Source organism: Oncorhynchus nerka, linkage group LG2, assembly GCF_034236695.1.
Source record: "Oncorhynchus nerka isolate Pitt River linkage group LG2, Oner_Uvic_2.0, whole genome shotgun sequence".
In the NCBI taxonomy this organism is placed as follows: domain Eukaryota; kingdom Metazoa; phylum Chordata; class Actinopteri; order Salmoniformes; family Salmonidae; genus Oncorhynchus; species Oncorhynchus nerka.
Genome location: NC_088397.1, coordinates 14,275,691 through 14,347,779, shown reverse-complemented (window position 1 = coordinate 14,347,779; position 72,089 = coordinate 14,275,691). Strand labels below are relative to the sequence as shown.

Genomic DNA, 72,089 nt, shown 5'->3' with positions numbered 1-72,089 from the left:
ATGTGGCCAGGGCAATAAATTGCAATGTCTGTACTGTGAGACGCCTAAGTCAGCGCTGCAAGGAAACAGGATGGACAGCTGGTTGTCCTCGCAGTGGCAGACCACGTGTAACAACACCTGCACAGGATCGGTACATCTGAACATCACACCTGCGGGACAGGTACAGGATGGCAACAACAACTGACCGAGTTACACCAGGAACGCACAATCCCTCCATCAGTGCTCAGACTGTCCGCAATAGGCTGAGAGAGGCTGGACTGAGGGCTTGTAGGCCTGTTGTAAGGCAGGTCCTCACCAGACATCACCGGCAACAACGTCGCCTATGGGCACAAACCCACCATCACTGGACCAGACAAGACAGGAATGTCAGTGTTCTGCCATGGCCAGCGAAGAGCCCGGATCTCTATCCCATTGAGCACGTTTGGGACCTGTTGGATCGGAGGGTGAGGGCTAGGGCCATTCCCCCCAGAAATGTCCGGGATCTTGCAGGTGCCTTGGTGGAAGAGTGGGGTAACATCTCACAGCAAAAGAACTGGCAAATCTGGTGCAGTCCATGGGGAGGAGATGCACTGCAGTACTTAATGCAGCTGGTGGCCACACCAGATACTGACTGTTACTTTTGATTTTGATCCCCCCTTTGTTCAGGGACACATTATTCAATTTCTGTTAGTCACATGTCTGTGGAACTTGTTCAGTTTATGTCTCAGTTGTTGAATCTTGTTATGTTCATACAAATATTTACACGTTACGTTTGCTGAAAATAAACGCAGTTGACAGTGTGAGGACGTTTCTTTTTTTGCTGAGTTTATCTACATATATTTTAAATATACTTTCCTTTATTATTTTCCACTAACCCTACCACCCCTCTCCTAATCTGAGTAAACTAATGAATAGCAACACTTCGGCTTCTACTTCCAGTTTATACATACTATATACATTTTACAGACACAATCTATTTTACAATAGTTATATTTTGTTCTTAGTTCTCCCCCCAACCTCATGTCATGCCAGTTTGATTTATATTTGCCATACATTTTTTACTGTAATATTTAAAAGTTCTGAATCAATATACATTTTACAGACACATTATATTTGACATGTTATCTTGTTATTAGTCCCACCCTCCAGCTCCATTCAACCCCTCCCATCTATCTCTTAACACCATCCATATTGGATATCTATTTGCCATATATGTTTCAACTGTGCTGTGATGTTTCACATTCTCATCATTTCAGATTGTAAATTAGAGATATCATTTTCTGCTGAAAGTATTATTATATTATTGATCAGTTGACTATGTGTAATGAACACGAAGGGAGGCAGAGAGCTGGGGTCCAAAAAGGCTAAAGTACAGGCAGGGAAAAGGCTAGTAACGTAGTCCGGGAGATCAGGCAATAGGTAGGTAACAGGAAATCCTGGCAGGGAATAGACAAAAGGAGTCATTAGTGAGGCAGGCAAAAGCTATCATACACAGGAGCAGTAAATTACAGGAAACGCAGCGCTTCAAACCACCGTGTGTCACAAAACAAACAATACCTGACAAAGATGGGGTGCAAAGAACTGAACTAAATAGGTGTGATAATGACATACAGGTGTGTGAACAGGTGATCAGAATTCAGGTGATTGGGATCTGGAGGGTGAGTGGCATTCAGGGGATCTGTGTGTTTGAGAGTGTGAGCTGGAAAGTGAGCTGGAAAGTGAGCTGTGTTCGGGGGATCTACGTGTTTGAGAGTGTGAGTTGGAAGCAGACATTACACTATGACTTCAAATCACCCAGTAGTGTTATCTGCAGAGTTAGCTCCAGGTAAATGTTGCAATTATTTAGCCATTCCTGGATCTGTGACCAAAAACAAGCTATGTATGGACAGTACCAAAATAAATGATCTTAATGACCCTGCCTCCTCGCAGCAGAATCTGCTGGAATCGGTACATAGAAAATCTCTTTTGCAATCTATATGGCACAGTTGTTATTTTTTTGGTCCTTAAATGAAACTGGTATACTTTTTTATTTATCACAATTGTCTTTAACCAATTTTGTTTTTTAATGCAGAGCTGAAAGACAAGTTCTTTACTTTTTCCCCCTTCCACTTACATCTTCCATTTATTTTTTACATTTACATTTAAGTCATTTAGCAGACGCTCTTATCCAGAGCGACTTACAAATTGGTGCATTCACCTTATGACCTCCAGTGGAACAGTAGTGCATCTAAATCTTTTCAGGGGGAGGGGGGGTGAGAGGGATTACTTTATCCTATCCTAGGTATTCCTTAAAGAGGTGGGGTTTCAGGTGTCTCCGGAAGGTGGTGATTGACTCCGCTGTCCTGGCGTCGTGAGGGAGTTTGTTCCACCATTGGGGGGCCAGAGCAGCGAACAGTTTTGACTGGGCTGAGCGGGAACTGTACTTCCTCAGTGGTAGGGAGGCGAGCAGGCCAGAGGTGGATGAACGCAGTGCCCTTGTTTGGGTGTAGGGCCTGATCAGAGCCTGGAGGTACTGAGGTGCCGTTCCCCTCACAGCTCCGTAGGCAAGCACCATGGTCTTGTAGCGGATGCGAGCTTCAACTGGAAGCCAGTGGAGGGAGCGGAGGAGCGGGTGACGTGAGAGAACTTGGGAAGGTTGAACACCAGACGGGCTGCGGCGTTCTGGATGAGTTGTAGGGTTTAATGGCACAGGCAGGGAGCCCAGCCAACAGCGAGTTGCAGTAATCCAGACGGGAGATGACAAGTGCCTGGATTAGGACCTGCGCCGCTTCCTGTGTGAGGCAGGGTCGTACTCTGCGGATGTTGTAGAGCATGAACCTACAGGAACGGGCCACCGCCTTGATGTTAGTTGAGAACGACAGGGTGTTGTCCAGGATCACGCCAAGGTTCTTAGCGCTCTGGGAGGAGGACACAATGGAGTTGTCAGCCGTGATGGCGAGATCATGGAGCGGGCAGTCCTTCCCCGGGAGGAAGAGCAGTTCCGTCTTGCCGAGGTTCAGCTTGAGGTGGTGATCCGTCATCCACACGGATATGTCTGCCAGACATGCAGAGATGCGATTCGCCACCTGGTCATCAGAAGGGGGAAAGGAGAAGATTAATTGTGTGTCGTCTGCATAGCAATGATAGGAGAGACCATGTGAGGTTATGACAGAGCCAAGTGACTTGGTGTATAGCGAGAATAGGAGAGGGCCTAGAACAGAGCCCTGGGGGACACCAGTGGTGAGAGCACGTGGTGTGGAGACGGATTCTCGCCACGCCACCTGGTAGGAGCGACCTGTCAGGTAGGACGCAATCCAGCGTGGCCGCGCCGGAGATGCCTAACTCGGAGAGGGTGGAGAGGAGGATCTGATGGTTCACAGTATCGAAGGCAGCCGATAGGTCTAGAAGGATGAGAGCAGAGGAGAGAGAGTTAGCTTTAGCAGTGCGGAGCGCCTCCGTGATACAGAGAAGAGCAGTCTCAGTTGAATGACTAGTCTTGAAACCTGACTGATTTGGATCAAGAAGGTCATTCTGAGAGAGATAGCGGGAGAGCTGGCCAAGGACGGCACGTTCAAGAGTTTTGGAGAGAAAAGAAAGAAGGGATACTGGTCTGTAGTTGTTGACATCGGAGGGATCGAGTGTAGGTTTTTTCAGAAGGGGTGCAACTCTCGCTCTCTTGAAGACGGAAGGGACGTAGCCAGCGGTCAGGGATGAGTTGATGAGCGAGGTGAGGTAAGGGAGGAGGTCTCCGGAAATGGTCTGGAGAAGAGAGGAGGGGATAGGGTCAAGCGGGCAGGTTGTAGGGGCGGCCGGCCGTCACAAGACGCGAGATTTCATCTGGAGAGAGAGGGGAGAAAGAGGTCAGAGCACAGGGTAGGGCAGTGTGAGCAGAACCAGCGGTGTCGTTTGACTTAGCAAACGAGGATCGGATTTATGCGGTAATGCTGAAATTAGGATTGGTGGACAGAGACTAGGTTTGGTGGACAGAGACTAGATTTGGTGGACAGAGACTAGATTTGGTGGACAGAGACTAGGTTTGGTGGACAGAGACTAGGTTTGGTGGACAGAGACTAGATTTGGTGGACAGAGACTAGATTTGGTGGACAGAGACTAGGTTTGGTGGACAGAGACTAGGTTTGGTGGACAGAGACTAGGTTTGGTGGACAGAGACTAGGTTTGGTGGACAGAGACTAGGTTTGGTGACTCATCCAAGATCCCAACGGAGCAGAGAGGTCAGCACTATTGACACTGCGGCTCCTCTAATGCGCTGAGCTAAAGCTGACCTCCACTGATTTCACTTTGCTATTCTTAGAGTTGCTGCATTGTCCTCAATTCACACAGAGGAAAGTACAAGTGAGATAAAGGAATCGTGCCCATCCTCTTGAGGATGGTTTCTTAAACCATGAGTGGACCCAAAGTGGGCCCTGGGCATCTGAGGTGTGTCGCGAGTTACAGGAATAGTCTATAATCACACACTATTTGTATATCTCTTCTTCATTTAGGTCATTGAAGAACGATTAGGTTCACAGGGGGAAGTTCATTTTGGGTCACAAGTTTAAAAAGTTTAGGAACCCCTGCTCTAGTATAGTAATAGTAACCTATTCGAACAGATAGTAAACTGACAGAGGAAGTAGGCCTTAGCCTCTCTCTGCATCCCCACTCATATGGCATCATATCATATCCCTTTAATCAAACACTGGATACAGTATCAAATGCACATCCAATGATCTAAATATGCTCAGCATGAGGACAGGAGCACCAGAACTATTTTTGTAAGAAATGATTCCCTGACATCCCAGCTGCTGCTAAGCTTTACAGTACTGAATCAACAAAGAGATGTCTCCCTACCACCAGCATCCCTAGTCCACCTTAATGTGTCCTTCCTCTCCTCTGCTTCTTCCTCCTCCCATCTCATTCAGCGTTGCTGCGGTGATGTCATCATTCCCTGCTCCAGCCGAGCCAGAGATTTTGTCCTGAGCTCTCCAAGAGCTGCAGAAGCCATCACATGGGCCTCACCACTGCATCACTCACCCCCCCCCCCCTGCTGCAGGTAGCTCAGGTTGCTAGGAGACACTTTCCCTGGCTGCCTAGCAACAGATAAACGTTGTGTTTCATCCTCTGATGGATGAGGCAGGACTGCTTTAACACCTTGACTTTGGCTGCTCACCCACCCTCTGGACAGTGCAGTGGGACTCTGGGCAGCGACGTGGGACCCTGGACAGTGCAGTGGGACTCTGGGCAGCGACGTGGGACTCTGGACAGTGCAGTGGGACTCTGGGCAACGACGTGGGACTCTGGGCAGCGACGTGGGACTCTGGACAGTGCAGTGGGACTCTGGGCAACGACGTGGGACTCTGGGCAGCGACGACTCTGGGACTCTGGACAGTGCAGTGGGACTCTGCAGCGACGTGGGACTCTGGACAGTGCAGTGGGACTCTGGGCAACGACGTGGGACTCTGGGCAGCGACGTGGGACTCTGGGCAGGGACGTGGGACTCTGGACAGTGCAGTGGGACTCTGGGCAGCGACGTGGGACTCTGGGCAGCGACGTGGGACTCTGGGCAGTGCAGTGGGACTCTGGGCAGCGACGTGGGACTCTGGGCAGCGCGTGGGACTCTGGGCAGCGACGTGGGACTCTGGGCAGGGAGTGCGTGGGACTCTGGACAGTGCAGTGGGACTCTGGGCAGCGACGTGGGACTCTGGGCAGCGACGTGGGACTCTGGGCAGTGCAGTGGGACTCTGGGCAGCGACATGGGACTCTGGGCAACGACGGACTCTGGGCAGGGCCTCTGGGCAGTGGGACTCTGGGCAACGACGTGGGACTCTGGGCAACGTCGTGGGACTCTGGACAGTGCAGTGGGACTCTGGGCAGCGACGTGGGACCCTGGACAGTGCAGTGGGACTCTGGGCAACGACGTGGGACTCTAGGCAACGACGTGGGACTCTGGACAGTGCAGTGGGACTCTGGACAGTGCAGTGGGACTCTGGACAGTGCAGTGGGACTCTGGACAGTGCAGTGGGACTCTGGACAGTGCAGTGGGACTCTGGGCAGCGACGTGGGACTCTGGGCAGCGACGTGGGACTCTGGGCAGTGCAGTGGGACTCTGGGCAGCGACGTGGGACTCTGGGCAGCGACGTGGGACTCTGGGCAGCGACGTGGGACTCTGGACAGTGCAGTGGGACTCTGGGCAACGACGTGGGACTCTGGGCAGGGACGTGGGACTCTGGACAGTGCAGTGGGACTCTGGGCAGCGACGTGGGACTCTGGGCAGCGACGTGGGACTCTGGGCAGTGCAGTGGGACTCTGGGCAGCGACATGGGACTCTGGGCAACGACGTGGGCCTCTGGGCAACGACGTGGGACTCTGGGCAACGTCGTGGGACTCTGGACAGTGCAGTGGGACTCTGGGCAGCGACGTGGGACCCTGGACAGTGCAGTGGGACTCTGGGCAACGACGTGGGACTCTAGGCAACGACGTGGGACTCTGGACAGTGCAGTGGGACTCTGGACAGTGCAGTGGGACTCTGGACAGTGCAGTGGGACTCTGGACAGTGCAGTGGGACTCTGGACAGTGACGTGGGACTCTGGGCAGCGACGTGGGACTCTGGGCAGTGCAGTGGGACTCTGGGCAGCGACGTGGGAACCTGGACAGTGCAGTGGGACTCTGGGCAGCGACGTGGGACTCTGGACAGTGCAGTGGGACTCTGGGCAACGACGTGGGACTCTGGGCAGCGACGTGGAACTCTGGACAGTGCAGTGGGACTCTGGGCAACGACGTGGGACTCTGGGCAACGACGTGGGACTCTATGCAGCGACATGGGACTCTGGACAGTGCAGTGGGACTCTGGGCAACGACGTGGGACTCTGGGCAGCGACGTGGGACTCTGGGCAGGGACGTGGGACTCTGGACAGTGCAGTGGGACTCTGGGCACTCTGGGCGACGTGGGACTCTGGGCAGCGTGCGTGGGACTCTGGGCAGTGCAGTGGGACTCTGGGCAGCGACATGGGACTCTGGGCAACGAGTGCGTGGGACTCTGGGCAGCGACGTGGGACTCTGGGCAACGTCGTGGGGACTCTGGACAGTGCAGTGGGACTCTGGACGTGGGACTCTGGGCAGCGACGTGGGACCCTGGACAGTGCAGTGGGACTCTGGGCAACGACGTGGGACTCTAGGCAACGACGTGGGACTCTGGACAGTGCAGTGGGACTCTGGACAGTGCAGTGGGACTCTGGACAGTGGGACTCTGGACAGTGCAGTGGGACTCTGGACAGTGCAGTGGGACTCTGGGCAACGGCGTGGGACTCTGGGACAGTGCAGTGGGACTCTGGGCAGCGACGTGGGACTCTGGGCAGCGACGTGGGACTCTGGGCAGTGCAGTGGGACTCTGGGCAGCGACGTGGGACTCTGGGCCTCTGGGCGACGTGGGACTCTGGGCAGCGACGTGGGACTCTGGACAGTGCAGTGGGACTCTGGGCAACGACGTGGGACTCTGGGCACGGGGGGACGTGGGACTCTGGACAGTGCAGTGGGACTCTGGGCAGCGACGTGGGACTCTGGGCAGCGACGTGGGACTCTGGGCAGTGCAGTGGGACTCTGGGCAGCGACATGGGACTCTGGGCAACGACGTGGGACTCTGGGCAACGACGTGGGACTCTGGGCAACGCGTGGGACTCTGGACAGTGCAGTGGGACTCTGGGCAGCGGCGTGGGACCCTGGACAGTGCAGTGGGACTCTGGGCAACGACGTGGGACTCTGGGCAGCGACGTGGGACTCTGGACAGTGCAGTGGGACTCTGGACAGTGCAGTGGGACTCTGGACAGTGCAGTGGGACTCTGGACAGTGCAGTGGGACTCTGGACAGTGACGTGGGACTCTGGGCAGCGACGTAGGACTCTGGGCAGTGCAGTGGGACTCTGGGCAGCGGCGTGGGACTCTGGGCGGAGCGACGTGGGACTCTGGGCAGCGACGTGACTCTGGGACGTGGGACTCTGGACAGTGCAGTGGGACTCTGGGCAGCGACGTGGGACTCTGGGCAGGGACGTGGGACTCTGGACAGTGCAGTGGGACTCTGGGCAGCGACGTGGGACTCTGGGCAGCGACGTGGGACTCTGGGCAGTGCAGTGGGACTCTGGGCAGCGACGTGGGACTCTGGGCAACGACGTGGGACTCTGGGCAACGTCGTGGGACTCTGGACAGTGCAGTGGGACTCTGGGCAGCGACGTGGGACCCTGGACAGTGCAGTGGGACTCTGGGCAACGACGTGGGACTCTAGGCAACGACGTGGGACTCTGGGCAGCGACGTGGGACTCTGGGCAGCGACGTGGGACTCTGGGCAGCGAGGTGGGACTCTGGACAGTGCAGTGGGACTCTGGGCAACGACGTGGGACTCTGGGCAACGACGTGGGACTCTATGCAGCGACGTGGGACTCTGGACAGTGCAGTGGGACTCTGGGCAACGACGTGGGACTCTGGGCAACTGGACGTGGGACTCTATGCAGCGACGTGGGACTCTGGACAGTGCAGTGGGACTCTGGGCACAGTGCAGTGGGACTCGACGTGGGACTCTGGGCAGCGACGTGGGACTCTGGGCAGGGACGTGGGACTCTGGACAGTGCAGTGGGACTCTGGGCAGCGACGTGGGACTCTGGGCAGCGACGTGGGACTCTGGGCAGTGCAGTGGGACTCTGGGCACGTGGGCGACGTGGGACTCTGGGCAGTGGACTCGCAGCGTGGGCCTCTGGGCAACGACGTGGGACTCTGGGCAGCGTGGGCGTGGGACTCTGGACAGTGCAGTGGGGACTCTGGGCAGCGACGTGGGACCCTGGACAGTGCAGTGGGACTCTGGGACTCTGGAGGCAAGACGACGTGGGACTCTAGGCAACGACGTGGGACTCTGGGCAGCGACGTGGGACTCTGGGCAGTGCAGTGGGACTCTGGACAGTGCAGTGGGACTCTGGACAGTGCAGTGGGACTCTGGACAGTGCAGTGGGACTCTGGACAGTGCAGTGGGACTCTGGGCGTGGGAGCGACGTGGGACTCTGGGCAGCGACGTGGGACTCTGGGCAGGGACGTGGGACTCTGGACAGTGCAGTGGGACTCTGGGCAGCGACGTGGGACTCTGGGCAGCGATGCAGTGGGACTCTGGGCAGTGCAGTGGGACTCTGGGCAGCGACGTGGGACTCTGGGCAATGACGTGGGCCTCTGGGCAACGACGTGGGACTCTGGGCAGCGACTCTATGGGCGTGGGACTCTGGACAGTGCAGTGGGACTCTGGGCAGCGACGTGGGACCCTGGACAGTGCAGTGGGACTCTGGGCAGCGACGTGGGACTCTGGGCAACGACGTGGGACTCTGGGCAGCGACGTGGGACTCTGGACAGTGCAGTGGGACTCTGGACAGTGCAGTGGGACTCTGGACAGTGCAGTGGGACTCTGGACAGTGCAGTGGGACTCTGGACAGTGCAGTGGGACTCTGGGCAGCGACGTGGGACTCTGGGCAGCGACGTGGGACTCTGGGCAGTGCAGTGGGACTCTGGGCAGCGACGTGGGACTCTGGGCAGCGACGTGGGACTCTGGGCAGCGAGTGCGTGGGACTCTGGGCAGCGACATGGGACTCTGGACAGTGCAGTGGGACTCTGGGCAGCGACGTGGGACTCTGGGCAGGGACGTGGGACTCTGGACAGTGCAGTGGGACTCTGGGCAGCGACGTGGGACTCTGGGCAGCGACGTGGGACTCTGGGCAGTGCAGTGGGACTCTGGGCAGCGACGTGGGACTCTGGGCAGCGACGTGGGACTCTGGGCACGTGGGACTCTGGGAGCCACGTGGGACTCTGGACAGTGCAGTGGGACTCTGGGCAGCGACGTGGGACCCTGGACAGTGCAGTGGGACTCTGGGCAACGACGTGGGACTCTGGGCAACGACGTGGGACTCTGGGCAGCGACGTGGGACTCTGGGCAGCGTGGGACTCGTGGGACTCTGGGCAGCGAGGTGGGACTCTGGCAGCGACATGGGAGCGACGTGGGACTCTGGGCAGCGACGTGGGACTCTGGGCAGTGCAGTGGGACTCTGGGCAGCGACGTGGGACTCTGGGCAGCGACGTGGGACTCTGAGACTCTGGGCAGCGACGTGGGACTCTGGACAGTGCAGTGGGACTCTGGGCAGTGGGACTCGACGTGGGACTCTGGGCAGGACGTGGGACTCTGGACAGTGCAGTGGGACTCTGGGCAGCGACGTGGGACTCTGGGCAGCGACGTGGGACTCTGGGCAGTGCAGTGGGACTCTGGGCAGCGACGTGGGACTCTGGGCAACGACGTGGGACTCTGGGCAGCGACGTGGGACTCTGGACAGTGCAGTGGGACTCTGGGCAGCGACGTGGGACTCTGGACAGTGCAGGGACTCTGGGCAACAGGGGCGTGAGACTCTACTGGCAGTGGGACTCTGGGCAGCGACGTGGGACTCTGGGCAACGACGTGGGACTCTGGGCAGCGACGTGGGACTCTGGGCAGCGAGCGTGGGACTCTGGGCAGCGACGTGGGACTCTGGACAGTGCAGTGGGACTCTGGGCAGCGACGTGGGACTCTGGGCAGCGACGTGGGACTCTGGGCAGTGCAGTGGGACTCTGGGCAGCGACGTGGGAATCTGGGCAACGACGTGGGACTCTGGGCAACGTCGTGGGACTCTGGACAGTGCAGTGGGACTCTGGGCAGCGACGTGGGACCCTGGACAGTGCAGTGGGACTCTGGGCAACGACGTGGGACTCTAGGCAACGACGTGGGACTCTGGGCAGCGACGTGGGACTCTGGGCAGCGACGTGGGACTCTGGGCAGCGAGGTGGGACTCTGGACAGTGCAGTGGGACTCTGGGCAACGACGTGGGACTCTGGGCAGCGACGTGGGACTCTGGGACTCTGGGCAGCGACGTGGGACTCTGGACAGTGCAGTGGGACTCTGGGCAGCGACGTGGGACTGTGGGACTCTGGGCAGCGACGTGGGACTCTGGGCAGGACGTGGGACTCTGGACAGTGCAGTGGGACTCTGGGCAGCGACGTGGGACTCTGGGCAGCGACGTGGGACTCTGGGCAGTGCAGTGGGACTCTGGGCAGCGACGTGGGACTCTGGGCAACGACGTGGGACTCTGGGCAACGTCGTGGGACTCTGGACAGTGCAGTGGGACTCTGGGCAGCGACGTGGGACTCTGGACAGTGCAGTGGGACTCTGGGGACGTGGGACTCTGGGTGCAGTGGGACTCTGGGACAGTGACAGTGGGACTCTGGGCAGTGCAGTGGGACTCTGGGCAGCGACGTGGGACTCTGGGCAGGCGACGTGGGACTCTGGGCAGTGCAGTGGGACTCTGGGCAGCGACGTGGGACTCTGGGCAGCAGTGCAGGTGGGACTCTGGGCAGCGACAGTGGGACTCTGGGCAGGACTCTGGACAGTGCAGTGGGACTCTGGCAGCAGCGACACGTGGGACTCTGGGCAGCGACGTGGGACTCTGGGCAGTGCAGTGGGACTCTGGGCAACGACGTGGGACTCTGGGACAGTGCAGTGGGACTCTGGGCAGCGACGTGGGACTCTGGGCGTGGGACTCTGGGCAGGGAAGTGGGACTCTGGACAGTGGGACTCTGGGCAGCGACGTGGGACTCTGGGCAGCGTTGTGGGACTCTGGGCAGTGCAGTGGGACTCTGGGCAGCGACGTGGGACTCTGGACAGACTCTGACAGTGGGACTCTGGGCAGCGACGTGGGACTCTGGGCAGCTGGACACGTGGGACTCTGGGCAGTGCAGTGGGACTCTGGGCAGCGACGTGGGGGACGTCTGGACAGTGCAGTGGGACTCTGGGCAGCGACGTGGGACTCTAGGCAGCGACGTGGGACTCTGGGCAGCGACGTGGGACTCTGGGCAGCGACGTGGGACTCTGGGCAGCTGGAGTGCAGTGGGGGACTCTGGGCAGCGACGTGGGACTCTGGGCAGTGCAGTGGGACTCTGGGCAGCGACGTGGGACTCTGGGCAGCGACGTGGGACTCTGGGCAGCGACGTGGGACTCTGGGCAGCGAGTGCAGTGGGACTCTGGGCACGTGGGACTCTGGACGACTCTGGGCAGCGACTGTGGGACTCTGGGCAGTGACGTGGGACTCTGGGCGGCGGGGACCCTGGGACAGTGCAGGGGGGACTCTGGGCAACGACGTGGGACTCTGGACAGTGACGACGTGGGACTCTGGGCAGCGACGTGGGACTCTGGGAGCGACGTGGGACTCTCGACAGTGCACGTGGGACTCTGGGCAGCGCAGTGGGACTCTGGGCAACGCAGTGGGACTCTGGGCAGCGACGTGGGACTCAGTGGCACGTGGGACTCGACAGCGACGGGACTCTGGACAGCGCAGTGGGACTCTGGGCAACGACGTGGGACTCTGGGCGTGGACTCGACGTGGGACTCTGGGCAGCGACGTGGGACTCTGGACTCTGGGCAGTGCAGTGGGACTCTGGGCAGCGACGTGGGACTCTGGGCAGCGACGTGGGACTCTGGGCAGCGACGTGGGACTCTGGACAGTGCAGTGGGACTCTGGGCAGCGACGTGGGACTCTGGGCAGCGACGGGACTCTGGGCAGCGACGTGGGACTCTGGGCAGTGCAGTGGGACTCTGGGCAGCGACGTGGGACTCTGGGCAGGGGCGACTCGTGGGACTCTGGGCAGGGACGTGAGACGTGGGACTCTGGGCAGCGACGTGGGACTCTGGACAGTGCAGTGGGACTCTGGGCAGCGACGTGGGACTCTGGGCAGTGCGTGGGACAGTGCAGTGGGACTCTGGCAGCGACGTGGGACTCTGGGCAGTGCAGTGGGACTCTGGGCAACAGTGCAGCGTGGGACTCTGGGACAGTGCAGTGGGACTCTGGGCAGCGACGTGGGACTCTGGGCAGCGACGTGGGACTCTGGGCAGTGCAGTGGGACTCTGGGCGTGGGACTCTGGACAGTGCGTGGGACTCTGGGCAGCGACGTGGGACTCTGGGCAGCGACGTGGGACTCGACGTGGGACAGTGGGACTCTGGGCAGCACGTGGGACTCTGGGCAACGACGTGGGACTCTGGGCAGGGACGTGGGACTCTGGACAGCAGTGGGACTCTGGGCAGCGTGGGACGTGGGACTCTGGGCAGGCGTGGGAGCGACGTGGGACTCTGGACAGTGCAGTGGGACTCTGGGCAGCGACGTGGGACTCGCAGCGAGGTGGGACTCTGGGCAGGACTCTGGACAGTGCAGTGGGACTCTGGGCAGCGACGTGGGACTCTGGCAACGACGTGGGACTCTGGGCAGCGACGTGGGACTCTGGGCAGCGACGTGGGACTCTGGGCAGCGACTCTGTGGGACTCTGGGTGGTGGGACTCTGGGCAGACGACGTGGGACTCTGGGACACGTGGGTGCAGTGGGACTCTGGGCAGCGACGTGGGACTCTGGACAGTGCAGTGGGACTCTGGGCAGCGACGTGGGACCCTGGACAGTGCAGTGGGACTCTGGGCAACGAGGTGGGACTCTGGGCAACGACGTGGGACTCTGGGCAGTGCAGTGGGACTCTGGGCAGCGACGTGGGACTCTGGGCAGTGCGTGGGAGTGGGACTCTGGGCAGTGCAGTGGGACTCTGGGACGTGGGACTCTGGACAGTGCGTGGGACTCTGGGCAGCGACGTGGGACTCTGGGCAGAGCAGTGGGACTCTGGGACTGGGACTCTGGGCAGCGACGTGGGACAGCCTGGGACTCTGGGCAGCGGCGTGGGACTCTGGGCAGCGAGTGGGACTCTGGGCAGCGAGTGCGTGGGACTCTGGGCAGCGACGTGGGACTCTGGGCAGCGACGTGGGACTCTGGGCAGTGGAGCGACGGGGACGTGGGACTCTGGGCGAGCTGGGACGTGGGACTCTGGGCAGCGACGTGGGACTCTGGGCAGCGACGTGGGACTCTGGGCAGCGACGTGGGACTCTGGGCAGCGACGTGGGACTCTGGGCAGTGCAGGGGGACTCTGGGCAGCGACGTGGGTGCAGTGGGACTCTGGGCAGCAGGGACGTGCGTGGGACTCTGGGCAGCGACTCTGGGACTCTGGGCAGGGACGTGAGACTCTGGGCAGCGTGGGACGCAGGGACTCTGGGCAGTGCAGTGGGACTCTGGGCAGCGCAGCGTGGGACTCTGGGACAGTGCAGTGGGACTCTGGGCAGCGACGTGGGACTCTGGACAACGACGTGGGACTCTGGGCAGCGACGTGGGACTCTGGGCAGCGACGTGGGACTCTGGGCAGCGACGTGGGACTCTGGACAGTGCAGTGGGACTCTGGGCAGCGACGTGGGACTCTGGACAGTGCAGTGGGACTCTGGGCAGCGACGTGGGACTCTGGGCAGCGACGTGGGACTCTGGGCAGCGACGTGGGACTCTGGGCAGCGAGGTGGGACTCTGGACAGTGCAGTGGGACTCTGGGCAACGACGTGGGACTCTGGGCAACGACGTGGGACTCTGGGCAGCGACGTGGGACTCTGGACAGTGCAGTGGGACTCTGGGCAGCGACGTGGGACTCTGGGCAGCGACGTGGGACTCTGGGCAGCGACGTGGGACTCTGGGCAGGGACGTGGACTCTGGGCAGCGACGTGGGACTCTGGGCAGGGACGTGGGACTCTGGGCAGCGACGTGGGACTCTGGGCAGTGCAGGGGGACTCTGGGCAGCGACGACTCTGGGACTCTGGGCAGGGACAGTGTGGGACTCTGGGGGGACGTGGGACTCTGGGCAGCGACTCTGGGCAGCGGCGGGGGACTCTGGACAGTGCAGTGGGACTCTGGGCAGCGACGTGGGACTCTGGACAGTGCAGTGGGACTCTGGGCAGCGACGTGGGACTCTGGACAGTGCAGTGGGACTCTGGGCAGCGACGTGGGACCCTGGACAGTGCAGTGGGACTCTGGGCAACGACGTGGGACTCTGGGCAACGACGTGGGACTCTGGGCAGCGACGTGGGACTCTGGGCAGCGACGTGGGACTCTGGGCAGCGACGTGGGACTCTGGGCAGCGACGTGGGACTCTGGGCAGCGACGTGGGACTCTGGGCAGCGACGTGGGACTCTGGGCAGCGACGTGGGACTCTGGGCAGCGACGTGGGACTCTGGGCAGCGACGTGGGACTCTGGGCAGCGAGGTGGGACTCTGGGCAGTGCAGTGGGACTCTGGGCAGCAACGTGGGACTCTGGACAGTGCAGTGGGACTCTGGGCAGCGACGTGGGACTCTGGACAGTGCAGTGGGACTCTGGGCAGACGTGGGCTGGACAGTGCAGTGGGACTCTGGGCAGCGACGTGGGACTCTGGACAGTGCAGTGGGACTCTGGGCAGCGACGTGGGACTCTGGGACAGTGCAGTGGGACTCTGGGCAGCGACGTGGGACTCTGGGCAGCAGTGGGACTCTGACCCTGGACAGTGCAGTGGGACTCTGGGCAGGGACGTGGGACTCTGGGGACGTGGGACTCTGGGCAGCGACGTGGGACTCTGGGCAGCGACGTGGGACTCTGGGCAGCGACGTGGGACTCTGGGCAGCGACGTGGGACTCTGGGCAGTGCAGTGGGACTCTGGGCAGCGACGTGGGACTCTGGACAGTGCAGGGGGACTCTGGGCAGCGACGTGGGACTCTGGACTCTGGGCAGCGACGTGGGACTCTGGACAGTGCAGGGTGGGACTCTGGGCAGCGACGTGGGACTCTGGGCAGTGCAGGGGGACTCTGGGCAGCGACGTGGGACTCTGGACAGTGCAGTGGGACTCTGGGCAGCGACGTGGGACTCTGGGCAACGACGTGGGACTCTGGGCAACGACGTGGGACTCTGGACAGTGCAGTGGGACTCTGGGCAGCGACGTGGGACCCTGGACAGTGCAGTGGGACTCTGGGCAGCGACGTGGGACTCTGGGCAGCGACGTGGGACTCTGGGCAGCGACGTGGGACTCTGGGCAGCGACGTGGGACTCTGGGCAGCGACGTGGGACTCTGGGCAACGACGTGGGACTCTGGGCAGCGACGTGGGACTCTGGGCAGCGACGTGGGACTCTGGGCAGCGAGGTGGGACTCTGGGCAGCGACTTGGGACTCTGGGAAGCGACGTGGGACTCTGGGAAGCGACGTGGGACTCTGCAAGCGTGGGACTCTGGGCAGCGACGTGGGACTCTGGGCAGCGACGTGGGACTCTGGACAGTGCAGTGGGACTCTGGGCAGCGACGTGGGACTCTGGACAGTGCAGTGGGACTCTGGGCAGCGACGTGGGACCCTGGACAGTGCAGTGGGACTCTGGGCACTCTGGGCAGCGACGTGGGACTCTGGACAGTGCAGTGGGACGTGGGACTCTGGGCAGGCAGCGACGTGGGACTCTGGGCAGCGACGTGGGACTCTGGACAGGGTGGGACTCTGCAGTGGGACTCTGGGCAGCGACGTGGGACTCTGGACATTGCACGTGGGACTCTGGGCAAGCGACGTGGGACTCTGGACATTGCAGTGGGACTCTGGGCAGCGACGTGGGACTCTGGGACACGTGGGACTCTGCAGTGGGACTCTGGGCAGCGACGTGGGACTCTGGGCAGCGACGGGACTCTGGGCAGCGACGTGGGACTCTGGGCAGCGACGTGGGACGTGGGACTCTGGGCAGCACGTGGGACTCTGGGCACGTGGGACTCTGGACAGTGCGTGGGACTCTGGGCAGCGACGTGGGACTCTGGGCAGCGACGTGGGACTCTGGGCAACGACGTGGGACTCTGGACAGTGCAGGGGGACTCTGGGCAGCGACGTGGGACTCTGGGCAGCGACGTGGGACTCTGGGCAGCGACGTGGGACTCTGGGCAGCGACGTGGGACTCTGGGCAGCGACGTGGGACTCTGGGCAGCGACGTGGGACTCTGGGCAGCGACGTGGGACTCTGGGCAGCGACGTGGGACTCTGGGCAGCGACGTGGGACTCTGGGCAGGGACGTGGGACTCTGGGCAGCGACGTGGGACTCTGGGCAGCGACGTGGGACTCTGGGCAGCGACGTGGGACTCTGGGCATTGCAGTGGGACTCTGGGCAGCGACGTGGGACTCTGGGCAGCGACGTGGGACTCTGGGCAGCGACGTGGGACTCTGGGCAGCGACGTGGGACTCTGGGCAGTGCAGTGGGACTCTGGGCAGCGACGTGGGACTCTGGGCAGCGACGTGGGACTCTGGGCAGCGACGTGGGCAGCGACGTGGGACTCTGGGCAGCGACGTGGGACTCTGGGCAGCGACGTGGGACTCTGGGCAGCGACGTGGGACTCTGGGCAGCGACGTGGGACTCGGCAACGACGTGGGACTCTGGGCAGTGACGTGGGACTCTGGGCAACGACGTGGGACTCTGGACAGTGCAGTGGGACTCTGGGCAGCGACGTGGGACTCTGGGCAGCGACGTGGGACTCTGGGCAGCGACGTGGGACTCTGGGCAGCGACGTGGGACTCTGGGCAGCGACGTGGGACAACAAGTCCATGATGACACTTTTGGTCATTTAGAACGATGATAATGGACTTAATTTACAGGACATGAAACTGTCTGTTCAAGCTCAGTACTTAATGTAATTTCCAAATGAAAATAACTTTAAAAAGTAGAAGTGACATTCAATTTAATGGGAGGTAATCAAAAAAATATAAAACGTTTAATTAAATGTAACCATGTTTGAACTTTTAGGAAACGTTCTGTTAAAGGAATGAAATACCAAGAAAATAGTAGTTTTTTGTAAAATGCCTTAAATGTGCTGACAATGTTGCAGAACCAAGCAACTGACCTCCAACATTCCCAGAAAGGTGTTAGGTTGTTTACAAAATAATCAGAGCACAACCTCTCTCACCAACCTCTAAGAAACATATGGTTCTCAGAACGTTATGTGCTCGCTGGGTAATGTATATGACTTAGTTGGAGTCAAAAAAATACTAAAGTACTGTTGTGTGTGTTTGTGTGTAGGCACGTCAAGAGAACTCTGTAGATCTAGTGGCCTGATGAGTCCTAGCGGCAGCAGAGCAGAGAGCCCATAAAAAGTGAACAGCCCTTAAACAAACAGACTACTCATCCATCCCACAGAATATGAGGAGCACCAAACACACGCTGAAGCATTCAGTGTACTGCCACACACCCCCACAGGTCAAGCTGGATATCAGGGAAGAGTAGAGCACTTACCTCATCCTCTCCAGACAGAGATGGTACCCAGCCACTGAGACCTTCTATAAATAAACTCTGCTGAGGAGCTGTGTGAGTCAAATACACCCGCTGGGCAGAAGTGGAAGCACTGTGTAGCTCTTCAACTTTTCACCAAAACTTTGTTGAGTTGAGGTGCTGAGTTCTACTCCATCTTTCTGATGACCTACTACAACAAGAATAGCAAGGTAAAGATATCTTTCTAAGACCTCTCCAAAGCTTTGCATCTAGAAGCTCGCAAAACCATACCGGCCTTCAATTTAAATCTTCTACTTCAAGTTTGGTATTTCTTTAGCTGATAAGCAACAGCTTTGAACAGACGATGATTATGTCCCAGACACTAATCTATGTATCTATAGTTCAAGTAATGCAGCAGCAATTATTAAAATGATCATAATTATTACAAAATCCAACATTATCACAGCCTCTAGACGTTTCTACTAAACAGCTCAATGACAGCCCATAACATACACATATATGACCCCAGTGACCCGTGTGTGTGAGTGTGAGTGAGTGAGTGAGTGAGTGAGTGAATGAGAGTACCTTTCCCTCCACTGCACTGTGACAGACACTACCCAGCTGCTGTAGCTTTGAAGTTCATAGGAGACAGATCTCATCAGAAGAGAACAGATGGGTGGCGGCCTGGCAGGACGGGGTCATGTGTTTAGCACACACACACTACACACTCCACAAACACACACACACTGTCCTGTCTCCTCAGTGTCTCGCGGTCATAGCTATACACTGGATTTGGGATTTCACAGGTCGCTGGCCTCGTGGTATGCTCCGAGGCGGGGGGATCAGGTCCCAGGGATTTGGAACAATCCGAAGGGGACGTGGGTCAAAAAAACGCTGTAGCTTTAGCATGTGGGTGACGCACATCGGCACACACACACACACACACAAAATAACAATAGGATATTCTGGGCCAGTAGTGACTTAACTACGGTATTCTGTGCTGTTGATTGGGAGCGAACATAATGAGAACATCTCTAATGTCTTGTATGCATCAGAGTATGAAAATCACCCTTGCATCATATTATATACAGTGGGATCCCATGACCAATTAACAGAGAGCTATAAGAACACAGGACCAATAAATAGAGAGGTGGAAAAGTACTCAATTGTCATACTTGAGTAAAAGTAAAGATACCTTAGTAGAAAATGACTCAAGTAAAAGTGAAAGTCACCCAGTAAAATACTACTTGAGTAAAAGTCTAACAATATTTGGTTTTAAATATACTTAAGTATCAAAAAGCAAAAGTATAAATCTACATTTTCTTGTTTTTAATGTATTGATAGCCAGGGGTACACTTCAACACTCAGACATAATTCACAAACAAACCATTTGTGTTTAGTGAGTCCGCCAGATCAGAAGCAGTAGAGATGTTCTCTTGATAAGTGCATGAATTGGACCATTTTCCTGTCCTGCTAAGCATTCAAAATGTAACGAGTACTTTAGTGAGTCCGGGAAAATGTATGGAGTAAAAAGTACATTCTTTTCTTTACGAATTTCATGAAGTAAATGCAAAAGTTGTCAAACATATCAATAGTAGAGTACAGATACCCCCAAAAACTACTTAAGTAGTACTTTAAAGTATTTTTACTTAAGTACTTTACACCGCTGATAAGAACACAGGACCAACTAACAGAACTATAAGAACACAGGACCAACTAACAGAACTATAAGAACACAGGACTAACTAACAGAGAACTATAAGAACACAGGACTAACTAACAGAGAACTATAAGAACACAGGACCAACTAACAGAGAACTATAAGAACACAGGACTAACTAATAAGAACACAGGACCAACTAACAGAGAACTATAAGAACACAGGACCAACTAACAGAGAACTATAAGAACACAGGATCAACTAACAGAGAACTATAAGAACACAGGACCAACTAACAGAGAACTATAAGAACACAGGACTAACAGAGAACTAAGAACACAGGACCAGAACTATAAGAACACAGGACCAACTAACAGAGAACTATAAGAACACAGGACCAACTAACAGAGAACTATAAGAACACAGGACCAACTAACAGAGAACTATAAGAACACAGGACCAACTAACAGAGAACTATAAGAACACAGGACCAACTAACAGAGAACTAAGAACACAGGACCAACTAACAGAGAACTATAAGAACACAGGACCAACTAACAGAGAACTATAAGAACACAGGACCAACTAACAGAGAACTATAAGAACACAGGACCAACTAACAGAGAACTATAAGAACACAGGACCAACTAACAGAGAACTATAAGAACACAGGACCAACTAACAGAGAACTATAAGAACACAGGACCAACTAACAGAGAACTATAAGAACACAGGACCAACTAACAGAGAACTATAAGAACACAGGACCAACTAACAGAGAACTATAAGAACACAGGACCAACTAACAGAGAACTATAAGAACACAGGACCAACTAACAGAGAACTATAAGAACACAGGACCAACTAACAGAGAAACAGAGAACTATAAGAACACAGGAACTAACAGAGAACTATAAGAACACAGGACCAACTAACAGAGAACTATAAGAACACAGGACCAACTAACAGAGAACTATAAGAACACAGGACCAACTAACAGAGAACTATAAGAACACAGGACCAACTAACAGAGAACTATAAGAACACAGGACCAACACAGGACCAACTAACAGAGAACTATAAGAACACAGGACCAACTAACAGAGAACTATAAGAACACAGGACCAACTAACAGAGAACTATAAGAACACAGGACCAACTAACAGAACTATAAGAACACAGGACCAACTAACAGAGAACTATAAGAACACAGGACCAACTAACAGAGAACTATAAGAACACAGGACCAACTAACAGAGAACTATAAGAACACAGGACCAACTAACAGAGAACTATAAGAACACAGGACCAACTAACAGAGAACTATAAGAACAGGACCAACTAACAGAGAACACAGGACCAACTAACAGAGAACTATAAGAACACAGGACCAACTAACAGAGAACTATAAGAACACAGGACCAACTAACAGAGAACTATAAGAACACAGGACCAACTAACAGAACTATAAGAACACAGGACCAACTAACAGAACTATAAGAACACAGGACCAACTAACAGAGAACTATAAGAACACAGGACCAACTAACAGAGAACTATAAGAACACAGGACCAACTAACAGAGAACTATAAGAACACAGGACCAAACTAACTATAAGAACACAGGACTAACAGAACTATAAGAACACAGGACCAACTAACAGAGAACTATAAGAACACAGGACCAACTAACAGAGAACTATAAGAACACAGGACCAACTAACAGAGAACTATAAGAACACAGGACCAACTAACAGAGAACTATAAGAACACAGGACCAACTAACAGAGAACTATAAGAACACAGGACCAACTAACAGAGAACTATAAGAACACAGGACCAACTAACAGAGAACTATAAGAACACAGGACCAACTAACAGAGAACTATAAGAACACAGGACCAACTAACAGAGAACTATAAGAACACAGGACCAACTAACAGAGAACTATAAGAACACAGGACCAACTAACAGAGAACTATAAGAACACAGGACCAACTAACAGAGCTAAAGAACTATAAGAACACAGGACCAACTAACAAGAACTATAAGAACACAGGAACTAACAGAGAACTATAAGAACACAGGACCAACTAACAGAGAACTATAAGAACACAGGACCAACTAACAGAGAACTATAAGAACACAGGACCAACTAACAGAGAACTATAAGAACACAGGACCAACTAACAGAGAACTATAAGAACACAGGACCAACTAACAGAGAACTATAAGAACACAGGACCAACTAACAGAGAACTATAAGAACACAGGACCAACTAACAGAGAACTATAAGAACACAGGACCAACTAACAGAGAACTATAAGAACACAGGACCAACTAACAGAGAACTATAAGAACACAGGACCAACTAACAGAGAACTATAAGAACACAGGACCCTAACAGAGAACTAAGAAACAGGACCAACTAACAGAGAACTATAAGAACACAGGACCAACTAACAGAGAACTATAAGAACACAGGACAACTAACAGAGAACTATAAGAACACAGGACCAACTAACAGAGAACTATAAGAACACAGGACAGAGAACTATAAGAACACAGGACCAACTAACAGAGAACTATAAGAACACAGGACCAACTAACAGAGAACTATAAGAACACAGGACCAACTAACAGAGAACTATAAGAACACAGGACCAACTAACAGAACTATAAGAACACAGGACCAACTAACAGAGAACTATAAGAACACAGGACCAACTAACAGAGAACTATAAGAACACAGGACAGTAACAGAACTATAAGAACACAGGTGATGTGTTCAGAATTCCTCTAAGATACACAGGACCAACACACAACACATGACACTGTTGATGAACACACACACACACACACACACGTGTTAACAGTACAGACACACATACAAGACTGCATTGTCTCAAACACATGTGATTACTCAGCACTTCCTTTAGATGTATTTTTTCTGACGGCTCATAATCACACTGATTTCACAGCAAAAGCTTTGGGGCAGCACTTTGCCTTTCCTGCTCTGGCTAGTGTAGTGTAACCGTACTGCAAAGTCACAGCAATGTCGCAGGAAAATGCTGATGCCAGTAGTCTACCTCTCTTCCTCTCTCTCTCGCAGAATTCTTGAAACACACAACCTCCGGGCTGAACGCAACTGTCAGTCCTTCAACAAGGAGAGAGAAGAGAGAACATGCCTCTGATGTGATCTCACAGATCCGGGACCTGTCCCGAGTCCTCTTTCGGGAACAGTGTGCTGAAAACTCAGACAGGTAAATTACAAATATGACCTCTGATTGGCCCGTCAGTGCCTTGTGCTGGTCGACTCTGCACCTCTCATAGATCATTCAGTACAGTTAAGGGAAGTAGAGGTCACCCGAAGGTCACACTTCCCTGCTTTCCCAGCTGTAAGCCGACCTCACCTCAGCAGATTCCATGGAAATATGTTCTAGGCATGATTCCCCTAACACTACCATAGGTGTCGGATCCAGAACCCTCACCAGTAGAGTGAGTGAGTGAGTGAGTGAGTGAGTGAGTGAGTGAGTGAGTGAGTGAGTGAGTGAGTGAGTGAGTGAGTGAGAGAGCTTTTTGACCTTGACTTGTATGAGCAGTGTTGATGAAACAGCAAAGAGGATGGATGCTCCTTTAAGACTCGATGACCTCCGACGTGTCTAGAGAAAGATGGTACGTGAGGTAGCGCTCCCCCTGGTTCATTATGTTCAGATCTACATCGTCTACGGAACTCAGATACCCTTCCTTAACGCTTTGATTATCAGGAACTCCTATATTTAAGCATCACTAAAAGTGGGTCATTCACAACCTGCTGTATCCAATAAAATATGAGTAATAATTATTCAGTTTAACTTCCCATCCAACTATTTAACTGCTACTGTATGGCCACCACCTTACATGATACCTGGAAGGACTCCCACTACAATCAGCACTTTTCACGTCAAGCTTGACTAAGTAGATATAGTGCTGATAAATCCCTCACAACACATTTAGTCAACCGTGGAAGGACAATGAGAGGAATGCACCACTATATGAAAAGCACAGACGATCAGTTATCTATCAACATGATGGTAGCCTGTCCATAGTAACAGGTCATGCTAGGAAGTACAGTATGTTCATGGATTATATTACTCTACTAATCTTGTGCCGTTCATCATTAACATTTCAACTCTATACTGCTAACCACCATTAAAAAAAAGTGGTTTGCTTGCTTTAAGATAACAATCTCCAAGTTAAGGATAGATGGATTCAGGCTATTTACTGAACATGCAAGATGGGAGAATTTAAACCACAACAGTCTCCCAAGGGAGGCGGAGTTAAAAAGCTTTTTAGTCTCCAACATGATTAAATACCTTGTTTTTTTTTTTTTTCTCTCTTCTATATATATATATATATATATATGCCAAGGAGTTTCTTTGAACACAAGTCCTTCCTTTCCACAAAGGCTGCAGTCTCTTGACGTCTATGAAATGTACAAGGCCACCAGTTTCTTTGAACACAAGTCCTTCTCTTTCCACAGCCAAAGGCTGCAGTCTCTGACGTCTATCTCCACATGCCACGGGAGTGTTGCCATGAACTCTGTCTCCACAGCCACGGGAGTGTTGCCATGAACTCTGTCTCCACAGCCACGGGAGTGTTGCCATGAACTCTGTCTCCACAGCCACGGGAGTGTTGCCATGAACTCTGTCTCCACAGCCACGGGAGTGTTGCCATGAACTCTGTCTCCACAGCCACGGGAGTGTTGCCATGGACTCTGTCTCCACAGCCACGGGAGTGTTGCCATGAACTCTGTCTCCACAGCCACGGGAGTGTTGCCATGAACTCTGTCTGCCAGTTGAATGAGAGGCTGAGTTGAAGGAGTGAAAGAGGGGGACTTGAGGACGAGAGAGAATCTATGTGGGATAAACCATGGCTGAGTAAGGATCCTGTATGAGCTGTAATAATGTCTTTCTCCCTTTGTAATAATGTCTTTCTCCCTTTGTAATAATGTCTTTCTTCCTTTGGAATAATGTCTTTCTCCCTTTGGAATAATGTATTTCTCCCTTTGGAATAATGTCTTTCTCCCTTTGGAATAATGTCTTTCTTCCTTTGGAATAATGTCTTTCTCCCTTTGGAATAATGTCTTTCTCCCTTTGGAATAATGTCTTTCTTCCTTTGGAATAATGTCTTTCTCCCTTTGGAATAATGTCTTTCTCCCTTTGGAATAATGTCTTTCTCCCTTTGGAATAATGTCTTTCTCCCTTTGGAATAATGTCTTTCTCCCTTTGGAATAATGTCTTTCTCCCTTTGGAATAATGTCTTTCTTCCTTTGTAATAATGTCTTTCTTCCTTTGTAATAATGTCTTTCTCCCTTTGGAATAATGTCTTTCTCCCTTTGTAATAATGTCTTTCTCCCTTTGTAATAATGTCTTTCTCCCTTTGTAATAATGTCTTTCTCCCTTTGTAATAATCTCTGATGGATGAAATCAAAAATCCTCCTGAATCCTGGTGCATAGCTTTATTTAAACAATCCTGTCATGTCCGATCTCTGAACGCATCAACAAAAGAGGTAGAGAAGGAAGGATGCATCCCATCCACAGAGTGATTACACAGGGCAGGCAGGGAAGAGGAGAGAGGTGCTGGCAGGGTAGAGGAGAGAGGTGCAGGCAGGGTAGAGAAGAGAGGTGCAGGCAGGGTAGAGGAGAGAGGTGCTGGCAGGGTAGAGAAGAGAGGTGCAGGCAGGGTAGAGGAGAGAGGTGCTGGCAGGGTAGAGGAGAGAGGTGCTGGCAGGGTAGAGGAGAGAGGTGCAGGCAGGGTAGAGGAGAGAGGTGCTGGCAGGGTAGAGGAGAGAGGTGCAGGCAGGACTGTTTAGTATTCACAGCAGCGGTGTAAGCAGCACTCTCAGACACAGTGACTCATCATCGAGATAAGACGCACCAGTGCTTCCAGACCTACAGCCCCTCAGAGACATACAGCTCCTCTCTCAGAGACATACAGCTCCTCTCTGAGACATACAGCTCCTCTCTCAGAGACATACAGCTCCTCTCTGAGACATACAGCTCCTCTCTGAGACATACAGCTCCTCTCTCAGAGACATACAGCTCCTCTCTCAGAGACATACTGTACAGCTCCTCTCTGAGACATAATGTACAGCTCCTCTCTCAAAGACATACAGCTCCTCTCTCAGAGACATACAGCTCCTCTCTCAGAGACATACAGCTCCTCTCTCAGAGACATACTGTACAGCTCCTCTCTGAGACATACAGCTCCTCTCTGAGAGCTCCTCTCTCAGAGACATACAGTCTCTCAGAGCCTCTCTCAAAGTACAATGAACAGCACTGTACACTGACTTCCAAGGCAGTCACGACTTACTATAGCTGCACGTCCCTGAATATTCAGTACCCACCCTCACACGCACACTCTCACTCGCACAGATTCTAGCTCAAACCTGACAGTCAGCAGCACTACAAAGGAGCAGAACGGGTAATTACATCACAGGTTGGTAGCACCTTAATTAGGAAGACAGGCTTATGGTAAAGGCTGGAGCGGAATAGGTGGAATGGCATCAAATACATCAAACGGATGGTTCCATTCGCTCCGTTCCAGACATTATTATGAGTCGTACTGAATGACATGGAGCAGCAGCACAATGCAGCAGCCACCACGATGCCTTCACTGCCTGACCGTCATGACCTTCACGGCTAACAGGACGGGTGATTGATAAAGCCAAGACAATTATCATCCCCGTATCAGGCTAACGAGCGTGTTACCTAATAGCACAGCATAGGTAACCTTCTGTTGGGTTCAATAATGACGTATTCTTATATCCTACCTAGGGCTCTGGTCAATAGTGTACAATATAGGGCTCTGGTCAATAGTGTACAATATAGGGCTCTGGTCAATAGTGTACAATATAGGGCTCTGGTCAATAGTGCACTATATAGGGCTCTGGTCAATAGTGCACTATATAGGGCTCTGGTCAATAGTGTACCATCTAGGGCTCTGGTCAATAGTGTACAATATAGGGCTCTGGTCAATAGTGTACAATATAGGGCTCTGGTCAATAGTGTACTATATGGGGCTCTGGTCAATAGTGTACAATATAGGGCTCTGGTCAATAGTGTACAATATAGGGCTCTGGTCAATAGTGTACTATATAGGGCTCTGGTCAATAGTGTACTATATAGGGCTCTGGTCAATAGTGTACAATATAGGACTCTGGTCAATAGTGTACAATATAGGGCTCTGGTCAATAGTGTACAATATAGGGCTCTGGTCAATAGTGTACAATATAGGGCTCTGGTCAATAGTGTACTATATAGGGCTCTGGTCAATAGTGTACAATATAGGGCTCTGGTCAATAGTGTACAATATAGGGCTCTGGTCAATAGTGTACAATATAGGGCTCTGGTCAATAGTGTACAATATAGGGCTCTGGTCAATAGTGTACAATATAGGGCTCTGGTCAATAGTGTACTATATAGGGCTCTGGTCAATAGTGTACAATATAGGGCTCTGGTCAATAGTGTACAATATAGGGAATCGGGTGCCATTTGGGATGCAGACACAGCCTTCCAGAAGAACAGCATCAGATCCTCCATAGTATATTGTATCTGTTGTATAATTTAGCAATAAAGCCAGGGGGGGTGTGGTAGATGGCCAATATATCATGGCTAGTGGCTGTTCTTATGCGTGACGCATCGCAGAGTGCCTGAACACAGCCCTTGCCGTGGTATACTGGCCATATATCATGCCTAGTGGCTGTTGTTATGTGTGACGCATCGCGGAGTGCCTGAACACAGCCCTTACCGTGGTATATTGGCCATATATCAAACTCCTGAGGTGCCTTATTGCTAACGTCATTAGAGCAGCAAAATAAATGTTTTTTATTCATTTAACTCATATTTTACCCACTAAATTGACTGAGAACACATTCTCATTTACAGCAACGACCTGGGGAATAGTTACAGGGGAGAGGAGATGAATTAGCCAATTGTAAACTGGGGATGATTAAGTGACCATGACAGTATGAGAGCCAGATTGGGAATTTAGCCAGGACACCAGGGTTAACACCCCTACTCTTATGAGTAGTGCCATGGGATCTTCAGTGACCACAGTCACAGGACACCTGTTTAACATCCCATCCAAAAGACAGCACCCTACACAGGGCAATGTCCCCAATCACTGCCCTGGGGAATGGGGATATTTTTTTAGACCAGAGGAACGGGTGCCTCGATCTGACCACTTCCAGCAGTATGCGGTCTCCCATCCAAGAACCGACCAATACAAACGCTGCTTAGCTTCAGAAGCAAGCCAGCAGTGGGATGCATGGTGGTATGCTCATACCCGTGGTATACTGTCTGATGTTCCACAGCTTTCAGCCAATCAGCATTCAGGGCTCTAACCACCCAGTTCATAAGGCTGGATATGATTCAGAGCACCATTTCTGAACCAGCAAAATAATCCTCAACAACTTCAACATTTTCAGAAATGACAAATGTTCAGTTGGTCCCCCACTGCATCATAGCCATGTCCTCCACACACAGCCACGATGAGGTCATCTCCCAAAGCGGATCTATTGTCAGCAGCCATCGCTCCTGTGATGGAGCAGGAACAAGGTTGTGTTCAGTAGGGTAGGCACCTGCAAGTTCCCGGACATTTCTGGGGGGAATGGCCCTAGTGCTCACCGTCCGATCCAACAGCTCCCAGACATTTCTGGGGGGAATGGCCCTAGTGCTCACCGTCCGATCCAACAGCTCCCAGACATTTCTGGGGGGAATGGCCCTAGTGCTCACCGTCCGATCCAACAGCTCCCAGACATTTCTGGGGGGAATGGCCCTAGTGCTCACCGTCCGATCCAACAGCTCCCAGACATTTCTGGGGGGAATGGCCCTAGTGCTCACCGTCCGATCCAACAGCTCCCAGACATTTCTGGGGGGAATGGCCCTAGTGCTCACCGTCCGATCCAACAGCTCCCAGACATTTCTGGGGGGAATGGCCCTAGTGCTCACCGTCCGATCCAACAGCTCCCAGACGTGCTCAATGGGATTGAGATCCGGGCTCTTCGCTGGCCATGGCAGAACACTGACATTCCTGTCTTGCAGGAAATCACGCACAGAACGACCAGTATGGCTAGTGGCATTGTCATGCTGGAGGGTCTGGTCAGGATGAGCCTGCAGGAAGGGTACCACATGAGGGAGGAGGATATCTTCCCTGTAACTCACAGCATTGAGATTGCCTGCAATGACAAGCTCAGTCCAATGATGCTGTGACACACCACCCCAGACCATGACGGACCCTCCACCTCCAAATCGATCCCGCTCCAGAGTACAGGCCTCGGTGTAACGCTCATTCCTTTGACGATAAACGCGAATCCGACTATCACCCCTGGTCAAACAAATCCGCGACTCGTCAGTGAAGAGCACTTTTTGCCAATCCTGTCTGGTCCAGTGACGGTGGGTTTGTGCCCATAGGCGACGCTGTTGCCGGTGATGTCTGGTGAGGACCTGCCTTACAACAGGCCTACAAGCCCTCAGTCCAGCTTCTCTCAGCCTATTGCAGACAGTCTGAACACTGATGGCGAGATTGTGCGTTCCTGGTGTAACTCGGGCAGTTGTTGTTGCCATCCTGTAGTTGTCCCACAGGTGTGATGTTCGGATGTACCGATCCTGTGCAGGTGTTGTTACACGTGGTCTGCCACTGCGAGGATGATCAGCTGTCCATCCTGTAGCGCTGTCTTAGGCATCTCACAGTGGAGACATGGCAATTTATTGCCCTGGCCACATCTGCAGTCCTATGGCATGTTCATGCAGATGAGTCAGTAGAAAGGCCTCTTTAGTGTCCTAAGTTTTCATAACTGTGACCTTAATTGCCTACCGTCTGTAAGCTGTTAGTGTCTTAACGACCGTTCCACAGGTGCATGTTCATTAATTGTTTATTGTTTATTAAAACAAACATGGGAAACCATGTTTAAACGCTTTACAATGAAGATCTGTGAAGTTATTTGGATTTTTACTAATTATCTTTGAAAGACAGGGTCATGAAAAAGGGACATTTCTTTTTTTGCCGAGTTCAGTACATTATGGATAAAATGGCAGCTGAAAGAACGTGTGGCGATGTATGGAATGGATGAACACTAAAAGAAATGACTTAATAGTGGAGATAATTAAGAAATAAGGCACGAGGGGTGTGGAATATGGCCAATATACCACGGCTAAGGACTGTTCTTAAGCACGAAGCAACGCGGCCATATACCACAAACCCCCAAGGTGCCTTACTGCTATCATAAACTGGTTACCAACGTTATTAGAGCACTAAAAATAAATGTTTTGTCATATCCATGGTATACGGTTTTATATACCACAGCTGTCAGCCTATCAGCATTCAGTGCTCAAACCATCCAGTTTATAATACCTGGTATGTTAGTCACTGATATCTGGATTATTCTCTAGACAGAGAACAGACATGTAAATAGACATTCTCTATAGCCCTCAGTCCACCTAGAACCCTGATGTCTTGTCATCAGTTCTATAGAGAATCACTCTGGATGTATCTTGCCATACTGTTAATAAAACAGTCCTCAATCGTAAAAGAATTAGGCAACACCCATTGTGGGGAACTTGTTTTATACACTACACAGTAGATCTGATTCTGCATGGGTAAGCATCATATCAGGTGCCTTGTCGGAGTAATATGATACAAGCAGTGGAGGCTCCTCAGAGGAAGGGGAGGACCATCCTACTCGGTGAATTTCAGAAAATATAAATAGTTAAAGATTTAAAAAGTAAACCTTTTTAGATTAAACTATAGTAAATATATTCACGTCACCAAATAACTGAATAAAACATCGTTTTGCAATGAAGGTCTACAGTAGCCTCAACAGCACTCTGTAGGGTAGCACCGTGGTGTAGCCGGAGGACAGCTAGCTTCTGTCCTGCTCTGGGTACATTGACTTCAATACCTAGGAGGCTCATGGTTCTCACCCCCTTCCATACTTACACAGTAATATGACAACTTCCAGAGGATGTCATCCAACCTATTCAGAGCTCTTGCAGCATGAACTGACATGTTGTCCAACCAATCAAAAGGTTCAGATAATTAATGTAGTACTGTAAGCATAAACTACAGCTAGTTAGCACTGCAGTGCATAAATTGTAAGTAGTTGCCAGAGGGAAAGACAATAGCTTTGAATAATGTGTTTCCTAAATTAAGGATAGGCAGCAGAGAGAAAGCTAGCTAGCTATTGTCATTGTATTTTTTTTTCACTTAGCTAATGCAGCGAGCTAATTTAGCCTACTCAAACAGAGAGGAATGCTTATGTTAGCTAGCTGGCTAAGGCTATCCAAAACTGGAACTCTTCCAAGTCAAGGTAAGCTTTCAGTTTTATAAATGTATTGCTAAGAGGGCCCGTTCTTGTAACTGCTAAACTGCTTGCTGTACACTGCTGGTTTACTAACGCATTAGTTATAGTAGCCATGTTGACTATGTTTGCGAATAGGTTGAAATTGACAACAATGTAGGCTGTGTGTAGTGGTTGTGTGGTATAAAGGTTGGGCTTGGGAGAAGAAAAAAAATCCACCTGGTCAGACAGCTGCACTGAAGTCCACAAGCGAAGGGTAAAGGTGAGAGGAGGCGAGTGTAGATTCAAGTAGGAATTATACAACAAGAAAAGTGATGATGCTGTTTGTATGTGGTTGCTATGAAAAGTGAACTGTGTATTCATTCCACCGAATGAACGGAAGCAAACGGAACAAAAACGGGGATAAACATACCCGAATTTGACCAATAGAAGCCCTTGTATAGACCTGTTTGAACTAATGATTACAACCTTGATCAGGCACCGACCTCCACCAGATACAAGCTGCCTTTAACACAACCTGTCTATTGTTCTATTCTAGCGCTGTGCTGCCACCTAGTGGAGCAGACCTGAGACAACTCAAAAAGGTGAGCTTGGAAGAGAGGGAGGAGCAGAGGAATGGAGGTTAGACATTTACATTTCAGTCATTTAACAGATGCTCTTAAATTGATTTACAGGAGCAAATTAGGTTTAAGTGCCTTGCTCAAGGGCGCAGACAGATTTTTCACGTAGTCGGCTTGCGGATTACTGGCCGAATGCTCTTAACCGCTAGGCTACATGACGCCTTTAGCTATTGACTCAAGTAGCATTGATTAGATAACAGGAGTTAAATGATTAAAAGGCATACATAAATAATACCAAATGAAGCACATTTTACACCATGATAACTGTCTCATGTGTTTTATATGGAAGCTGTGACAAATGTCCCACATTACCAACATGTCAGAAAGAGGGGAAGCTTTGTATCCACCAACATTTTTCAAACGGTTTAAAAAGGAAATGAAAACCCTTTCTTTTAACAGACTTTAAAACTTAGCATGGTAATTAAAATAATTTAAAAAGCATCTCGCCAATATTGGCCATGAATGTTGTGTTGTTCGACAAATAAAACAAAATGTGTTCAGGCTTGCAATGGCATAGAAACGTAAAGTCATGGTCTTCTGATGCCACTGGCATCGACTTGACACAGCAGTCATGAAAATGACTTTTCACAACAACAAAAAATCCCTTTACTGCCAGTCTTAACTGATTGTAACCCTTAAATAATAATCTCTAATGGAGCGATGATAAGGCTTAAACACTGTGCTTGAATCCAATAAGTAACTCCAATGTAATGCCAAAACAGCAGTACTAAATAATGAACAGAATATTATTTCTCAGATGGTTCCTGATTGCACTTAGGTCCGTCACTGCTATCAAAAACATTACCGAGGATGTATTTGAAAAAAAAAAACAGCTGCATTTAACCATATTATGTCAGTCTGATAAGGATTCTTCTTTTATGATTCTTCTACTAATATTGTTTTGTTGATAAATTTGCCAAGTCGTCATAGAAAAAGACTAATTCTGAGGACATAATTTGTTTAGAAATCCAATGTGTACATTATAATAGGAATTTGGTGAAATTCAAAACAGGGGAAAATGCATTCATCTTCTTCTCAGTCTATCAGTGGGAGGAGACCGCGGTGGCATCCCCTTCAGCCGGTGCTGCTGTCCGATTGGTTTGGCCAGGGCTCCGAGCTTCGTCTACTGAAGGTGGGCCTCCACATGCTCCAGGGGTTGTAGGAGGGGCTCAGCTGCGTGGGGAGGGCTTTGTTGGGGCCGGGAGCGGGGTTCCACTGTCAGTGCTACCCATCAGATCGGTCAGGGGGGAAGCAGAGGAAGGAGAGAAGGAGTGTAGGGGGGAGTCAGAGGGGGGGCTGGTGGACCAGATGGAGGGGCTGAATGGAGGGCTGGAGCCCCACATGCTACTGCTGCCCAGGATGGACTGGATGAGAGGAGAGAGAGAGGCTGACCGTTAGGGACCTGGACTACTAGTACAGTCTGATGTCTTTGTGGAACAGAGCTTATAAAAAGGTCCAATGCAGACAGATTTATCTCAATATCAAATCATTTCTGGGTAACAATTAAACAGGGATTGTTTTCAATTGAAATGGTCAAAGAGACTATCTTCTTAGCAAAGAGCAATTTCTCAAGGAAGAATTTAGCTGGGAGTGGGGAAATTTAAAATGAGCTGTTATTGGCAGAAAGGTTTAGAACTCTTTCTTATTGGTCTATTAACTCATTTACCACATGGCGATGTCATCATGAAAGGAAAAAACTCCCTCCTACCAAAACAGGCTGAAATTTTAGGCCTTCTTTTCAAACAGCTTTACACAAAAAAAAAGAACATTAACATAATCGTCACAGTATTATTCCAACCTCAGTGTGGAAACATCAATCAAAAATGGGATTTTCTGTTTTCACTAGGCCTTTAACTAAATGAAGAGTGTGACTCCAACACTGAAGACACTTCTGGTGCCCATGTAAACGTCCCAAATCACACCCCGTTTCACCTGGGAAATTGCTTGTGTCTCTCCTGACAGCCATCCTACGCTATAGATACTTTCGCGTTCCAATGTGGCTCTGGTCAAAAGTAGTGCACTACATGGAGAATACTGTAGGGTGTCAGGAGAGACTCAGGCCATTTTACATAAGTATGGAGCAGTGAAAGAGGTCTTACCGTGGTGGGGGTAGCAGGGGAGCTGGAGCTGGGCTGGATGGGCCAGGGCTGTAGAGGCTGCAGGGACTCGTTTGGCCAGACGGACGGGGTGGTATGTCTGAACTCAGGCCAACTCTGCTGGGGCTCCATAGCACTCCTTCCCGAGGTCATCCCACTGAACACTACACAGCACAGTCAAACGTCAACTGGTTTCCATATACACTGAGTGTACAAAACATTAGCAACACCTTCCTAATATTGAGTTGCACCCCCTTTTGCCTTCGAAAGAGTCTTCATTCGTCGGGGCATGGACTACATGGTGTTGAAAGCGTTCCACAGGGGTGCTGGCCCAATGCTTCCCACAGTTGTGTCAATTTAGCTGGATGGCCTTTGGGTGGTGGACCATTCTTGATACACACAGGGGAAACTGTTGAGTGTGAAAAAACCCAGCAGCGTTGCAGTTCTTGACACACTCAAACCCGTGTCCGGGTACCACTACCACACCCGGTTGAAAAGGCACTTACAGGGCCTTCAGAAAGTATTCATACCCCTTGACTTATTCCACATTTTTGTTGTGTTACAGCCTGAATTTAAAAAAATATATAAAAATGTATTTTCTTTCTTACCCATCTACACACACTACCCCATAATGACAATGTTTGTAGAAATGTTTGCAAATATACTGAACATTTATTTACATAATTTACATTCAGGGGTATGAATGCATACGTATTCACCCCGAGTCAATACAAGTTAGAATTACGTTAGGCAGCAATTACAGCTGTGAATCTTTCTCTAAGAGCATTGCACACCTGAATTGCACAATATTTGTCTACTATTCTTTTTTTAAATTATTCAAGCTCTGTCAAAGCAGTTGTTCATCATTGCTAGACAACCATTTTCAATACTTGTGATAGATTTTCAAGCAGATTTACGTCAAAATTGCAACTCGGCCACTCAGGAACATTCACTGTCTTCTTGGTAGGCAATTCCAGTGTAGATGTGTCCTTGTGGTTACGGTTATTGTCCTGCTGAAAGGTGAATTAATCTCCCCGTGTCTGGTTTTCCTTCAGGATATTGCCTGTGCTTACTTCCATTATGTAAAAAATGTTACATTGAAAAACTCCAGAGTCCTTAACAATTACAAGCATACCCATAACACGATGCAGCCGCCACACTGCTTGAAAATGGTGGTACTCGGTAATGTGTTTTATTGGATTTGCCCCTAAAAATAACACTTTGTATTAAGGACAAAAAGTTAATTGCTTTGCCAAATGTTTTGGAATATTTTTTATTCTGTACAGGCTTCCTTCTTTTCACTCTGCCAATTAGGTTAATATTGTGGAGTAACTACAATGTTGATCCATCCTCAGTTCTCCCATCACGGCCATTAAACTCTAACTGTTTTAAAGTCACCATTGGCATCATGACGAAATCCTTGGGGGGTTTTCTTCCTCTTCAGCAACTGAGTTAGGAAGGACGCCTGTATCTTTATAGTGACTGGGTGTATTGATACACCATCCAAAGTGTAATTAATAACTTCAACATGCGCAAAGGGATATTCAATTCACTGCTCGACTGATGGAACTTACAGTTCATTGTGTGGGGTACAGAGATGATGTAGTCATTGAAACATGTTAAACACCGTTGTTGCACACAGAGTGAGTCCATGCAACTTATTGGGACTTAAAATACTTTTATTGAAAAATAATGGGCAATTGTGTGTGGGCCAGTGACCAAAAAATCTCCATTAAATGAATTTTAAAAACTCAGGCTGTAAGAACATAATTTGAAAAAAATACAAGTAGTGAATACTTTCTGAAGGCACTGTGAAACTTTTGTCTTGTCCGTTCACCCTCAATGGCACACTTACACAATCCATGTCCTAATGTCTCCAGGCTTAGAAATCCCTTCTTTAACCGACCTCCTCCCCTTCATCTACACTGACTGAAGTGGATTTAACAGGTGACATCAATAAGGGATCATAGCTTTCACCTGGTCAGTCTATGTCATGGAAAGTTCCTAATGTTTTGTACACTCAGTGTAGTTAATTTAACAGCCTCGTCTAGGGCCATGTTTTTCCTGGACAGTCACATGTCCATGAAAGACTCAGGGACCTACACCATGTAACAGATCACAACACATTGTTCCATGCGATCTTCTCTCGAAAGAGAGTGTACAGAGTGCAGGTGTTATTGTGTCGCAGTTAGACATATTCATGCATTTCACAAGCTATTCTGTCTGCTTTTTCTAACTGCTTACCTCCAGACAGGTTGAAGGTGTTGCTGGGTCCGAAGGCTGAGAAGGAGTTGACAGAGTTGAGGCTGGGTCTCCTGCCGTTCCCTACAGGGCTCCACAACCCCGAGCTGTCTGATCCATCACTCTCTACAGAGGAGAGGTGTTGGAGGACATCTCTGTCTCTGCTCCCCACAGCCGCCTTCGTTGCACTGCACCCTGGTGGTCGGAGGAGAGAACAGGTTAGCACAACTGCTACAGGAGTGGACACATTGAGCTTCTTCATTCACTCCCATATCAACCCCCTAGCCAAACCCCTTCCCCCTGAAAGGACTGGATAGGTAGATGCGATATGATAAGAACTCCACCTTGGTGGTGCGTGTCTCTTTGTTAACAACAGCTGGTGCACAATCTCTAATATTAAAGGGACACTTCGGGATTTTGGAAAGGAGGCCCTTTCTCTACTTCCCCAGAGTCAAATGAACTCGCAGATACCATTTTTATGTCTATGTCAGGGTTTCCGTTAGCCAGTAATAGCTGACTGTTGGACAATATATTTTTTAATGCCTATAGATAAAACTGGTGTCAAAAAGAAAATTCCATTGTGAAATAAAGCTTTTTCGCCTAAATACATTTGACCGGTCATGCTTATCAGGCTATAGGTTAATTTGCATAATTTTGTGGAATTCAATTGCCGTGTGTTACGGTATATTTGTTATGCATCTTATTTGTCACACGCGTACATTATACAGATAGAGCCTTTGAGAGGAAAATCTGTCAGATGCTGCAGCATCTCAAACGGCAACGGAAGGCAGGCTTCATCAGCGCGTCACACACCACTTTGCAATGAGCTGAAGGCAGTATGCATTTTCAAAACATATACTTCATTGTTTGAATACATATGAGGCATGTCTTACCTTGCATCAGAGTAATCCATAAGATCTCCTCTCTTTCTAAATTTCTGACGTGTATTTTCTTTTCACATTGCGGTGCCCTTTTGGCAACAGTGTTTTGTATGAATTTGGGCTCTATTGTCCCACAACTGTCACAGAGTCTGTATGGAATAGGCCATTTCTTTCTCAACAAGCTGACCAATAGAATGTCACTTTTCTACTATGGGGGAATAGTACATTGACATAGGCTAGTGATTTTGCTGTTCAGCTGCTAGTGATTTTGCTGTTCAGTACTCGTCTTGTTGGCTTATTCAAACATCTTCAAAGTGCATATCAGAATTTGAAATGTCAAATTCCACATCACCAAGGATCTACCATGGTCCACAAGCACCAACACAGTCGAGAAGAGGGCACGCCTACACCTCTTCCCCTCAGAAGGCTGAAAAGATTTTTCTGCCTGAGATCCTCAGAGGTTCTACAGCTGCACCATTGAGAGCATCTTGACTGGCTGCATCACCGCTTGGTATGGAAACTGCTCTGCATCCGACCACAAGGCACTAGAGGGAAGTGAGAACGGCCCAGTACATCACTGGGGCCGAGCTCCCTGCCATCCTGGACCTCTATACCAGGCGGTGTCAGAGAAAAGTTTACTCCACCCACCCAAGTCATAGACTGTTCTCCCTGCTAACGCACAGCAAGCAGTACCGATGCACCAAGTCTGGAACCAACAGGACCCTGATCAGCTTCTACCTCCAAGCCACAAGACTGCTAAATAGTTACCCGGACGATCTGCAGTTCCTTTTTGCACTAACTTTGACTAATCACATACGCTGCTGCTACCATTTATTATCGGTTACTTTATTCCTAGTTATATGTACATATCTACCTCGTACCCCTGCACATCGACTCACTACTGGTACCATGTGTATACTGCCACGTTAATGTTACTCATTGTGTATTTATTATTGCGCTTTTTATTTTTCTATTATTTCTCTCTCTCTGCGTTGTTGGAAGGGCCCATAAGGAAGCATTTCCCTGTTAGTCCACACCTGTTGTTGACAAAGCATGTGACGATTAAAATTAGATTTTGATTGGCTAGATGGCCATATTGCTTAGACACATCCAATCATCTCAATTTTACACAGATGCTGAGAGTGTAGGGGCTAAAGTCAAGGGGCGAGGGGTCCATTTGGGACATGGGGGAAGAAGTGGTCAGAGACAGGACATCTGACTGACCTGGGCTTTTGTCGAATCCAGCCGCCACAGCAGCGAAGGTAGGGTTCCCGTTCTGACCAGGTACGGAGACCAACTTGGTCAGCTTGTTCTTTATGCCTGATGCAGTAGACATCAGACCCACCTCGCTGGAAAACACACAGAAACAAAGAAGACTTTGGTATTTAGAAATAACCACTCTTGGATGTAGATGACATTTTTATCTTGATCTACATATATTTTGCAGTTATTATTTTGGCATTCTTCTTTTCATCACACCTTAGGTTGTGTATGTTTCATGTCACTCTGGCACAGGTAACTACACAGATAGTTGTATGACTTCTAGATCAGTTTAAGATGAAGAGCTGTGCAGGTCTCTGTTGTTGTAGGTTTGTTCACCTGGTAGCAGTGTTGACCATGCCGCTATAGGAGTCATACAGAGAGAAGCCAGACGAGGGAGGGGGAGGGGTTCCGATGGTTCTCTTCAGGAAGGGATCAGACGAGGGAGGGGGAGGGGTTCCGATGGTTCTCTTTAGGAAGGGATCAGACGAAGGAGGAGGGGTTCCGATGGTTCTCTTTAGGAAGGGATCAGACGAAGGAGGAGGGGTTCTGATGGGTCTCTTCAGGAAAGGATCAGATGAGGGAGGGGGAGGGGGTTTCGATGGGTCTCTTCAGGAAGGGATCAGCGTTCATGGTCTGCAGGGAGATCTGCTGGAGACTGTCCACAGCTGAGAGGAAACGGGGAAATGCATGTCATATGGCTGCCTTTATCACAATACTCAATTGGTTTTATTTGAAAGACTGGATTGATACATGCTTGATTCAGGAAGTTAAAAAGAGTTAATATGCTAGAAGAGGTGGGGAAACAGGTTTGGAGCAGGTATGAGGGGGTTGTGGTAGTGCACTACATAATTCACCATTGTGTGCTATGTGGAGGGGCACACAGTCCCACTCCGGGGGAGGAGAGATGTCCTTCTCCCCTTCTGAGCCGCTGCTGTTCCCCAGCTCCTGCACCACCGGTTCGTTGAACAGGAACTTAGCCAGGAGAGAGGGGCGGAAGTCTTCCAGCTTCACACGAGGCACTGGGGTTTGAGAGGAGGGAACGAGACTCAAACATAACCCTACACAGTCCTGAAAAGGTGTCTCCCAAGTCAGTGGGAAAAAAGGCAGGTAAAAACCAAACAAGACATTTGCCATGTCAATGTGAGAAAACAGAAAAGTCAAAAGGTCAGTTAGCTGGAAAGGTAGTAACTGACCTCTTGGTTTAGGAGGTATGGGTCTTGTTATGGTTGTTGTTGTTGAGCTGCTGGCCAGGGCCTGCTGCACCACCACGTTCTTGGAATTGAAGCTCTTGCGCTTGTTTTCCAGTGGGGTAACGTATGGAAGCTCCAGTGAGCTGTGGAAAAGCAACATGGAATAAAGTGGTCAATGTCTGGAAGCTCAATCACGTCTGAATACAAAAGGAATGCTTTATTTGTGAGTGCTGTCCCCTTTTCACACAAGTCAGATTACTCCTAGGCTACAGAACCCAAAGATGTACAGAACTTACGAAGAGCTGAGCATGTCAGAATTTTGTATCGGGGTCATTGAGAAAAATATGTACAAGCCGGAATAACCAAAGAGGAACCCAACTTAAGACTCTGATCGACGACACGGTTTGTGATAGCTGCAGTTGTTTTCTAATCTTCAACTGTATCTGTAACTCCTGACACCGTCTTGTGTGCATTTTGTATTTTTTGGTTAATAATACTATGTACACGTTGCTATTGCCCTGTTTTTCCTTCTTGCCAGGTCACCCTCGCAAAATAGGTTTTTAACCTCAAATGGGTCTTACCTGGTTAACTAAAGGTTAAATAAAAAATAAACTAAACCCCACCTAGACTTTGCATCCATTTGGCTCTTCTCCTTTGTAATGACTGCTGGCTTCTTGTTCTTGGACTTTGAGTGAGCTTCAGGAGTATCATCTTTCTTCTTCCCTTTGTTGTCCTCCATTATGTCTGGGTTGGAGTTCTCTGTGGTGGTGGAGGAGCTGTCATCGTTGTCCTCCCTCAGTTCCTCTCCTCCCTGAGCTCTTCCCTTGTTCCTCTTCTCCCGCTCTTCCTTCTTCTTCGAGGCCTTGGCTTTGGTCTGCTGCACTTTCCCTTTGGCTGCACTGGCTGGAAGGAGGGAAGAAGATGACAGATTCAATACACTGTGTGAACTGAATCAAATCCTGTCAATAATAGGAGTGTTCGTACTGTGTACCCCTGAATGAGTCCGTTGTTAAATAAGCAGGTAATCACATTTTAAGGGCCATCCAAATTCTCAACACAAAAGCATATGTTTCTCAGGGTTAATACTAATATCCAGGTAGGTACCTTTGCCATAAACTGCATCCTGATTCCCCCCCTCCTCAGCAGACTCTGGTCTGTCCAGGTCTTTATCCATGGTCTCCACCAGGCTCACATAGTCAGAGTCCTCCGAGCTGTGCCGGCGTGGCCCATCTAGGGGATTTCTTCCTGGGGCTGAAGGACCAGCCTGTGAGGGGTGCTGCTGGTTCTCTGGAGCTGGCTGTGGCTGCTTGGGGCTCCGGGCCTTGCGGCTGGCCTGTTGGCCAGAGGAGGGGGTGCTGTCGGAGACTTTGGAGCCTGGCTGGGAGGGAGGAATCGGGGGTTGTGTGGGGCCTCGGTTGTGGCCTCCTCTGGTGTTCCTGCTAGCAGCCCTGGAGGCAGAGCCTGGCATCCCTCGCAGGGAGTTGTGGTTGGCTTCTCCACCGTACCCATTCATACTGCGAGACAAAATACTGAGAAGTTAGTAATTATAGAATAAAATATTTACACACTAAACATCTCCGATCTACTCATCAAACCATTTCCGATAGTAACGTCAACATATATCAGACAAAGTTTACACAAAAACGAACATTCAGAAAACAAACTCACTGTGCATCGCTTTGAAGTCGTACTATTTCCCTGAGGTCAAAGGGCCTCCCTGTCTCCATGGAGGTGCTGGATGTTTCAAAACACATGCGTCTCTTGAACGGCTCCCAGATCCCCAGGGCCTCCAGATAGGCCGCTACAATCACCAGCAAAAACATAGAGCTGGGCACAACAGATAGAGGCAACGTTAGTTATCCTTACAGCCTTAGATACAGGGGAAATATCTGTCCAAGAAATGTTGCTAAATAAATGTAATTTGAACATGTAGAAAGGCTGATATGCCAAGATAATTCATGATATATGGGGTGCAACCTATGAGCCTAGTTCCGGATACTGGGCCTCTGAACTAATCTAGGGAACACACGGTCTAGGCGGGGATCCACCCATAGAATTAAAATGTGTTCTATTTGTGAGGCTCCTCCTCTCACCTCATGATGACAGAGATGATGACATAGAGCTCCAGCTCCCAGTTGGGTCTGGGGAGGACAGCAGCACAGGCGGCCAGCATGTGGTAGGGCAGAGAGGCGTTGAGGGAGAACACAAAGTAAGAGCCTCCGGTGGTGATGAACTTTAACTCCCGGATCACCCTAGAGGCTGTGAAGTCTGGTGTGAACCTGAGAGAGATGAGACACGTCAACGTTGGTCATTTCATTTGGTCATTGGAGGTACTAGTGATTAAACAAAGCAAGCACAAAACAATTGTAGTGAATCATGGGATATTTATCTATTAACTTTAAACTGCTAGCTATAGGTTTACTTACAATATGACGATTTCTTTCGAAGCATTGGGTTTTAGTGAAAACTCTTGGCAATTAAGGACTTTAAAGCCGAATCCCTCACAGAGACGTCCGTTTATTTCAGTGGATTGAATGTTAATTTCCAGCTGTCCAGTGTTCTCTAACTTGAAGGATTTTCTCAGAGTGACATTCGGCTCCTTCGACTTCATTTCTGAAACACGGTTCACAAAGTTAATTAGTCACATACTTCTGACAACTTCCTCTTTCATTTATATCTATTTTTTTTAGCTGCAGAGGTTTGTGTCTAGAGATCAAATATATAATTTACACAAATACACAAGCATAAACAAACTATCAAAAGGGCTCTGCAAGACTATTCTCGGAAGTTCAACCTGCCGATAAGTAATGGTTTCCTGTCTGTGGATGCAGGACATTATAACAAACTGGATTCTAGACCACTCACTGTCTGTGCATGCAGGGATCTATAACAAACTGGATTCTAGACCACTCACTGTCTGTGCATGCAGGGATCTATAACAAACTGGATACTAGACCACTCACTGTCTGTGCAGTCCTTCAGTAGAGACTCAGTCATCTTGAACCTGAGGAATCCCCCTGGTCCCGGGGCCTTGCCCCCTACCTTCAGCCTTTCATAGCTGCCCTGACCCTGCACCACCAGGAACTCCATCACCGTCAGGTTGTTCCTGTAGAGACATACACATTTATCAATAGTACAATAAACAGCAGTTTATATTTTATTCACACAAACGATATGATTCAAATTGCAATTCATTCATCCACACAACCACCAATATGGCCAAGTCGACAAATGAACTTATCGAGAAAGTTAAAACATTTAACAGTCAAAGGCTGTAAAATATATATGGTCTGACTGCTGACTTCTCTCTGTAACCCTGTAGCTACTACAGCACCTGGGAGACTATATTCCTCTTCTGCCCGTCCTCCTCAGTCCAACAGAGATATTCATAGCTCAAATCAGCACCCTGCCCTCAGAGGTGTAGATTTTAAGAAGCAACATCAGAGCTTGCCGGAACTTCAGAGTGATCCTGACCTCAAGCAGTTAGCATAAACGGCAGGTAGCCTAGTGGTTAGAGTGTTGGGCCAGTAACCGAAAGGTTGCTAGATAGAGTCCCCGAGCTGCCAAGCTAAAAATCTGTCGTTCTGCCCCTGAACAAGGCAGTTAACCCACTGTTCCTAGGCTGTCATTGTAAATAAGAATGTGTTATTAACTGACTTGCCTCGTTAAATAAAATGAAAAATAAATAAACACTGTACATTAAAATGGCACACTATCCCCTATATAGTGCACTACATTTGACCACAACCCCATAGTCCCTGGTCAAAAGTAGTACACAATATAGGGAACAGGATGCCATTTGGGACACAAACCAGAGCCTTATGTAAGTGGACAACTGGTTAAGTCCTACAGGCTATAGGGTTAACATGCCTTAGCATAAGCAGAGAGGAAACCGTGTGGTTGCTGACGGGGGAGAATTTCAAACGTAGCGACCTCACTTCCTCTGGCTGCAGCATTAGGTTGTAAACGTAGGGTTGTGTCGTCGAGCCCTCGGCGAAGCCTGCGCTGCCTCTGACCACAGGCGACTGCAAAGGGGAAGGAGAGATTCAAGTCTCAAACATGGTATTGTATTTGATCAACTGGCATGACACAGGACTAAAAGACAGAACAAAGTACACTCACGTGGTTTCTGTGTACCTGGAACTCCATTGTGTCGGGGGAGAAGTGTGGGAGCCTCTCCAGGGGAAACCTGGCGTGAAAGAATAATAAGACCATAGAATTACTTCTAGAATTATTTTCCAATTCATTCTAACTATGGTGGAGAAACCCCATCAGTGTGACATCAAATATCTTGCCAAAAGGGGTGACAGACAAAATGACTATTAGCAAACTACAAGTGCATATTGAAGGCTACTCACATTTGTGCCAGTTTGTGGGTGACAGCCGGGAGGTTGGGATAGAGGGCTAATGGCAGGACTTGGACATAGACAGGAACGTCAGCTGGGTTCTCCAAGACAACCTCTATCTCCTGGCAACAGAAGACTGCTGGTTAGAACAGAAGGCTCAATACAGTAGCATGTACAGGACCCAGAGTTGTTCTTGACCGTGTGACTTGACCAGGAAAACTCTTGGCTCTAGTTATAGCGTTAGTTTAGAGTTGCTCTGGTCACATGGTCAGGGAACCCCCCCTGGGCCTGCCAATCTATCCTGAACAAAAATCTAAACGCAACATGTAAAGTGCTGGTACAATGTTTCATGAGCTGAAATAAAAGATCCCAGAAATGTTCCATATGCACAAAAAGCTTCTCTCTCTCACATGTTGTGCACAAATTTGTTTACATCTCTATTAGTAAGCATTTCTCCTTAGCCAAGATAATCCATCCACCTGACAGGTGTCAGATCAAGAAGCTCATTAAACTGCATGATCATTACACAGGTGCACCTTGTGCCGGGGACAGTAAAAATGTGCTGTTTTGTCACACAACGCAATGCCACGGATGTCTCAAGTTGAGGGAGCGCGCAATTAATATTCTAAGCTAGACATAGGAAAGATCTCAATTGCATACTCCCCGCGCCCTGTCCCCTCCCCAACACCCATTGGAGGAGGTTTGGCTTTCTCATCCAATGGGGTTTGAGAGGACGTGAGGAGTATGCAATTGAGATATTCTCATAGAATTGATGTTAATGAATCCACCTCACCGATGAGCTGGTGAGGCTGGTGAGAGGGAACAGGACCTGCTGGGAAGTGTTCATGATAGAAGGCCACTTCAGCTGAGCTGACACTCTGGTCTCAATGTTCTTCTGGAGGTCAGCGTTGGCCTCAAACACCGCCTCCGCCATGTGTCCTGAACTCTCCTTCAGTGCTTTCCATCGCCGACGGAGCATTTGATACAAATCTACGTCCACATCCCACATATCCTCCTGCATTGACAGCCCAGGTGGTCTGCTCTCAGCTGAAAGTTCAACATGTTTTAATGAAGAACCAGTTCGCTAGGTACAGCAGCAAACTAACCAGAAACCATTAAAGAAGAACGCCAATAACCAAAAATACTCACATTTCAGAACAAACGGTACTCCCACATAACAGTGGTCGCCACACTGCAAGCTGGCATCAAAATAAATCTTGGCGACCTTCGACTTGCGTTTGGGTTCCAGCTCGTCCCGGTTGTTCTTCAGTCTCCTGTAGTAGAAACGTGAGTCCTCAGTCAGAGAGTGGATCTGCTGCAGGGTCACCTTCTGAGAGAACGAGCTCACCATGCTTAGACTCTGCTGCACTACTTTACCCTGGGAGGGACAGAAAACACGTAGAAAATAGCATAGAGGGAAAATACAAAAATGTTTGACACACTCAAAACAATATAGCAATCTACGACAAGTAAAATATAGTTAGTCTAACCGGAAAAGATGGCGGGAGGACAATGTGTTTGGGATAGCTGGTCAACGTGCCCACTGCAACGACTGCTTTCACTGGTAATGTTAATATCTGTTTACAGAAGAGGAATGAAGAGCACTGACAATTCTTGAACATCACACAGGAGCAAGGAACAAATTGATGCATTTTATGTAATGATTTTCGTTTATGTGTGTGTTTCCTTTATTTAACCAGACAAAGTTACGTTGAGATTGACAACTCCATTTCAAGTGAGCCCTGGACAAATAGAACAATTTCACAAAAGTAAAACGTATATAGTTGCCGTAGCAACTGAAATAGCAGGACTTAGTGACAGTAGCACTTCAACGGGCCAGTTGACAGGTATACCTGGTAGTCTGTTGTGATGTGGATAGCTCCGTCGTAGGCCCCCTCCAGGTCTTTAGCCACCAGGGTGACCCGGAAGGCAGCGTAGTAGCCCGAGGCTAGGATCACCTGCAGGTGGAACAACAGAGCCATCAGTCAGCCTCCTGATTTCCATCTACTTTACCTACTGCTCTCAGACACAAGGACACTTTGTTGGTGTTTCCTAGCATTCTGTAGTCATCTATACACACCTCCTTTCTACTCCATCTGTACAGGACCATGAGAGTGCTCACATACAAAATATGTAGGGGCGGCAGGTAGCCTAGTGGTTAAGAGGTTGGGCCAGTAACAGAAAGGTTGCTGGTTTGAATCCCCGACTAAGTGAAAAAAAGTGATTGTCCCACCAAGCTATGTTAAGATGAATGCCTGAGTCACTCTGGATAACACTAAAATGTTTAAAAAAGAAACTAATATTTCAAGGAAAAGAAAATGGAGAGAACATATATTTCATAGCAGGCTTAAATGACCTCCATTATCTCCAACCAAGTACCGCTAGATTCAGCCAGTCCAGGGACAGTAGTAGTTGTGATGCTGTTACCGTTTTGTGAGGAGAAGCTGAGGCGCTGTGTAGCTCTCTGGTCTTGGTCAGCACCGTGGTTCTGTTGCCTCTCTCGATCTTCAACAGCTCCACACTCAGACTCTCTCCTGTCAGCAGCCATGGCCGGATCACCAGCTGTACGAGTGAGTGAGTGAGAAAATGACTCGTCTCCTTTTCCGTCACACTAATCCAATCAGTTTTCAAACAAGTTGAGGTGAAGGAGAGATACTAGGTAGCCACCTCTAGTGAAGCATTAGTTACCCATGCATTCAAAAAGAGCTGTACTGCTTTATTATGGGATGTCTACAGAGCAGAGGGGTGTTGAGGGTGAGCCCACCTCGATGGGGTTGCTGTTGACAACCACAAACAGGATGCTGCTGGTGTCTGTAGCGCTGAGGACACCAAAGTCCAGGAAGTTGTCTTGCAGACTGGGTGGCAGGACAAAGGGCTGTTGAGAGGATGGAAGGAAGAGAAAAATGAGAGTATATTGTTATGATATGGGGGCCAGGTTAGTATTAGGACATGCACCAACACCCCTATCCAGGGAACACTTCCACACACCATTCCTCCAGGGGGTAGCAGGAACCTTGTTCAGCCAGGTTGATAAGCACATCAGGTCAGTGTCCCAGCTTGCAAGACGTGAGGCTGCTGGTTGGTTTGGTGGCAATGAGGCCTTTCGTTTTGATTTCAAATTTTTCGTTTAGGTATAACTGTTCAGAATTTTCCTTTTTGCACATATTTATGTTTAGTCACCATCTGAACAAATGATAATCTGCCTGGACTGGCGACAAAGAGGTCAAGGTCTAGTTATGGGTTTCGTAACAAAATGCATTTGCAGGTGTTTCCCCCACAATGTACTTGAGTGTGTGAAGGATTTAATTTGTGTGTGTACACTATTTCCCCAGTGTGTGTGTGTGTGTTGCAGTACCTCCAGGAATCCAGTGTAGGCGCGGACGGGGAGGTGGAACTTGGAGGCGTTGGTGACCAGCAGGATGTTGCTGTCGATGTGATTGGAGGGCCGGACGGGCTGGAAGTGGAGGGAGAAGATGTAACGAGACTCCTGAGGGGGGATCAACACCGGCTCACTGAAGTTCTGCACCTGAGGAGGAGAACACGGGACCGTTCATTTATACGCTGCCACCTGAGGACACACTCAGAGGACACACTCAGAGGACACACTCAGAGGACACACTCAGAGGACACACTCAGAGGACACACTCAGAGGACACACTCAGAGGACACACTCAGAGGACACACTCAGAGGACACACTCAGAGGACACACTCAGAGGACACACTCAGAGGACACACTCAGAGGACACACTCAGAGGACACACTCAGAGGACACACTCAGAGGACACACTCAGAGGACACACTCAGAGGACACACTCAGAGGACACACTCAGAGGACACACTCAGAGGACACACTCAGAGGACACACTCAGAGGACACACTCAGAGGACACACTCAGAGGACAACAGAGCAGTTCAACACGTTTAATACTTGACAAACCAAAGTCCCCCCAGGGATCAATAAACTAGCTAGTTCTTATCTTAAGACTTGAGGGCCGTGATTAGTAATTGATTGAAGTTGGTTGTATTTAAGCTGGGTTGGAACAAAAGCCTGCAAGCTTTGAGTTGGCCGACAGCAACAGGCCTCTGGAACACGATACAGTTCATAACAGTTACTCACTAAGAACATGGTCTTGGCTTCATCTGGAAGGGACACGTCATGGATGCGGATGGCAAAGTGGAAGGTGTTGGTGAGGTGGATGGGTTTGACCACTGGCTCTAGCACACTGTCTCTGATGTGGAACAACGTGACCGTATGGTCAAACCCCAAATACCTGTCACACAGATGGAGAGTTAGTGGAGATGTTTCAAATGTTCCGAAATTGTGTAATGGTGATTTGTTAAAGTAAAAAAAAAAATAATACTTCTCTTTTCACTGGTTAAATAAACTACTTGTCATTGTTATTGGTCAAGGAAACAGAAAAACCTACCCGTCTAGAACCTCAGCTAGGTATGGGATTTCAAGTTTGGAGTAGCTTTTCTCTTTCGCTTTTACTGTTATTTTACCAGAGGACTGGGATGCTTTTTGAACTTTCGATGCTGGAAATCAAAAAAACAAAACCGTGTCAAAACAGGTTGGAACAAAAAGGCAGAGGTGCAATATGCAGGAGAAATTCCAGAAGGTATGGGGAGTACTGAGCAATATAGCTCACTTACCATCAAAACTAATACTAGCGACTTTGGTGTATCTATGTTCTCCAGCTTTTAGCGTGACGGCCTTGAAGTCTATTGTGATGGCATCGTTTGACGGTGTCGCTCGAACGCTCATTATTTGCACATCTTTTGCTCCGGAATTGAGAAGATGCAAATTCAACTGCTTTGGTCGATCTGTAAAACATTTAAACAGAAAATACAATAAACAACTAATCAAATCACCCAAGAACCATTTTGAAACGTCCAAATCACTCAAATATTTCACGAAAGCCTGACCCATTGGAGAATGAGGGTATAAACGTGAAGTGAACACAGCACACCTTGTGAGCGTAACGTTCCAAAGTCCAACATTTCTATTGAGGAGTAGATTCCTGGTGCTGAGGACAAGACACACAGGATCAGGAGATGTTTCAATCAGCCAGTCACAGATACAAGTATAGAAGTATTACTATTGGAAATGTATGGTGAGGCGTTGCTATTGGAAACATATGGTGTTAGGCGTTGCTATTGGAAACGTACCCGAGGTGACCTCCACCTCTACAGGCAGGATGATGAACTCGTCCTGGTTGGAGGCGTTTGTTTTGATTCTGATGAAGGCCGTGTGGTTGTCTGCGTCTCTCGACGAGAAACTGGCTCTCATCACCCCCTTCGTCTCAAACGGGGGAATCTCCTGACAACCACACAGGAAGGAAGAACAGAAAAGACATTCTATTCAGGGGTCAAGTAGTTGCCCAATTAAAAATCCGTTCTGGTCAGGTATTTGTCTCAATTCCAATTCTAATGGTGTAGAAGTAACAGGATAATAATCTAAAAGCCCCCGAATGTCCTGATCTATACACACCCACAGATGGTGCGTTCCTCCCTGCTGCCCTGTGGGGAGCTCCAGGTGCAGGTCTCCTCCACTAGAGTACATCTCCACTACCTGCAGTGGCTCACTGTGTGGGTTGTGGATGTTTATGAGTGGAGAGAAGCTGCTGTTGACTGGGACTCGGGCCCCGATGAACGGCCGCAGCCTGTAGGGGTTGGGGATGCCCACACCAAACACCTGCAGGGGATAAGACACCAACAACATAAGACTCATGATCTACAGCAGGGACCTACAGGGGGGACCTACTTGATCTACAACAGGGACCTACAGCAGGGACTAAGACTGAGGAGTCAAGGGAGAAAACCAGCAGAAAATGCAACCCACAAAGGACCCTTATATACAGTGTTCAGAACACACCTCCAGAATACAAACATATTACAGAATGATTATACATCGTGACACATTATATAAACATACACACCTGATATGTAAACACTCCATGATTAATTATTAGTATAGATATGACATGTGATTCCGTAAACATATGTATTCATACACACCTGATATGTAAACACTCCATGATTAATTATTAGTATAGATATGACATGTGATTCCGTAAACATATGTATTCATACACACCTGACATGTAAACATTCCATGATTAATTATTAGTATAGATATGACATGTGATTCCGTAAACATATGTATTCATACACACCTGATATGTAAACACTCCATGATGCGAGGTATTAATAAATAAAGTATTCTCAACGTTTCCTACTACTCGAGCGAGGAAGACCACATCAAACGACGTATTCCCCGCTGGTGGAATTATCTACAGGGAGAGAAGAGAAGGGATGAATTAACTGGAGAGAAAGAATACGACAATTATCCAATCAAAAGATTGGAATCAAAAGGCCGAGCTACTTTTGGAACTGTAAATGTAACCAACCAATTAAGGTCAGTCTTGGGTGTGATAAAGCAGTAAACATGAAGATTATTGTCATGATGTGATATCGTTTTAGAATATACTGGATGACAGCCAGACATAAACAAATCGCTTTAACAATAAAAATGTTTAAATACCAGGTGGAAAGAGGGCGTTTTTGCTCCAGCCAACATTCTTCCTTATTTGACTTGATTTTCCTGCTCTACTCTCAGGACTCAAACATGCTGAGCAGAACAGTCACACCATTCACCATCTCCTCTGTTCAGGAGTGCACTGGATTCAGAGCTGTCATGAGTTTCACAATTCAGTTAAAAGGCCCAAGATGGTGGAATGTTGACAGTTGAGCACGTGCCTCTTGTTTTTCAAAAAGTACAAAACCAGCACATGATACCCATAACAGCCAGGTCACATGGTCAGACTGACAGGCAGGGGAATCGGAATGGCCGGATAAATGAGCCTCTGTCCACCGACAAACACAGGGCTTATTTATTCTTTCAGCTTTTGAACAAGCCGTGCGTATGCCTGTAGAACAGGAGACATCGGCTGTGTCCCAAACCAAAAGGAAGCTTGCTGCCTACCTGCCTGCTCCAAAAGGACCTATGTAGGTAGCACTTTCCTCAGTAGGTAACTGACATTTAAGATGAAATTGGTAGGCAGCATTTTAAGGTGCCTTGGGATTGTGACACACCAATTTTGACTTCCTGCCTTGAAATGCTGCATCTTTGTGGAATGGGACACAGCAATAGGGTTATACTTATTAGCTACTCACCCTGTTTTGAAAGAATGATGCATGAAAATGTGCAGTTGTTGCTGATATAGATATCAAGCTTATTTCCTCTGCACTAGGATTGTGCAAATAAACTTTCTCCATTTTTGGCATTCCAACAGGCCTGGGAACAGGAAGAGAAACAGTGTTGTGAAAGCTGTCGCACATATAGCTGTCAGAAACACAGCCGTCAGAAACATATAGGCCTAATGGGGTCAAATGGAGTCTGAAAGAAAATCTGTTTGATTTCCATTTCCTTGTCTCTCCTAACAGATGTTGATAAAACGATCATGCTCCAGGAGGCCTCTTCTCTTAACTGTGGAAATACCCAGCAGATAAGAGCACGTTTAAAAAGTATCAATGCCAAGTTGTCAAATGATCTGAGAGGGTGATGCACAGAATGTACATGTCAACAACGTGACAGGAAGAAAATAAACAGAATAGTTGGTTGAATTTGTCCCATTTCACACATGTACAAGTCTATATTATCAAGTTGTATTGGTCGCATACACATATTTAGCAGATGTTATTGCGGGTGTAGCGAAATGCTTGTTAAACTAGGGCAGAGCGATATGGCCAAAATATCATATGGTATTTTTCACCTTTTTGACAGTATATAATGTTTTTGATTAATAAAAGTTGTACATTTGCTTTATGAGTAGTGTGACACCCTACGGTGGCAACACATACATTCTAAATGATTTCAATGAGTCTTTCTCCATTCTGATTGTTTTAGACTGTTCAATTCAACTTCAACCTAAAATAATTTCCTGCATTTCCATCAATTTCCTGGACTCATTTGAGATCATTTCCACACTGCCATGACATGGGCAAAAATACTAGGCCTGATTTTTAACCAAATGTTGCAATTGTGATTTAGATCAAAACACTTGGGTGAACTTCTGGAACCATGGAAATGTTTATTATAATTCTATAGTTAGAATATAAATAATAGTGGGCACTTTGAACACAGTGTTGTTGACATGACACCAAATGAAAATGCCATGGACAAGTTATTGTGACAGGGTAGGAACCAAAGTGATGTTCAGTGTTTCCTAGGGGAACCTATAATCTTTGGCTACGTTAAATCTTTATTCATATAGCCAACATATTCATTATTAGCCTATTCCTCTTTGATTTAGAAGATACTGTTGCACAAACAACATGCTGATTTAAGCCTCCACCAGTACTGGTATCAGGCTGTATTAGCTAGCTACGTTTGCTCTGACTCAGTACTTTTATTAGCTGGCTAAGACGATTTAGCTTAAGTTGCTAAGAAAATACAAACTAGCTGTTTGCAGATGTAAGAAACAAACGAATAATGTAATTCTAGAATGCTTGTGGATTTATACTCAAATCAAAGTGGCAACATCGTCATCAACATTGTTGCATATGCTGCGTTGACTATGCAGACTGAACAAGTGTCGTGGTCAAGCAACAAATGCGCTCCTTGAGTGACAGGGAGTGGGACTAGGTCTGTGTGGAAAGCAGCATGGAGAGAGAGGGATAACTCAAGTAGAGGTGTAAACTATAAAAATGGACGTCACACACACACACACACACACACACGCACAAACAGTGTATCACATTTAACAAACCAAACATTCAAATAGTTATAGAAGGTAACGTAAGAACCCAAACCGGTCCGTGCAAATATACCGGTATATAGTAAAATACAATCTACCGCCCAGCCCTATGTTAAACACGTGTGAATTGGAAATGTGTTTTTGTTACATATCCCAACTCTCCCCGAGACACCCCTGGGAGAGTGGGGTGAGACACCCTCGGAGAGTGGGGTCACGGCCAGGGTCTGCCATTATCAACAGCGACCCAGGAGCAATTAGAGTTATGTGCCTTGCTCAAGGGCACAGACAGATGGTTCACCTTGTTGGCTTGGGTATTCGACCTAGCTACCTTCACGGTTACTGGCCCAACGCTCTAAGCGCTAGGCTACTTGCAGGTGTATCTGTAGGTAGAGGAAGTTAACTCACTGTTCATGGAAGTCCAGCATTGGCGGCTCAAAGCGTATGGGCCTGCTGTTCCCTCTCTGTAAGGGTGAGCTGTGGGAGAGAAAAAGAGGAACCATAGTGAGGAAGAGAAGGGAAACAAGTACAGCTTTTCATCCATGCTGCAGTCCTACTTCCTATTGCCTAACATGTAAAAAAAAAAAAAAAAAAAAAAAAAAGTGTTTGTGTGTAAAGCAAATCAGGTTAACATGTAAAAGCTCAGGGCAACCGCCAAAACAAGACAGGAAACCTGCCAAACCTGCTTTGCAAAAACAAGTGATCTACTGCAAGGTTGTTTCCCCTATATCATTTTGACTGACTACGACTACATATTGTAATTTCCCCAAAAATAGTTTTTGCAAAGGTAATTGAAGTCAGAGATATGCATTAAACAAATGTCATTGCATGTGTATTCAGCTCAGACAAACAAGATCTTTCCATGAGAAACAAGGCAACCAAAAGGGAAACCGCTCCCTGCACACGCCAGACAGTATGACTTCACTGAACAACACGTACAAGCCGACAGCACACAGGCAAGTCATAAAAAGGTATCGCTGTGGATCCATGACCAATGTTATGCAACGTCAGGAACTCATTTGCTTCTTAAGTTGGAGTGCAACAATGAATATATGTTTTATTATTCCAAGGCCTACACTTGGAATACAAATGAATTCTATGAAGTCATAGTTGTACTTTAGAACTTAGTTGTGCTACTACTGTGGTCTTGTGTGTTCTAAGAGAGCAAGGTGGAAAAGAACTGCACATGCTCTTAATGTCGCTATGGGAGATTGACCTTCAGCTGGGTAAATCACACACACCCCTCTGTCTATGTGTGTGTTTACAGAGGAGCTCTACAACCAACCAGACCTCTCTCAGAATGACTCCTCCACTCCTGCATTTTGCAGCGTTTAGAACTGTGTTTGAACACACATTTGCAGGTGGCGAACAATGCAGACGGTGTTCAGCTTATATTAATTGTAGATCATATTATTTATAATGTAAACAGAGGTAGATTCCCTGTAATTTCCCCCCTATAGCTTCAGAGTACAAACAAAGCCACATCATGCGTGAGTGAGTAGAGGGGAGAGGGGGTTGTGTGAGTGAGTGAGTGAGTGAGTGAGTGCGTCTGAGGGAGGTCGTGCATGTACGTGTCTGTATATATGCATGCGCTGTAGGTGTAAACTATTCCCAACGAACAGGAGAAGCATGTTTTACAGTGTTTGTGATTCCATCACATTGTGGAATCACATAGCAGAAGCAGAAGGGAACTGGTTTTGTGTAAAGGCAGGGTTGTGTAGTTGTAATCTTTCACGGACAGATTTACGTAAACTGGTATTGTAGAATCTGCCGGGAATGGGACACGTGGTCTAAGGAGCAACATTACTTCTGGTGTTTGGGGTTTGGATAAATCCCAATTTCGCAGGTGCTACCCTTTCGTACGGTGGGGAACATTCGCCACCTAACTTTTAAAGAGAGGGATTGTGGAGCCAAATACTTTAACTTGTATGGAGCTGAAGAGAAGACTGTATAGTTCTGTGTAGTTGTATGGAGCTGAAGGGAGACCGTATAGTCATCTCCCGTCTGGATTACTGAAACTCGCTGTTGGCTGGGCTCCCTGCCTGTGCCATTAAACCCCTACAACTCATCCAGAACGCCGCAGCCCGTCTGGTGTTCAACCTTCCCAAGTTCTCTCACGTCACCCCGCTCCTCCGCTCTCTCCACTGGCTTCCAGTTGAAGCTCGCATCCGCTACAAGACCATGGTGCTTGCCTATGGAGCTGTGAGGGGAACGGCACCTCAGTACCTCCAGGCTCTGATCAGGCCCTACACCCAAACAAGGGCACTGCGTTCATCCACCTCTGGCCTGCTCGCCTCCCTACCACTGAGGAAGTACAGTTCCCGCTCAGCCCAGTCAAAACTGTTCGCTGCTCTGGCCCCCAATGGTGGAACAAACTCCCTCACGACGCCAGGACAGCGGAGTCAATCACCACCTTCCGGAGACACCTGAAACCCCACCTCTTTAAGGAATACCTAGGATAGGATAAAGTAATCCTTCTCACCCCCCTTAAAAGATTTAGATGCACTATTGTAAAGTGGCTGCTCCACTGGATGTCATAAGGTGAATGCACCAATTTGTAAGTCGCTCTGGATAAGAGCGTCTGCTAAATGACTTAAATGTAAATGTAATGTAAATGTTTAATGGTCATAATGGGCCACTGACTGACTGAACAAGGCCACCGTGTAACAGCCAATCAAACACTCTAAATTCTTGAGGTTTCAAAATGAAAATACATCGCTTATTCTGCGTGGCGTGCATTGGCCAACTTCTGATGTAGACTGAATGTTTTTTTAAGCAATGTCAGCAGCTAGATAGACGGGAGGCTTGGCGGTGTTAGTTCGCAGTGGGTGGAGGAGAGGTGCGAAGTTTAGACTATAAAAAAAGGAACAGATGCATCGTCAGTCAGCATCGTGACTAAAAAGCCACAAGCCATTTCCTGTTCCAACTAAGCAACGCAAAAGTCTCTTCTGCATATTATAGAGATTGTCTAGAGAACTTTAAACCTGCTGAATGCTGGCCAGGGGATAAAGTGAATCTGATAATGAATCTTCTGCATATTGTAGAGAAATGTAAAAGAAACCTAATGATACTGGCTGCTGGCCAGAAGAGGTGGAACCATGATAATTAGACACCTATTGCATTATGTATATTAACTGGTGTGACACCTAAGAAATGGAAAGACTCAAATAAAATGGAGAAAGGCTAATATGAAATTAAGCAGAAAACAGATGAACCACGTGTTACTAAATATAATCTTGGCCTCAACACAATGCTGACTAGACAATGAATAACTACTATTTACAAGCTGAACACAACTCGTCATTTGGAGAGAAAATACATAAGCCGCGGTGTTATTGCATGCTTTTGTGGTCAATCAGTCCTTGGTGTTGTGGACAGAAACCTCAAGTCAAAGTGAAAGGAAAATTGCCAGGCTTGCATATTTAACTATCTAGTTAAATAAAAGTTAACCATGAGAGCTCTTTCAACTTAATCGAAACTGATCTGAATAGCCAAAGCAGAACTTTGCTAAATTGCTAAATCTGTAGTGCTGGAAAAGTTGTGTCTTGATAAACCATTTGTGAGATCATCTTCATAGATTAATGACGAAGAGCAAACACAGCATCTCAGCTGTTAGAAACAGTAGACCAGACACTCCGTTGTAATACGGCTGCAGCCGTACCAGACAATAACCACAACACAAGGCTCTTAGCACCGCCTACATCCTCATACACACATGCTGCCCTGGAGTCTGGACATTGACCTTCATTATCAAGTCAGACTTTAAAAAGGCACATGCACACAATAACTAACAGCGTACATTTCCGCTACAAACTCCATTCACCACCTTGCTTTCCATTTGTATTGATCTCTCAATTGAACTCCTTGCTCTTCAAGCAGAGAGACCATTTAGTGCCATTCCATTTCATTTTATAATTAAATGAATTTCTATACCTTTGGGACATCACTTCCTTCAGCTGGGTTATACCAACTTCCTCCAATCTAAGCACTGGTTTAACCCAACACTTCTAGATAAAGAGAGCTATAAACGTAATTGCCCTTACGGATGTTTACACAAACAATGGAGAGGAATCAAGTCAACTAAGAGGACAAAGGTGAACAGAGAGGCGTGAGGGGACTCCATTGGCATCGATATGAGCTGTTGCTATTAGGGTCTATCAGAATGAATACATAAAAATAAAATGTTGGTCCCATGTTTCATGAGCTGAAATAAAAGATCCTAGAAATGTTCCATACGCACAAAAAGCTTATTTCTTTCAAATTGTGTGCACATATTAGTTTACATCCCTGTTAGTGAGCATTTCTCCTTTGCCAAAATATTCCATCCACCTGACGTATATCAAGAAGCTCATTAAAGAGAATGATCATTACACAGGTGCACCTTGTGCTGGGAACAATAAAAAGGCCACTCTAAAACGTGTAGTGTGTCACACAACACCCCAGACGTCTCAAGTTGAGGGAGCATGCAATTGGCATGCTGACTGCAGGAATGTCCACCAGAGCTGTTGCCAGAGAATTTAATGTTAATTTCTCTACCATAAGCGGCCTCCAACATCGTTTTGAAGAATTTGGCAGTACGTCCAACAAGCCTCACAACTGCATTCCCAGTCTGGTGAAATCCATATATTTGGTCCAAATAAATGTATTTCAATTGACCGATTTCCTTAAATGAACTGTAAGTTAGTAAAATATGAATGTTGTGTATTGTTCCATTGTCATATAATTGGTACATTAACTATCAACATAGGATTAAAAATAGTTATCCAGATTGCATTTTGGCAACGTGTGTGTGTGAGATATATATATATATATATACATACATACACACACACACACACAGTGGGGCAAAAAAGTATTTAGTCAGCCACCAATTGTGCAAGTTCTCCCACTTAAAAAGATGAGAGGCCTGTAATTTTCATCATAGGTACACTTCAAAAATGAGGGGGAAGAAAATCCAGAAAATCACATTGTAGGATTTTTAATGAATTTATTTGCAAATTATGGTGGAAAATAAGTATTTGGTCAATAACAAAAGCAATGGACATTAGACCGCAATGTCTCTGTGAGACGCAAAGTAGGTGAACGGATGATCTCCGCTAGAGGTCAACCGATTAATCGGAATGGCCGATTAATTAGGGCCGATTTCAAGTTTTCATAACAAATCGGAAAACGGTATTTTTGTACACCGATTTGGCAGATATATATATATATATTTTAAAACCTTTTAAACATTTTAAAACACCTTTATTTAATCTTTATTTAACTAGGCCAGGTCACAATTGTAAATGAGAACTTGTTCTCAACTTGCCTACCTGGTTAAATAAATAAAGGTGAAATAGGCAAGTCAGTTAAGAACACATTCTTATTTTCAATGACGGCCTAGGGACGGTGGGTTAACTGCCTCGTTCAGGTGCAGAACGACAGATTTTTACCTTGTCAGCTCGGGGGATTCAATCTTGCAACCTTACAGTTAACTAGTCCAATGCTCTGACCACCTGATTACTTTGCACTCCACGAGGAGACTGCCTGTTACGCGAATGCAGTAAGCCAAGGTAAGTTGCTAGCTAGCATTAAACTTATCTCATAAAAAACAATCAATCATAATCATTAGTTAACTACACATGGTTGATAATATTACTAGTTTTTCTAGCGTGTCCTGCATTGCATATAATTGATGCTGTGCATATCGTTGCTCCAACCTAACCATAAACATCAATGCATAAGTATATATTTTTAAACCTGCATATTTAGCTAAAAGAAATTCAGGTTAGCAGGCAATATTAACCAGGTGAAATTGTGTCACTTCTCTTGCGTTCATTGCACGCAGAGTCACCTAATTTGCCAGAATTTTACGTAATTATGACATAACATTGAAGGTTGTGCAATATAACAGGAATATTTAGACTTATGGATGTCACCACTGTGTGTTATGTTATAACTAAGTCTATGATTTGATAGAGCAGTCTGACTGAGCGATGGTAGGCAGCAGCAGGCCCGTAAGCATTCATTCAAACAGCACATTTGTGCGTTTTGCCAGCAGCTCTGCTGTTTATGACTTCAAAGCCTATCAACTCCCGAGATTAGGCTGGTGTAACCGATGTGAAATGGCTAGCTAATTAGTGGGATGTGCGCTAATAGCGTTTCAAACGTCACTCGCTCTGAGACTTGGAGTGGTTGTTCCCCTTGCTCTGCAAGGGCCGAGGCTTTTGTGGAGCGATGGGTAACGCTGCTTCGAAGTTGGCTGTTGTCGATGTGTTCCTGGTTCGAGCCCAGGTAGGAGCGAGGAGAGGGACGGAAGCTATACTGTTACACTGGCAATCCTAAAGTGCCTATAAGAACATCCAATAATCAAAGGTTAATGAAATACAAATGGTAGAGAGAGAAATAGTCCTATAATTCCTATAATAACTACAACCTAAAACTTCTTACCTGGGAATATTGAAGACTCATGATAAAAGGAACCACCAGCTTTCATATGTTCTCATGTTCTAAGCAAGGAACTTAAACGTTAGCTTTCTTACATGGCACATATTGCACTCTTACTTTCTTCTCCAACACTTTGTTTTTGCAATATTTCAACCAAATTGAAAATGTTTCATTATTTATTTGAGGCTAAATTGTTTGTTATTGATATATTATATTAAGTTAAAATAAGTGTTCATTCAGCAATGTTGTAATTGTCATTACAAAAAAAAAAAAAAAAAAGGCCAATTAATCGGTATCGGCTTTTTTGGCGTTGAAAAATCATAATCGGTCGACCTCTAATCTCTGCATATGTGGTTCCCACCTTGAAGCATGGAGGTGGTGGTGTGATGGTGCTTTGTTGGTGACACGGATTTATTTAAAATTCAAGGCACACTTAACCAGCATGTCTCCCACAGCATTCTGCAGCAATACGACATCCCATCTGGTTTGCGCTTAGTGGGACTATCATTTGTTTTTCAACAGGACAATGACCTAAAACACACCTCCAGGCTGTATAAGGGCTATTTGACCATGGAGAACGATGGTGCTGCATCAAATGACCTGGCCTCCACAATCACCCGATCTCAACCCAAATGAGTACTGCAGAGTGAAAGAAAAGCAGCCAACAAGTGCTCAGCATATGTGGGAACGCCTTCAAGACTGTTGAAAAAACATTCCAGGTGAAGCTGGTTGAGAGAATGCCAAGAGTGTGCAAAGCTGTCATCAAGGCAAGGGGTGGCTACTTTGAAGAATCTCAAATATATTTAGATGATTTTCACACTTTTTTTGGTTACTACATGATTTCACATGTTATTTCATAATTTTGACATTCTCTATTATTCTACAAAATAGTAAATACTGAGAGGAGATCCCTCTGTGAAACTTACTAAAACTCACATGATCCCATCCACCATAATAGTCTGTTAGTTTCAGAGCAGATGAGAGTGAAAAAGGTGGAGCGAGACACTTTCAGACCAAATAGATTCATTTGAAGGAGCCACTAAAGCCCTGGAGAGAAGCACTCAAATATCCTAACCAAGGCCTGTGCTTTAGCTATTTTTACACTAATAGATTTTTACACCAAAACAGATCTAGGGCACACACAACGTAATGGGAAAAGAAACCCTGCTGATGTTGACAATCGCCCCGATGACGTGCTGCACTGTGGCGTTCCACCCCATCCATGTTTTCTGATGTGGTTCTCATGATGATCTGACCGACTTATTATGTCACGCCACATGTACTTCTGCCTGATGGGCGTGTGCCGCCTGATGGGCGTGTGCCGCCTGATGGGCGTGTGCCGCCTGATGGGCGTGCCGCCGGTGTAGAGTGCACTGTGCAGATTGAGTTACTTTGTGACCCTAGCACAGAAACACACAGATTGCCAAACAATCCCTGGAAAGCCTGTTTAGTTCACCTGTGTGTGTGTTTACTTAAGGAAAGAGACAGGCCTCTGATCTGGAGGAACCTCATTGGCTGAGGGTGACGGTTAACCTGGCCTGAGGAATGTAAGGCAGGACACACACTGATTATTCAAGAGGATTAACATGTTTCAGACCGGTTCTTCTAAATGCCACCAAGGTTAAGTGTAGCGAACTGCCACCTAGTTTGGCTGAAAGCTTCACAACCAAGGTCTAAAAGGGGTAACGTATTCACAGGGTGAGACTTTATGGAATCCACTTCTCTCTTTTAACGATGATGTCTGTCCACATGCTATGTAAACCCAGTCCCCTCCCGATGTGATCCTAACACTGCCTTGATGCAGTGGGGCTCTGATTGAGCCTCCTGAAAACTCTTAACATCCCTCCACTGTCTCCATAGTGACTAGGACACACCCTCCCGTTGTCTACCTCCAGTGAAACCCAGCAGCCAGTCGGCCAACTCCACCTCCCAGCACCCAGCTAACCAGCCCCACCTCCAAGAGCATGACTATGTTGATGGAAATGAGAACAAGGTGTGGCAAACGGAGGATCAGTCTCCTACGAAGCAAAGCCGCTACATATGGAATTGGCTAGCAGCCATAGATAAGCTGAGTAGAGGAGATGTGATTCTAATGCCAGGGTTTACCCTCCTATTTAGAGTCTATCTATCTAGGTAGGACTGGTGTTACATAAGGACATTTAATGATTTAATTGTTTACAGTCATTGTGGCCTGAAACAACAAATACAGTTCTCTCAGAGAGTCATAGGTGCATTCAAAGATAATTTTAAAAGATATACATCATACTTTTTTTGATGATATGAACCCAGGTGAAGGTCAGGCTCTATCTGTAAAACAAAGAAAAATCCATGTGAAGTAACCATCAGATGAGCAGCAGACGATCATCATTGCTCTGGTCTGACATGACATGGCTCAAAACGTAGGAACAAAAAGAAAGTTATCCCACCCCTAATGATATCATCAAAACAAACAAACCAGGTCTAGATGCAGAAAGTCATAGGCAAATAAGTAAGACGTGCTGGTGCATGCAAATGTGAGCAGTTCTGACATGATGATGTCGTTTTATTTTATAACAGCAGTCAAACGGATGTTTCCACCACAAAGGTTGAACACCCATCAATTGAACCCAACACTGGTGCCCAATTTGCATTGGATTCAGAATGTGCTGTATTAACTCTATATTCACCTCACTGCTAATTAAAAAATCATATTTTGCACTACAGTGATTCAAGCATCAAAACCAGCAAAAGCTTAACGTCTCTGACTATGGACCTCCTTCAATCAAACCGGCCTTGGCCATATTTATGCAGCATCTCTATTTACACAACTACTGCCCTTGTTCATCTAGGACCATTTAACATGTGAAGTGGTGGCAGTCTACCTGTTGTTTCTTACCGTTCCCTCAACTTTTTTGCAATTCTAGGCCTATTTGATCATAGATAAAGAGGGGATGTTTATATACTATGCAAACACTCCACAGGGGGTTTAAATGAGTTAAGCCCTCAACTGCTCTGTAAGGCCAATCAGCACAGGCAGGCGAGGTGCGCAGGTGAACAGTGGTGGAGAGAGGAGGGGTGACTGACTTTCAGAGCAGTGACATGTGGGATGGACAGTGTGCTGACCCCGCCGGGCCGACCAGAGCTAGCTAGCCTCTATAACAGTGACATGTTTGTAAACTATGATATCTGGGTAGTATCACTGTCAATAATGTCCTTTTGGACATCTCACAGAAGTCGTCTCGTCTGAAACAGTGAACAGCACACGACCAAGAAACCTGATAAAGGCTAACCACAGACTACTGGGGTAAAAATTCATATAGCAGAGAAAGTGAAAGTTACAGCTTTGAGAAGATACTGATCTCATGTTAATTTTTACAGCAATTATACTTGATTTCACAGGCTGCTATTCACCTCGTGTTTACTGAGTAACTACATAGTAGCGTGATAGTGTGTTAAGCTGTGCATGTTGTATAGGGAGGGTCATGTGCCTTTCTGTGGTCGCTAGGAGGGGAGTGTAAGGAAACAATGTCTTACCTGCAAGAGGCCTCCCTCACCAAAGTGAAGTACCTCTAAGATTGTGTCTGATTGGATGAATGCTGTGGAGACACAATTTGTCAACAGTTATTAAAAGACCCCTCCATAATTACATTCTGCAGGAAGTGGCAGAGTTGACAACCGTAAACAGAGCAGAAAACAGATGAAAATATCCATGTCTCTGCTATTGGTAGGGCGTGTTAAGTGTGCATATAGGTCCACATTTTCAGTGCATTCCTTAAACATGTCATGATTATGTTCAGCAATGCAGGAAACAACCATACTTTAGACAGGAAGCATTTCAACTGTGGCATTTAAACTCAACCCACCACTGCTTCACACATTGAAACTGCTGGTGGAAACAGTTCTCCTTTTCACCCTAGCTAAAGGCTACATTTTTTTTTTCAAAGTTACAGTTTAATTGGATATGGGAAGGTGTACTAGCAAACGAATGCTTCCCTAAACAACTGTAGCCATCTAGCTAGCTACTGTGTTGTTGAATCCCAGTGAGGAATGGGCTTAACTTTGACTGTATGAAACATAACGTTACGAGGATAGCTAACGTTAGCTTGTTAGCAAAGCAAACCACTAAGAAAAAACGCAAACCTGGTAAATGAGCACACCTATGATGAGTGTGCATTTCGTTGCACTGTACTCCAGTCCATGATGTATATAATGTGTAGCTTATATGTAAATGACAAATAAATGAACTTGAACTTGTCGGTCTTGACAAACTAAAAATACCACTTATTTCCTGGTTTAAAAGAACAGCTAAACCAGTGTGACAAGCACTAACGTTAGCTAGTGAAGGTTGATTACAAGTTACCCAGGACTAGTGATAGATATCCAAAATGATTACGTTAGCTAGCTAAGTTCAGGATATTTAGTGAAACATGACTGGAACTGGCAAAACAATTGAGCTAGCTATGTTAGTTAGCGAACGTTACAGCTTGAAATCTCAAGGGCCACTTTAGCTAGCTTGGCTAACGACGTTACCGACACGTTAAAGAAGCGACTGGACTGGTTAGGAATGTGTGAATATTAGCTAGCTAGTTTGGTCATAATGCAACCAAGTATTACATTTAGCTATTGAGCCATGTCCGTTACTAAGCCAGTCCAAATACAAGCCGACACCCCCTCAATCACTGGACACCTTGGCTCTAGTCTTGAACACAGGCTAACGTTAGGTCGTTAACGGTAGCTAAGCTTGCTAGCTAGCAATAGTACACTTGCTGGCTAAATGTAGCGGAAAAAATGACAACTAAAAATACAAACCTTGTTTATTTGCCTGAGCAATATGAAAAAGTGCAAAAAATAAAACCCGAAGATATCCGAAACAAGTCGTTTTTCCCCTCACTGGCAAGTGGAGGAAACTCGGTGTTCTTTCTGCTTGCGCCATTCTTCTGCTCTGACTGCATCACTATGACCGTGTGCTCCTAGCTATAAACATTGAGCGCAAGAACTGGCAAGCAGTGACACGAGGAAACTTTGTGGACACTGTGAACGGTGCAGTTGGCACTTGGCAACAGCACAAGAGCAAGTACTTTGGTCTTTGCCCCTCGACCTTATCACACGTTTTAGTGTTTTTACATCCTTAATTTCTATTTTCTATTTCAAATGCAACAGACATAAAAGTTATGTTCCATGTTCATACATGTTTTTTTATCTGTTCCATGTTCATACATATTTTTTTATCAGCAGTTCCAGCCTTCATGGATTTCTCTCTTTTGTTATTATAGCAGTTTAATGTTTAACGTTTAGTTAAGACTAGACAGGCACTATGTATAACGTGTCTTTATTCTCTTAGCAGCCACCATCTCTATCAGTTCACATGACAGACAGGAATTGAAAGACACAGGTCAGGCATTATTAATCAATTATGAATATCTGATTATCATCCTTATGCTTTGCTTTTCATTAAATTGTTGGGTGAAGATCAAGTGGAATAATACATTTAAACTCCAGAGGGCAGCAATGCTACATCATTTCCCAATCAAATTTCAATATGCCAAAATAAAATTAGCGAGAATGGGGGAAAACACACTCACAATATATTTGTATGACCCAAATGACACCATAACCCAATGACACCATCAAATCCAAGTTATAATGTATGACAGACTTTAATACACTAAAGTAAATGTACCTCATATCATTTGTGACTCCTTCCCTGAGTTTATTTGAAGGGAGCAACAATCAGCATGCAGACATTCAATTTGTTTTGCTGATATATGGCCAATTGTTTTCCGTGCAAGGTCCATATGCCCTAGTGCTGGGTCCTAGGGGAGATAATACAGGCCCCCCAGGACACAAAGGTGTTCCTCTAGCTTGACAACTGCACAGTTAGTAGGGCAGATCAGGGACCCAGTGGTGTGAATGGAGTGAAGCGAAAGATGGTTAAGCAATTAGAAATACACATGGGTTTAGCAATTATTGTTGCGTTTACCCACAACACAATAGAATAAACAACTGCCTGGAGTCCAGTGGAAGTAGCTGAAGGGAGGAAGGCTCATAACAATGGTTGGAATTGAGTGACTGGTTTGATACCATTCCATTCCAGCCATTATGCTCCATTCCAGCTATTATTATGAGCCGTCGTCCTCTCAGCAGCCTCCACTGCTGGAGACATACAGGATGGTGATGGGTTAGGCTTTACAGCACAGGGCAAGTAGATAACAGATTATGTAGATAACAGATTATGAATTTGATTGATCCTCAGTGGAAAAAAGCTCAAATGTTTTGTTCATCATAATAATTTATATTATGCCACAAATGTTAAACTTTATGACCAGCCATCTGTATGAAATGTTAAAATAAATTAATAGGTTAGCCAACAATGAAGCATAATATCTAACAAATGGTTGTTGTTTTACAGACACCCAGTACTGTAGCTCTCCAGGAGGATGGTTGGACAGTGACAGTGAGTCAACTGGCTGTGGCTTGCTATAAAAAGCAGGCAGACAGGCATTGAGGCATTCAGTTACTGTTCGATTGAACGTTAGAATGGGCCAAACTAGTGACCTAAGCAACTTTGAGCGTGGTATGATCATCAGTCCCAGGCGCACCAGTTCCAGTCTGTCAGAAACGGCTGGCCTCCTGGGCTTTTAAAACACGACAATGTCTAGGATTTACCGAGAAGGGTGCGAGAAACAAAAAACATCCAGTCAGCGGCAGTCCTGTGGGGGAAAATAACTTGTTGATGAATGGTCAAAGGAGAATGGCAAGAATCGTGCAAGCTAACAGGCAAATAAAGGCGCAGTACAGGCATCTCGGGAACGCACAACTCCTCTGTTCTTGTCACACACCTAGTTCCACTCCTATCAGCTAAAAACAAGAAGAAGCAGACCCAGTGGGCACGCTATCAACAACACTGGACAATTGAGGAGTGGAAAAGCATTGCCTGGTCCGACAAATCCCAGTACCTGTTGCGTCATGCTGATTGCAGAATCAGGATTTGGCGAAAAGCAGCAAGAGTTCATCACCCATCCTGCCTGGTGTCAACGTTACAGGCTGGTGGCAGTTGTGTAATGGTTTGGGGAATGTCTTCCTGGCACACGTTAGGTCCCATTGAGCAACGTTTCCATGCCCCAAAGAATTCAGGCATTTCTGGAGGCAGAGGGGTCCAACCCGGTACAAATAAACTGAAATATATGGAAACACTAGGAAATACTCCAGGTCATACTAGGAAATGCTCCAGGACATACTAGGAAATGCTCCAGGTCATACTAGGAAATGCTCCAGGACATACTAGGAAATGCTCCAGGTCATACTAGGAAATGCTCCAGGTCATACTAGGAAATGCTCCAGGACATACTAGGAAATGCTCCAGGTCATACTAGGAAATGCTCCAGGACATACTAGGAAATGCTCCAGGTCATACTAGGAAATGCTCCAGGACATACTAGGAAATGCTCCAGGTCATACTAGGAAATGCTCCAGGTCATACTAGGAAATGCTCCAGGTCATACTAGGAAATGCTCCAGGTCATACTAGGAAATGCTCCAGGTCATACTAGGAAATGCTCCAGGACAGCAGTGTATGATTTGAATTGGCCTGTTTATTCCAGCACAAAGAGATTTTTAATTGATCCCTCAGCACATTGACAATGCCGCCTAGGATGGAGTGAATCATTGGTATCATGGTTACACACACAATCTCACAAGATCAGTGATTTCTCATGTGAGAGAAAAGGAAGTGTCTCCTCCATATTAGGATACATTTGGATATCTTGATCAACTGTATTGTGGGAGACCCTGAAAAACACCCTGAAGACTCTTCTTATTAACTTCTTCCCAGCTGACTGCAGTTGTCATTGCCTCTCTTGTGAACGTCCAAATACCATCAAAAGATTAGAGGCAATCTCATTTGTATGTACTAATCCCACAGTGCCAGTGACTGCAGTCTGGCCACACGTAGGCTTTTGGAGTACACAAGGTTCAAACGTAAAGACAAATAAAACAAAAACAAAAAGACTTCAATACAATTTCAGTCTATGGACTCTGAATATGCCTCTAATATTACATCAGTGTAGATTTAGTCTACTACTTGAAGAGGGTGCCTGGTACGAATGCATGTCCCCCAGTCGCACAATCACTTTTCTGGCCCTTTATCTAACGTTGTATGGCCAGTAAACACCTACATCTCACAACCAACAGGACAGGCCATGCAGTTTCTGGAATTGTTGTTGGACAGAATTAGCCTTTTATTAATGACTGTTAATTCAATGTTTATTTCTGAGCCCTTGATAAGTATTTATAGCTGTGGTAGTGGAGAAACACTGTCTGAACAACTAATTAATTGCTTTACTCTCACATTCATCCGGGTGCCTCTACGGTTCCTTAAGTCCGTCATGACAAGAACTGACTTTAACACTTGGACCAGGGAAACACATTAGTGGATCTAGGGACATGCTGGAGTCTTAAATCTAAGATTAGAGCTTCTGTTCTATAGATGGAGGACGGAGGATTTCCCCTGTGTCTTCTCCACTTTTCCCAGGTGGGTGGGGCCTCTGTGGCCATCCAGTAGAGTAGCCTAGTGGGTGAGACATTCTGAACATCGGTGACATCTCACAGCAGCTCATGGCCCAGGCTGTGCTGAAGGAAAGAAGAGCGCCAACCGTGTCCTACCAAGCTAAGGGCAGAAAAGGGCACTTGGCTCTTCCTGTATTTGTAAACTGTAGGTAAACTACCTGCCTGATACGACACAACACCAATCACCCAGTCCTAAATCAACACCTACCCACTACTCACAAGACACTTGTGTAGATATGAATGGAGTGGATAGTTGTCTGGAATATTATAATATTTTCACATTGCCCTCTGATAGGCTAGGTGGAATTTACGCCATATTTCGACCACTTATCCAATCCATAAGGGGACGTTTCTTATTATCTGTTATTATGCAGGTGAGGAGCAACACATAGCACCTCTTTCAGTCCCAATGGAGGAGCAATGTTGCTAAGTGGGAGTCTAGGGATTCATTTTCAAGAAGGCAGGGAGAGGGGGTGAGTATGAAATACGCACTACATTTCTAATGGACTATGATCTTTTTAGCCTCTTTAAGCCCCAGTTCATCTCATCCTTCTGACTCCTGCTCTATTATTCACTGGAGCCAAAGAGTAAATCCGTCTTCCTTCTTAATATGCTCTCATGACCATGTACTTATGGCAGGCTGGTCTGAACCTTGTTTAGTCGAACCTGGTGGAAGAACTGACATCTGGTCCAGGGGTGACTGACATTAGGGCCCATTGCAAGGACTCTGTTGCACGACATTATTTATTTCAGGCAACATCTAACGATAAATGATAGGACTTCACCACCTGAACAAGTACTATCTTACCTAACTGTAGGCTAATGGCAAAAATTCCGAAACTAAATGAATACTGCCCTTATGTGGTAGTCGTTAAAAGTTGTAGAAACTTCACTTCGCAACAGGCGGTGGCGCTCACAGACCCCTCCCTTCTCTCTCTTCTTCCCACCAATCAGTTAATAATTGTTCATGAAGGTGACGGAAGTGCGTTACGGTTTAAAGAAGGCTGCTTGGGTAATAAAGGACACAGGGGGAGCTGTCCGTTGACCTGGGTGCTGAAATATAATTCCAAGTCGGTGTGTCCAATAGTATAACATTTGAAAGTAATGTAAGGCCGTGTCTAAAGAGGAATTAATGATTGGAAAACGTTTGTGTAGCCTATGAAGCAAAGGAGGAAAACATGGGATTATATCACATCGAGAGTTCCTTTGACGAAGACATTTGGTTGAGGACTATCCTTCCCTAAACTAAATTCAGGTACATTTAGACTAGAAATTTGCACAAATTGTGTGGTAGTCTAAAGAAAGAACCAATTTTCCGTTTTGTTACAAATAATATAGAATTCATCAAATGTTATAGCTAGATAAAATGTTTTGGTATAGCCTACATTTAATCAGGACCAACAATAAAGGATAGATCCAAGCAGCTATGGCTACTTGGCAAGGCAATTTGTGAGGACGTTCTGATTAGATCACATTTAAGCAGACTACTGTGTTAAAAAATAGGATGAACTAAACAACTAAATTAAATCACAATGAATTAACTCAAAGTTTGAAAAAGTAATTAAAAAAATTACAACTAGGATGTAGGTCTTATTCTAACCTTTTTGACAGATTTGTATTATTATCACCAGCTGCTGAAATAGTTTATAATCAACCATAAAGACATGTTATCATAAATTATAGATACATTGGAAACATTGGAAACATCAAACATTCTGAAAGGGGAAAAGTCAATCAATTGGATTTAATTGGATTTAATTCGGGCTCCTTCGTAATTCTTAACAGTAGAGATGTAGCCTACCCGAAAGTGTTGTAAAATGTGTGGATTAATTAATTAATTAATTATTCCTTGCATGCAGGTTGTAAAATGTTAGATTGAATGTGTGTTAATCCGTTATTTGACATTTTAAAAATAAGCACGAATACATATTCCATTTCAATATTTGTTGTCTTTGATTTCAAATAAAACATGTTGCGCAGAATAATACAATCATGCCTTACTAATGTATCTGTATTCTTTCTCTAATCTCGTGTTTCATTTAGTTGTTCAATTTGAGGTTCAGACAGGGCCATTCAAAGACATCACACAAGGCATACTATGGGCAGGTCATGTCAATACAACAAATCGTTTGCATGTAACGCTTTGGAAAGCAAAGCATTACTTCAGTGGGAGTCTATAATGCGCTTGTTGTGTGGTTGTGGACCAACAAGACAAATCCTATTTTTTTACATCCCATTTGAGTTTAGTATTGTTGTTATTAAGCCAATGTCTTGGTCAGTAACACATCCAACACACATTCATCAATACAATGTATATTCATACAAATCCTGAATCAGTCTATATGAAGTCAGATTGTTAAAACCATAGTTAAGTCTGTAAAAATCCCTTCTAAATCCACAGTGAGACATGTGGTTCACCATCCCTTAAAATCCCTATTCATACTTCTCCCCTCTAGGAGAGTCACAGAGTCATCCTAGACCTAGAGTTGTCCTATAATAGATAGTTGAATCATAGTCATACACTTTATAAGGTTGTGATACATTACTATAAAATGTGGGTGTACACAACTACTGATATGAACATTGTTGCCTCAATTTCTAGGCTTCAACATTGAAATGTCTCTGTTATTGTTGTAGGTATATTTAATATTGAACAAACAGTTGTTCTGACTTGTGAGACTGTGAACAATGTAAATAATCAAACCCTATATGTATCCTAGTCTAAAGTATCCTCACTATTCTGTTCTGTTCACAGCAGTCCACCAGCCTGATGCATTGGGGACCATAGAGTGAGCCAAGATGCCTAAGATCAGCACGGAGCAGTCTTATCCCAGCCACGGCCGCTGTTCCGTAAACACCCCGACAACCTGGACCAGATTGAGAGTGGCAGCAGGTAAGAAATGTACAGGATTTTACCAGCTTGGGTTTAGTTTAGGATTTGAAAGCTTTTACTTTGAAGAGCCAACAACACACAGACTCCATTTTTGAATGCCAGTAAGTATTCTGTGTGATCATGATTTATTGCAGTGTAGTGACACTCCAAACACAGGAAACACAAACGTTGACACGTCCCAAGCTAGTACAGTTTCAGTGTATATTTTTAGCCTGGTGGAGGCCTCACTCTCTTCCTGGTGTCCTCTCTACGCTGCAGCCATGAGGACCAACTGGACCCGTCCTTCACGGGGACAGGAGGCATGTCCAGGTCAGTGCAGATGTCTTTTTTACATATCATTATTTACATTTATGCTCATTTTAAGGACTACAATGAAAATAAGTCAATAGACTTTAATGTGTTTTTTTTCTTCATTTCTCATTGTTTTATAACGCGTGTATAGTTGTTTTCTCATTGTTTTATAACGCGTGTATAGTTGTTTTCTCATTGTTTTATAACGCGTGTATAGTTGTTTTCTCATTGTTTTATAACGCGTGTATAGTTGTTTTCTCATTGTTTTATAACGCGTGTATAGTTGTTTTCTCATTGTTTTATAATGCTTGTATAGTTGTTTTCTCATTGTTTTATAACGCGTGTATACGCGTGTATAGTTGTTTTCTCATTGTTTTATAACGCGTGTATAGTTGTTTTCTCATTGTTTTATAACGCGTGTATAGTTGTTTTCTCATTGTTTTATAACGCGTGTATAGTTGTTTTCTCATTGTTTTATAACGCGTGTATAGTTGTTTTCTCATTGTTTTATAATGCTTGTATAGTTGTTTTCTCATTGTTTTATAATGCTTGTATAGTTGTTTTCTCATTGTTTTATAACGCGTGTATACGCGTGTATAGTTGTTTTCTCATTGTTTTATAACGCTTGTATAGTTGTTTTCTCATTGTTTTATAACGCGTGTATAGTTGTTTTCTCATTGTTTTATAATGCGTGTATACGCGTGTATAGTTGTTTTCTCATTGTTTTATAACGCGTGTATAGTTGTTTTCTCATTGTTTTATAACGCGTGTATAGTTGTTTTCTCATTGTTTTATAACGCGTGTATAGTTGTTTTCTCATTGTTTTATAACGCGTGTATAGTTGTTTTCTCATTGTTTTATAACGCGTGTATAGTTGTTTTCTCATTGTTTTATAACGCGTGTATAGTTGTTTTCTCATTGTTTTATAACGCGTGTATAGTTGTTTTCTCATTGTTTTATAACGCGTGTATAGTTGTTTTCTCATTGTTTTATAACGCGTGTATAGTTGTTTTCTCATTGTTTTATAACGCGTGTATAGTTGTTTTCTCATTGTTTTATAACGTTTTCTCGTGTATAGTTGTTTTCTCATTGTTTTATAACGCGTGTATAGTTGTTTTCTCATTGTTTTGTAATGCTTGTATAGTTGTTTTCTCATTGTTTTATAACGTGTATAGTTGCGTGTTTTATACGCGTGTATAGTTGTTTTCTCATTGTTTTATAAACGCGTGTATAGTTGTTTTCTCATTGTTTTATAACGCGTGTATAGTTGTTTTCTCATTGTTTTTATAATGCTTGTTTTATAGTTGTTTTCTCATTGTTTTATAACGTTGTTTTCTCATTGTTTTATAACGCGTGTATAGTTGTTTTCTCATTGTTTTATAACGCGTGTATAGTTGTTTTCTCATTGTTTTTATAACGCGTGTATAGTTGTTTTCTCATTG

General features: G+C 47.1%; 1 protein-coding gene, 1 long non-coding RNA gene and 1 pseudogene across 2 annotated transcripts; 2 read left to right on the top strand and 1 right to left on the bottom strand.

Annotated features, from left to right (window-relative positions):
- The first annotated feature begins 30,610 nt into the window (after positions 1-30,610).
- Positions 30,611-32,505, top strand: LOC135573765 (uncharacterized). The gene is made up of 2 exons (XR_010464898.1): positions 30,611-31,110; positions 31,640-32,505. It is a non-coding gene; the product is annotated as an uncharacterized LOC135573765 (long non-coding RNA).
- On the bottom strand, positions 31,983-63,894 carry LOC115115990 (transmembrane protein 131-like). Its single transcript, XM_065023622.1, is given in 37 exon segments — positions 31,983-32,905; positions 32,908-33,085; positions 33,821-33,981; positions 36,062-36,253; positions 38,164-38,288; positions 38,539-38,743; positions 38,796-38,867; positions 39,057-39,221; positions 39,396-39,535; positions 40,016-40,295; positions 40,497-40,906; positions 41,061-41,219; positions 41,486-41,671; positions 41,819-42,005; positions 42,356-42,498; positions 43,263-43,417; positions 43,515-43,581; positions 43,751-43,860; positions 44,532-44,785; positions 44,888-45,116; positions 45,229-45,315; positions 45,592-45,696; positions 46,166-46,300; positions 46,503-46,613; positions 47,094-47,264; positions 47,856-48,009; positions 48,166-48,274; positions 48,392-48,562; positions 48,709-48,765; positions 48,908-49,058; positions 49,230-49,433; positions 49,915-50,031; positions 50,915-51,035; positions 52,903-52,971; positions 61,187-61,227; positions 62,434-62,495; positions 63,709-63,894. Coding segments are annotated over 37 exon segments (5,517 nt in total). The 5' UTR covers positions 63,833-63,894; the 3' UTR covers positions 31,983-32,795.
- A 3,940-nt stretch (positions 63,895-67,834) lies between these two features.
- LOC115129844 (cyclic nucleotide-gated channel cone photoreceptor subunit alpha-like) overlaps positions 67,835-72,089 on the top strand; it is a 17,590-nt pseudogene continuing 13,335 nt past the window's right edge.